Source organism: Stylophora pistillata, chromosome 3 (genome assembly GCF_964205215.1).
Source record: "Stylophora pistillata chromosome 3, jaStyPist1.2, whole genome shotgun sequence".
NCBI lineage: Eukaryota > Metazoa > Cnidaria > Anthozoa > Scleractinia > Pocilloporidae > Stylophora > Stylophora pistillata.
In genome coordinates, this window is record NC_142521.1 from 30,426,006 (window position 1) to 30,498,094 (window position 72,089).

At 39.3% G+C, this 72,089-nt stretch overlaps 3 protein-coding genes, 4 long non-coding RNA genes and 3 pseudogenes across 11 annotated transcripts in view; 4 read left to right on the forward strand and 6 right to left on the reverse strand.

Moving 5' to 3' along the window:
* Positions 1 to 5,325, forward strand: part of LOC148735563 (uncharacterized) — a 6,292-nt pseudogene extending 967 nt beyond the window's left edge.
* LOC111344194 (uncharacterized) overlaps positions 1 to 8,039 on the forward strand; it is a 41,465-nt gene extending 33,426 nt beyond the window's left edge. The window contains 1 exon segment of the mRNA XM_088755282.1: positions 7,405 to 8,039. Within this exon segment, the coding sequence (XP_088611408.1) occupies positions 7,405 to 8,039 (635 nt within the window).
* A 3,671-nt stretch (positions 8,040 to 11,710) lies between these two features.
* On the forward strand, positions 11,711 to 12,695 carry LOC148735564 (uncharacterized; annotated as a pseudogene).
* Positions 12,696 to 27,415: 14,720 nt separating this feature from the next.
* LOC148735565 (uncharacterized) lies at positions 27,416 to 28,657 on the reverse strand. Its single transcript, XM_088752970.1, has one exon. It carries the CDS (start codon positions 28,655 to 28,657, stop codon positions 28,052 to 28,054), a length of 606 nt encoding a protein of 201 aa, XP_088609096.1. The 3' UTR covers positions 27,416 to 28,051.
* LOC148735566 (uncharacterized) lies at positions 27,416 to 40,739 on the reverse strand. Of its 4 annotated transcripts, XM_088754081.1 has the most exons (10): positions 40,549 to 40,739; positions 38,152 to 38,307; positions 35,409 to 35,515; positions 34,896 to 35,198; positions 33,652 to 33,772; positions 32,632 to 32,796; positions 31,779 to 31,840; positions 30,183 to 30,234; positions 29,884 to 29,961; positions 29,387 to 29,447 (listed from the first exon to the last, which is right to left on the reverse strand). In XM_088754081.1, the coding sequence occupies exons 2-8, from the start codon at positions 38,177 to 38,179 to the stop codon at positions 30,217 to 30,219; spliced, it is 804 nt and encodes a 267-aa protein (XP_088610207.1). In that variant the 5' UTR covers positions 38,180 to 38,307; positions 40,549 to 40,739; the 3' UTR covers positions 29,387 to 29,447; positions 29,884 to 29,961; positions 30,183 to 30,216. The 4 variants fall into 4 exon arrangements, with proteins under 4 accessions (XP_088610209.1, XP_088610210.1, XP_088610207.1 ...); XM_088754082.1 differs by lacking the exon at positions 38,152 to 38,307; XM_088754083.1 differs by lacking the exons at positions 33,652 to 33,772; positions 34,896 to 35,198; positions 35,409 to 35,515; positions 38,152 to 38,307; positions 40,549 to 40,739 and adding an exon at positions 27,416 to 28,607 and having other exon boundaries at positions 29,009 to 29,447; positions 32,632 to 32,770.
* A 3,015-nt stretch (positions 40,740 to 43,754) lies between these two features.
* On the forward strand, positions 43,755 to 46,174 carry LOC148735567 (uncharacterized; annotated as a pseudogene).
* On the reverse strand, positions 44,270 to 48,387 carry LOC148735568 (uncharacterized). The gene is made up of 3 exons (XR_015998947.1): positions 47,266 to 48,387; positions 46,172 to 46,283; positions 44,270 to 45,076 (listed from the first exon to the last, which is right to left on the reverse strand). It is a non-coding gene; the product is annotated as an uncharacterized LOC148735568 (long non-coding RNA).
* A 563-nt stretch (positions 48,388 to 48,950) lies between these two features.
* On the reverse strand, positions 48,951 to 50,585 carry LOC148735569 (uncharacterized). Its single transcript, XR_015998948.1, has 3 exons — positions 50,070 to 50,585; positions 49,660 to 49,706; positions 48,951 to 49,238 (listed from the first exon to the last, which is right to left on the reverse strand). It is a non-coding gene; the product is annotated as an uncharacterized LOC148735569 (long non-coding RNA).
* A 10,714-nt stretch (positions 50,586 to 61,299) lies between these two features.
* On the reverse strand, positions 61,300 to 63,630 carry LOC148735570 (uncharacterized). Its single transcript, XR_015998815.1, has 2 exons — positions 63,075 to 63,630; positions 61,300 to 62,691 (listed from the first exon to the last, which is right to left on the reverse strand). It is a non-coding gene; the product is annotated as an uncharacterized LOC148735570 (long non-coding RNA).
* Positions 63,631 to 69,733: 6,103 nt separating this feature from the next.
* Positions 69,734 to 72,089, reverse strand: part of LOC148735571 (uncharacterized) — a 10,051-nt gene continuing 7,695 nt past the window's right edge. For both annotated transcript variants that reach the window (XR_015998814.1, XR_015998813.1), the window contains 2 exons: positions 71,817 to 71,878; positions 69,734 to 71,340 (listed from right to left, as the gene is read on the reverse strand). This is a non-coding gene — a long non-coding RNA (uncharacterized LOC148735571). The remainder of the gene's footprint in view (positions 71,341 to 71,816; positions 71,879 to 72,089) is intronic.

The following is a 72,089-nucleotide window of genomic DNA, read 5'->3' on the forward strand; positions in this document are numbered from 1 at the left end:
GAGGTTCTCAAGCAATGCCATGTGCTCGTAAGTTGTAAATATATTGAAACCTTTTCCCTCGTTGAATACGCCTCAATATGGCATTCAGCGTAATGCCTGAGAGCTTCTGGGATATAGCAAACTTAGTTTTTCATTCACTGTTAATAGAGGGAAATTGTCTTTCCTTTCTGGTTCACCCAGGCTGAAGTCCTTCATTCAGAGTAATGCATGAGCACTTCTGGGATATATAACATACCTAGCTTTTCATTCATGGTCAATATAGGGAAGTGTTGTCTATCCCTTCTGGTTCACACAGGCTGAAGTGCAGGCATTCAGAGTAATACCAGAGCACTTCTGGGATTTATAACATACTTAGCTTTTCATTCATGGTCAACATAGCGAAGTGTTGTCTATCCTTTCTGGTTCACCCAGGCTGAAGTCCTGGCATTCAGTGTAATGCCTGAGCGCTTCTGGGATATATAACATACATAGCTTTTCATTCATGGTCAATATAGGGAAGTGTTGTCTATCTTTTCTGGTTCACCCAGGCTGAAGTCCTGGCATTCAGAGTAATGCCTGAGCGCTTCTGGGCCATATCACATACATAGCTTTTCATTCATGGTCAATATAGGGAAGTGTTGTCTATCCTTTCTAGTCCACCCAGGCTGAAGTCCTGGCATTCAGTGTAATGCCTGAGCACTTCTGGGATATATAACATACATAGCTTTTCATTCATGGTCAATATAGGGAAGTGCTGTCTATCCTTTCTGGTTCACCTAGGCTGAGGTCCTGGTATTTAGTGTAATGCCTGAGCGCTTCTGGGATATACAACATACTTAGATTTTCATTCATGGTCAATATAGGGAAGTGTTGTGTATCCTTTCTGGTTCACCAGGCTGAAGTCCTGGCATTAAGTGTAATGCCTGAGTCCTTCTGGGATATACAACATACTTAGCTTTTCATTTATGGTCAATATAGGGAAGTGTTGTGTATCCTTTCTGGTTCACCCAGGCTGAAGTCCTGGCATTCAGTGTAATGCCAGAGCGCTTCTGGGATATACAACATACTGAGCTTTTCATTTATTGTCAATATAGGGAAGTGTTGTGTATCCTTTCTGGTTCATCCAGGCTGAAGTCCTGGCATTCAGAGTAATGCCTGAGCACTTCTGGGATATATAACATACTTAGCTTTTCATTCATTGTCAATATAGGGAAGTGTTGTCTATCCTTTCTGGTTTACCCAGGCTGAAGTCCTGGCATTCAGAAAGATGCCTGGGTGCTTCTGGGATATACAACATACTTAGCTTTTCATTCATGGTCAATATAGGGAAGTGTTATCTATCCTTTCTGGTCCACCCAGGCTGAAGTCCTGGCATTCAGTGTAATGCCTGAGCGCTTCTGGGATATATAACATACATAGCTTTTCATTCAAGGTCAATATAGGGAAGTGTTGTGTATCCTTTCTGGTTCACCCAGGCTGAAGTCCTGGCATTGACTGTAATGCGTGAGCGCTTCTGGGATATATAACAAAGTTTTACATAGCTTTTCATTCATGGTCAATATAGGGAAGTGTTGTCTATCGTTTCTGGTTTACCCAGGCTGAAGTCCCGGCATTCAGTGTAATGCCTGAGCGCTTCTGGGATATATAACATACTTAGCTTTTCATTCATGGTCAATATAGGGAAGTGTTGTCTATCCTTTCTGGTTCACCCAGGCTGAAGTCCTGGCATTCAGTGTAATGCCTGAGCACCTCTGGGATATACAACACACTGAGCTTTTTATTCATGGTCAATATAGGGAAGTGTTGTCTATCCTTTCTGGTTCACCCAGGCTGAAGTCCTGGCATTCAGAGTAATGCCTGAGCGCTTCTGGGATATATAACATACTTAGCTTTTCATTCATGGTCAATATAGGGAAGTGTTTTCTATCCTTTCTGGTTCACCCAGGCTGAAGTCCTGGCATTCAGAGTAATGCCTGAGCGCTTCTGGGATATACAACATACTTAGCTTTTCATTCATGGTCGATATAGGGAAGTGTTGTCTATCCTTTCTGGTTCACCCAGGCTGAAGTCCTGGCATTCAGTGTAATGCGTGAGCGCTTCTGGGATATACAACATACTTTAAGTTTTTTCATTCATGGTCAATACGGGGAAGTGTTGTTTATCTTTTCTGGTTCACCCAGGCTGAACGGAAGTTCTGCTATTCACAGTAATGCCTTAGTGCTTCTGGGATACCTAACATTCTTATTTTCTTTGACATCCACAGGTTAATCTAGGGAAGTGTTGTCTATCGGCCTTAATGGTTCACCCAGGCTGAAGTTCTGGCATTCAGTTTAATGCCTGAGCGCTTCTGAGATATTTGACTTACTTAGCTTTTCATTCATGGTTAATATAGGGAAGTATCATGATTGTCTATCCTTTCTGGTTCACCCAGGCTGAAGTTCTGGCATTCAGAGTAATTCCTGAGGTTTTCTGGGATATATAATGTGAAGAAATTCTTGTGACGCAAACTTTTGTGTTTTTTGAGCTCTTCACCTATATCTACAGCAGAGCGACAGGAATAAATAGCCGTTTGAGACAAAAATTTGAAAAACAGCTTCATTTTAATGCTAAAAGTCGCCCTGCAAACCGCGACGGGAAGAGAATATCAAAACAAAAAATGCTGCCAAAATAACTCAATAAATAACACAAGGCAAAACACTGCTGGTACATTTCTTTGCGAAGCTAGATCGTGAAATCTCTGATGCGACGTTTTTGTAGGACGTAAACACACGACGACGATTGATTTCCTGACAAACTGGGTAATATGAGATAATATAAAGTATGAAACAACACGAAGTAACGCGCACAGCCTCAAGTGCTCGATATGCCGCATTTCCTTGAATAAGCGCCCACCCCTCGGCCATTCAAACTTGTAACTCTGAATAAGCGCGACACCGGAACCCTTTCTTTTTCAGCTTTCATAACATTTTAAACTTTTACTACCCTAGATGAATATGTTGGGAGAGATTCTTGCTTTAAGAGTTATATTACGCCGATGTATTACCTTTCCTTTTTATATGGTTGGCTTCGCAAGCGGTGCAAGATGCAGCGAATTCTGTGAGCTGATTGGCTATTAACCCTTGCTTATTTCTCGTTTTCTGCGGTGGCCAGCGTTGCAGCCATTTTGTCTTTGTGTAACCTGCAGGAAAGCTCTCGCTTGGCTCTTAACGCTTGGCTCAGGTTTTAGTCCTCCTGCTTGGTCAATAACGCATTACTGGATCTACCGCGCTCTAGGTTAATTTCCAAACCACCCTAGCGCACAGCGCTTGACTCAGTATTTAGAGTTGGTTTTTCGGAAAAAGTGAACGTCCCACCCCTCTCAAGAAGCTTTTAGAATATGAAAATTCAAGGACTTTCCAAGGATTGGTTGAATTCATTGGGGGACTTGCCCTGAAATTCACGGACTTGCAAGACAGTACGAACCCTGTTAAAGTTCAAGGGAGTTTAAACTTGTTCGTAACGTGTCATTAAACGAAAGTTGGTCTTTGTCTGTTTAAAAGCTTTGTCAGCTTGTTCAACATCTATCTTGAGTTGAAAACAATTATTACTACCCCCGGTCTCTGTTTATTCACGATTTTAATCATCGTTGCGGAGGAGGTAGCGCAAAAAGATTTTCAACACCAGTACCTTAATCACATCGTACCTATAATGTCTGTAATCTCTCGCAACTATCTAGAGGATTCCGGCACCAATATAGGTCATCTGAAGGCCAGTGACAAAGAATCTTAAGAGTACTGCATAAATATAGTTTAAAAAAACTGGAACAGTGTGTAAACTATAAATGCGACATAAAATATCAGTGAGAAAAAGCCGCCATGTATTGTGGACTCTGCGTTAAACAGCAAAAGAAATTATAGGTTGTAATACGCTGAGTTTATTCCCAATAACTGGTACCCGGATGCTCAAAAATTACAGCACCAAGCGTCAGCTGTCAAAGATTCCGAACACAGCGAAAAAAAAGTCGTCGGTTCTGGAATTTACTTTGTCTCCGATCCGAAAACAAAAATCTGGTAAAATTGATTAGAAAACAAAACACTGAGGCCGCCAGTTAAATGTTGTGGTAAATAAGCGTCGCAGCCGACGTTAGTATTAATGAAGTTAACTAAATCCGCAAGCATTGACTAAGAAATGTTTCTTCGACGTGACTGTAACTGCCGTAACACACTCCGGGCGAGCGCTTTGTCTTGTCACTATTTTTAAGCGCCGGCCATGTACACTTTTTTCGGATACGGCTTCTTTAATTACCTTTTCACGCCATAGGATGATGACATGATTGTGTAGAAGTTGACGCCTCTATTAGATTAGGAGCGAAATACGATAAAAAATTTAACCCAAGCAAGCCACTGGTATCCAGTAGAGAATGCGGACTAAAAGTACGGATACTCTGCTGGATACCTAGACTTTTTTAGGTTGCTAACGGCGTGAGGCTCGTTATGTTTGAAGCCGATTGGAGGTCTCGCTTGGCAGGATCACGTCATTAAAGAAATTAACTTAACCACGGAAATGGAGCTAAACGGTGATTGTAGACACCAGTGCCTTCAGGACAGCTCTTGTGTGTTGGTGAACATCGGTCTATCGAAAAACGACAGCACGAGGATCTGCCAGCTTAGTGACTCTGACCACACCCAACATCCTGATGACCTCAAACCGAAAAAGGACTTTCTCTACTAGGCCACTACCGTATAAAATTACAGCTTTAATACATAAAGAATGATATATTAATCCTTAATTGAGAATAGTGAACGCATTTCCAGTCATTCATCAGCTTGACAGAGCGACGAAAAAGGCGAGTGACGTGCTATCAGCTAATTGGTGATATCAAACATACGTAAAATTGTCGCAATTTTACATATGTGTAGTTACAACTTTTCTCAGGGCTGGAAATCCTTGTTGAAAACCGCAGTTTATACGATAAAATACTCTTCTATCCATTTTGATTTTACTAGACTATGCATCGCTCAAAATGTTTTTATATCTCTTTAGAATCCATGTTCTAGTAACCCCTGTCTCCATGGTGCAACCTGTTTTAGTGGATTTACAGATAAGAGATACATTTGCCTGTGTCAAGCTGGTTACACGGAGAAAATTGCGAAAAAGGTAAATATCTTTTACGTGATGTTACATTGAAGACTAGCTTTCAGTATTTTACAGGACTCAAATAAGATGGGACTGAACGAGGTTGTCTGTTATGGGCCTCTTAGGCAGAATCCAGTCAGTCGACGAAACTACACAATTTCCTGAGATGACACATACTTATTTTCAATTTGGTAAGCTCTCAATTCTTTTTTATTGTTCAGATATAGATGAGTGTGCTAACTACGCCAACGACTGCCACCTGCACGCCCTGTGTACTAACACTGACGGAAGTTATACCTGCACCTGCAAATGTGCATACCGTGGTGATGGAAAAAATTGTACCGGTTAGTGCTGAATTTGGTAAAATTTAATTGTGATGGCTGTGACAACAATGATATGTACTTTTTACTCGTGGATATGCCAAGCGAAGGAACCAGTATTATGGGGATATGTAAATTTCAAGGCGTACCCACGGCCTTAGGAGTCTGGGTAGAGCATGCATCTTAAAAAACATAGGCATGCTACGCATGCAAAAGTCAACAGTTTGGATGGGTGGGTTGAGATGGGACACTGAGTTACTGGTCTTTCGGTCTGGGGAAAGCATGCATCTTAAAAAACATAGACATGCTACGCATGCAAGAGTTAATATTTTGAATGGGTGGATATGCCAAGTTTTCAATTTTGTTAAAGAAAAAGAGCATCAAATTTCAAACTTTCAAAAGACCGTCCCAATTAAATGAAATAAACTGAGACGCAAGTAATTTGTGGTCTGTCGTCACTGTTGTCTAAACGATTTAAGCAAAAGTTAATTGCAGTGGCGCCACTCCTTCTGTAGTCTTCCTCAAACTTTCCCTGTTGTTATGGTTTGATTCGTTTTAAGACAAAGGGGCTACTGTTCGTTATCCTCCGGGACCTTTTCATCGGATGGTTTAAATCGTACTCGGCAACTGTCGAGTGCAAGCAAGAATTTTTTCGGAGGAGAATCTTTTGCCTAAGGGTGATGGCTCGAACACTTCAGGAAAAAAAAAAAAGAAGAAAACATACAAACGCATTTCACAGACAGAAAATATGCTTTTTTCCTTTACTCAACTCTCGAAGCATCACTTGAGCAAATTTCTTTGTGCTTGCTCATTTATTTTCATTTTTTCAAGAAGCATTGAATGTGGTAGCTGATATACAAGACGACAACTTTCCTTATTTCAGTTTTTAAGAGCGCGTCCACGAGAAAACCGGGCAGAACCGATAAAGCTCAAATTACCGATTTGGCTCAAACTTGGCACAGATGCTAAGTATCATGAGTTAACAAATGTGTTAGAATAACAGGTCAAAATATATAATTTCCTAGGAGATTCAGGGTCCCCCTAAGAAAACCTTTTCCTGCATTTTTTGCATAATTAATGAGCTAACTCCGTTTGCTGCTGTGACAAGTCGAAAAGCCATCAACAAATTCAATCAACTGGGTTATGTTCTTTATTTATCAGGCTTTAAGAAAATTGAGCTTTTTAATTTTTTCATTTCATTTCTTCCCTTACATCTCCTTTAAGTAAAGACGATTTTTTCTGGTTTTGACAAAGTCCAAAAATAAGGTATTTTTAGGCTCAATATATCCGATGACCAACCACTTCTGATCATTATTCCTACATGGGCAGTGAAAGTCATCACTTAACTTCCAAAATCAGTAATAAAATTTTGGGGCAACTGATTTCATTACCCGTGATTACGTGAAATTTACATCTAACTCCCACTTTTTAGTCTGTATCATCAAAATTCCGTAAACCACATTCTTGTTTTATTAACTTGAAATAGCTTGAAATTTACCAGAAACTTCTCATAGAGTAACGTTTTAACATGAACAAGGGGAGACTCTTTGCAATGTATATTTGGAGTTCATATATTTTGAACTGCGGTATTAAATACGTATGATGCACGATCCTGGCAGTAGAGAGCGCTATTTATGATAGCGAAAATCAACCTCTGCGATACTAGTGCAGCGCTCTACCAATTGAGCTAACAAGCCAACTGGGAACAGGCCGTTAAGTTGATTCGTAATAAACCCGTGCGCTAATATAGAGTTATCTTTATTCTGTTAAAGAAAAAACTCTAAAATAAACCTGTTTATATTTGGCATGCCATGTCCTTATAAGAATAAATTTGATCAACGCTGGGGACATGGAGGGTTGACGAAAACAAAATTGTCGTGCAGATCTCCCTTGCTGCGCCTCTTTTTGTCTGAAAACAACAACAACCTCAAAAAATTTTGTGGGAGTTATCAGTCCCTTCATTGCAATTTTCATTTCTTAGTCTCTTCAGCGCTTCCAAAATCGTGCAGCGACTTAAAAAAGCTCGATCCTACTGCAAAACTTGGATCATGCCTGATTGATCCTGACGGCGAAGGAGGATTGCCGCCATTTAATGTCACCTGTGACATGAGTGACAAGAACGGTGTTGGTGTGACCGTTATAAGTCACGACAGCGAGAGTCGGACACTGGCAGACGAATATGATGGAATGGGATCATATTCACGTGACATACACTACAAAGGAGCAAACATTTCTCAGCTGGTGAGCCTCGAGGACATTTCCAAGCACTGCGAGCAGTTCATAAAGTACGAGTGCTTTGGTTCTTCAATGAAAGATGCCTTTTGGGTCTCGCGCGATTTTGAGAAAATGACCTACTGGAGCGGTGCAACACCCGGAAGTCATAAGTGCGCATGCGGAATGGACAACACATGCGCACAACCAAGTGGCTCAGCACACCGCCCAGTGTACTATAACTGTGATGTGAATGACAACAAATGGCGTGAAGATAGTGGTTTCCTTACCAACAAGATTCATCTTCCAGTTATGCAGCTGAGGTTTGGAGATACAGGTTATTTTGTCCCAGGAAACTATGACGAGCAGGGCTACCAAACCCTAGGAAAGTTTAAGTGTTACGGAATCGCCTGATTAGTCAATCAGCGATGTTCTTTCCGAAAACATCACTGCCCACTTTAACACATGTCTTATTAATTTTTGATTGATTTATTCTGAATTTATTTGTTCATTCATTTTGTGTGAAAAGATCTGATAAGAGGGGTTATGGCAATAGTGCAACGGTGTTATGATAAAGACAAGGCAAATCTCCGAAAAAAAAGGCAAGTGACAAATTTGGTAATCATGAATCATTCTGTTGGCAATGATTCAAAGTATTACAACTCCGAGCCTCCAATCGAACGAACGAATGAATATATATTTGATAAACTTATAAGTGATTCTTCTGTATTGCACGGCACATCCTGTGCTGCACATTAAAATCACTTAATCAGGCAAATAAGCACGCGCACAAGTCGAGAACATGGTATTGTTTAATTTCAAGCGATGGAGGAAGTAAACAGGTGCAATAGTCTTTTGTTCCTCTTCAATTTGAAAATTTAAAAAAAACTATTGGAGAGGAAAAAAGGGTTAAGAGCGTGCACGAAGCTCGATGATGTACATTATAACCACGAAAGCAACGACTCGAGTTGTTTTCAGTCGATTTCATTTGAAATTACGTAATTTTTACGCACTGATTTATGTATTTCATTATTCCATCGCTCAAGACTTTCTACCCATCAAGTATTTATTTCAAGTTTTGCTTTAAAAATCCTTGCTTCCAACAACCACAAAATGTACCGTGAATCGGTGAAATGTTGCTCGTGATATGTACCTGCACGGGCTTAAAAGAGGTGAGATTGGCCCATATCATATCTCTAAAGCAACAAAGTGACCTATCTAGTTCAATGTAGTTTTAAGAACAGACATTGGTAGAAAACATTCAAGGAAAGTTTAAAAAAATTCGTTCGATAACTTTTTCTTTTCTGATGAATCACCTTAAACAGTCCACCACTGATCTCCAGCTTAATTTTTACATATTCAGAACGATATGATGTAAATACGCTCCCAGAGTTCCGCGCAGCGCGCTAACATCAATTTTTCTTAAATTATTCCTTTTGACGCGCGCGACGGACTTCGACTTAAAGGAGGGACTGCTCGTAGTCTATATGGATGGTGTTGTGCCTACTTGTTTTACGGCTATGATTTTGGAGATTAACTGATATACATTGCTGAGATAGAAAGAGCAATAACAAACTAGATAAGTTTTAACACAGTCAAACATTCGCTTAACAAATACATTGGACGAAAAAATGGATTTATTCATGTTTGCAAACCAAGCAAATGTATTGCAAATTTAGAGCACCATACTTGAACTGAATTTGCACTGGCGAGTAAAGTGGGTGCAAACTCGCACATTTGCTTGATTAGAATTTGTGAGCAAATGTTGCGTAAATGTACTGGTTTGCTAACTTTTGTTTACATTTGCGACTTATTTAAATCTATTACTCTCATATAGATTTGCTCAACTTTGCTTTCTTCGCAATGAAAGCAGTTTGGCTTTAACTGCAAATGCAAATAAACATGTGGCAAAAAGAGTTATTTGCAGTGATGTTGGATCTTATTTTCAAGACATGCAAATATGAAAATTTGCGCTAATTTTCCTCTTTTTTGCCATCAGAGCATAAGTAAAGTTACTCATATTTTGCTGCGGATCAAATGTTATCATCTCCATCATGTTTGCTGCCACAACAAATTGGTAACATTCACACAACCATTCTAAGATACTTCATTAAAATAATGGCGTGAAAATCTATCTGGTCCTCGACTCTGAAAGTACAGGCTACGTTAGGGGTAGGCAACGAACAAATTCTACTGACGATGTCAGAGAAACATAATTATCGTAATTCCAATTAGAATGTATATGAAGACAGTTTTAAAAGTTTCGTCTCTTTTAGACTTTGCAGACGAAATTTTAGGCCATGAATTCCTGGCCAAAAAGTACCTTGTATTGCTTCCCAATAATGCTAGCTGGCTGCAAATCCTTTAGAAGATCAATTGTAAGTTTAAAGTGCTTTGAAAACCTACAATCCAAAATTGTTTGATGGCTTTACTCCCTCGAAATGGGTATATTTTCAACTGAACTGGATTTCCTTGATACAGTGACGTTAACTCGTATAGTGATTTTTCTCACTGCTTTACCGCATGGTTGGCTCTTGAAACAATGATTTCTTTTGTTCAAGAGTTGAAAAAATTTGATAGAACATCAAAAGAAATTTGACATCAATGTGTGTGGACCAGATACATCACTATAAGTGATAAACCAGCTCTAGGAAATCACTCAGGTTTAATACACTCATGGGTGGACCCTTAATATATCAGGTTAAAAAGGAAACATTGGGTTACACAACAAGCCAAAATAATGACCCAACAAGAAGTTCAGGGAAAAATCCTCGCCAAAATGAATCACCAACCCCTTCCTCAAAGAGCAAAATAGTTGGATCCTTACTGTAATTACCCAGAAAAATGGGGCTACATTGCACTCAAGTGTGTCACATTAAGAGCAGCCCCTTTGCAACAGCTCAAGGAGCACTGCCAGTAGGTTTTTTTTTTTTTGCAGTCTGTGTGTTGCCTCTAAGAAGACACTGGGTTACACCACCATTTGCTGGTGCCCAAATTACACAGTTCCTAAAAAATAGAAGTCACACTCATCAATACTGCTCCCAATAACAATAATAATTCATCAGTAAACTCCCAATAACTAAGTTTTTCAGTAAAATACACAATCATTGCATTGATATTTATGGGAAATGCATGGAAACACAACCCCAAATAGAAAACAAAACAAAAAAAAACAGGAGGTATTCTGGTACGACAAATTCTGCCCCTGAATGAAATAAACCACACACAAGACTGGCAGGGCTCACTCCCTACCAAAGCTATATAAATTTTTAATTCCACTATGCACTGACTTGTCTATAAGTCCCCACGACACTGCAATGCAATGTGCTTCCATAGGTATATGCTCCAATGAACTAGTAGTTTCAAGGTTTATCTACCTCAATTAACCTTGCAAACTATTCTGGTATCTATGGTGCCCAGTAAGGGACATCAGATGAAAAACACTTTTTGTAACAGCAGTGCTACTTATTTATCTAGCACTGCCACTTATTTATCTGGCACTGCCACTTAATAAGTGGCAGTGTTACTTATTTATCTGGCACTGCCACTTATTTATCTGGCACTGCTACTTAATAAGTGGCAGTGCTACTTATTTATCTGGCACTGCCACTTATTTATCTGGCACCGCTACTTAATAAGTGGCAGTGCTACTTATTTTATCTGGGACTGCCACTTATTTATCTGTCACTGCCACTTAATAAGTGGCAGTGCTACTTATTTATCTGGCACTAGTTGTCACTTATTTATCTGGCACTGCTATTTAAATCATCCTTTGTAACCACATGGTAAAAAAACATGGCAGACAAGATGTATCTCCAGAAGAGAGCCACTGTTTTACTTCTATTGACCGTTTTTGTAAATTCTACGTACTGTATTAATTCTCGATACCTTCCGGTAGAATGTACTGCTGGGATGCAAGACAGAGAAGAACTTATCGAGAGATATTTTTATCTAAATTTCAATTACATCGAGATCATAGCTTTTCTGGCTCTTAGTCATGGTATACTTCTGAGTTTAAGGCACTTAAAGAGAATCGAACGTCAACGATCATTAGGGAGGGGAGGTCGGCCTAGTGATGACTGGGATGTCTTTGCAGCCATAGAACAAGAACTTAGCGGCTCTGGCAGCTCAATTGGTTATAGACAGATGCACCAGAGACTACAAATTGATTATCATCTACAGGTTGACAGAGAAACCGTTCGACATATTTCGAAAGCCCTGGATCCAGATGGAGTGGAGACACCGTCAAGACGAAGATTACAGCGGCGAAAATATCGTTCCAAAGGTCCTGATTTTATATGGCATATAGATGGCTATGATAAACTCAAACCATTTGGGTTGTGCATACATGACGCAATTGATGGATACAACTGTCGCATTTTGTGGCTCCAGGTTTGCCCATGGATCATTGCAGATTTCTACCTATAATGCATCCGATTGCATGAAAGAACCGCGACTATTGTTCGAGGAGATTGTGGTACCGTAAATGCATTTGTTGCCCGCATTCAGCAACATCTGAGGGAAAGTCACAATGACTCTTTCGCAGATGAGAGAAGCTTCCTTTACGGGCGTTCCGTCTCTAACCAAAGAATAGAGGCCTGGTGGAGCTTTCTGTGGAAGACTGAAACTAATTGGTGGATAAATTTTTTCAAAGATTTAAGAGAGCAAGAAATATACTTAGATGATGATCCAGTGCAAGTTGAGTACTTAAAATTCGCTTTTATTCCGTTAATTCAAGACGAATTAGATCAGGTGACTATGCATTGGAACTTGCACAAGATTCGACCTAGTTCAAACGATGAGTCATCCTCAGGCCGACCGGACATTTTGTATTTTTTGCCTGAACTTTATCAAAATAGCAAACGAGGACAGCATGTAGTTTTGGATGAAATAGAAGAAATTCAAGAGATGGTAAATCAGCATCCCAATAGATCTGATGAACGACGCATGGACTTTGCCAAACTGGCGAGGCTCATAATGGAAGATGAGAGGCTTAGTACACCAAGAACTGCTAATGAGGCCTTAGATCTTTACATATCATTAGCTTCGTCCATAAATGACCGTGGGTAAATCAAGTATTACTGATGTTAAATGAACATCTATGGTCATGAAAGTAATTCTCAGGTGATAGCACTGTTCGGTTGAATCATTAGAGTTATTGTGTTGCCTTGGTAATAAAGCAGATGCAACTAGACTGTGATTGCGTTGCTTTTGACCAATCAAAATCTGGATTTTGCAATCTGTAATTCGATTTTTCATTCCATTACAAACCAATCCAGTAAGTTTGCAATAATCCGTACAGATCAATGTTATTTCAGACTGTTGTTCCAGCTAGCTCCAAAACCCAAACAATCTGGACTGTTTAAATCCGAAAAACTTTTGGGTTAAAGGAATGCAAGCTGTAGCTTTGTAAGGTTTAAATAGGCTCAGACACGGACGACTTAAGCCTCTTTTTTAAACAAATGAAGTCTTAAGTTGTGTGATTGCAAGCCTTAAAAATGATACCCTAAGTTTTATCAACACGGTATATTTATGAGCTAAAACTATTAAAAACGGATCTTGGCAGAGGATGGCTTGGATGGAGTAGGAATTGGACTTCCAACAATACACACACAAGCAACCTCATTAATTTTTTACCTGTCATCATCTGTCATAATCTTTGATGGCATTGCTTTTGCTGTATCTGGTAAAAAATTTGTGTCTCCACAGCAAAACATATTTGGAGTGGATTTTTCATCGATTACTGTTTCATCACAGTCTTTGGTCACTGGGCCAAATCCAAGGAATGACACTTCATTCTCATCCTCAAACAGTCTCACAGGCTCATCTTCTTGGTGGACAAAGAGTTTGATACCTTCAGCATTGGTGACAAAATGACTGGGATATAACACTTCTCCCTGGGAAGAAGTAGATAGAGTGAAGTAGTTTGGAACATCAGAAAGGGAACCAACTCAGTCATAAACTTCAATCATCCTACTGGATTGGTGAAACTTCCTCTCAACATCTCCTAAGCTTGGGTGTTGAACATGTACTACAACCCTGGATTCTGTCTCATCAGGTTCAGGAGGTACCCTTGAGGCCCTGGCAGTAGTAAGAGTGTGGCTGGATATCACTGCGTGTTTAGACTGTGACTTGTTGTCAACTGTTGGTATGCATTGCCTGAGGGGAAAAAAAGAACAACAATACTTATATTAATTACTGCATTAAATTCTGACATGTAACGCATGCTGTAGTACTGTCAAATATAATGCATACTAGCAGCTTCAAAGTAATAATGAATAATCATAAATTGCAAATAAAATTGTTGCTTGTAAATGACCTTTTAATTCCTGGTTTGATTATGGAGAATAAAAACCAAATGGTATTCTGGAAGAGAATTTCCGAATGCAAACAACAACTGCATGTCAGCCTGTAAACTGATAACTCAGTTGCCACTTATGTAAGATCGCAAGCAAGAGAACACCTGTAATCTTTTTGTAGTCAAAGCCCTGATGAAAATGACTGGTAAAGAGTACTCCAAGAGTTTCTGTGCAATGCAACAGCTTATTGTTCTTCTTTGATGAGCAGACAGTGTATTGTTTAAAGTCAGAAGAACTGACAACCTTTTTGTGGACAATACTCTCCAGGACTCTGCACAGGACAGGTGACAGGGAGAGGGGCTGATTGGTACAAGCGATCTCGTGGTAACCATCACTGAGATAATCAAACACTTAGGTTTCCTTCAAGTCCTTTGGAAAGTACCTTGAATTCTGGGAATATAGTGGAACCCCATTAATATGCTCACTAGTGGACCAAAACATTATAGCCTTATTAATGGGTGACCTCATTAACAAGGGTTATTTACAAGAAACTGTATGGCTGTTTTTCTGAGCCGCAAACAAAAAGTGACCATAATACTGAGGTGACTGTATTACTGAGGTGGCCGTGGGGCAGGGTTCCATTGCATTGTTACAAATGCCAGTGACGACTTGCCAAAATTAATATGCACAAGACAGGTCTAAAACTACCAACAGACCTTATCATTGTTCCAGGGACTTGGTGGAGGGCATGCTATAGTGATGATTTGTTTCATTTTCTCAACAGAGACATGCATAAAAGCAAAGTATCCATTCACAATAAAACATACTGACAGACACCAAAATTCAACAGTGAAAATAAACATCATCAATTGTCGGCTTACTTGGACTTCTCCTTGGTAAGAAGGTATATCTTAACCCTGGGCATGTTGTATACTTCTTTATAAGTTTCTACAGAGAAGGTGGAGATCTCTTCCTCGTATATTTCATGTCCTTTAAAGTTTCCCAGATTCATTATCATGTATTCTGCTGTGCCAAGGTGGCTGATGCCATTTGGAAAGAAGGTTGCTGTAGCATGTTGTAAAATTGTAATGTAAGTCGCAGATAGTGGTGGAAAAACTTCTCTAATTCCTCCTCCTTTAGACAAGCGCACCTGTTTGAAACGTCCCTCATCACTGAAGTAGTGTTGCCAACTGAGGTATATCTTGATGGTCTTTGCTGCATTGCTTGCACTATTATTAGGGGTTCTCTTTTTCTTGAGAGGTAATTTTTCTGTTTCACTTTTAGACCTCTTTCCAAAAAGTTTCTCATAGAGCTGATGCTTAAGGATTTCTTGCTCACTTCCACCCGAGCAGAGCTTGCTATGACAATATGCCGTCAGGGTAAGAATGTCCCTGAGAGCAAGACCAACATCTTTAAAGTGCCTATGAGATGAAAAAAATTTTTGGGCGTTTTTGATAGTGCAATATTACCTTAAGCAGCATGCAAAGTTGTATTGTCTTCAATTTAGTCTTTACCTACAAAATTTGACGATTTTTGAATGCAGTTTCCCTAAAAATGTTGCACGGCACTGGTACCGAATTAGACTTTGCGTGACGTCATGTTGGTTGCAAGCCTTATCATAGCAACACTGTTAATCTGACGCTGACTGGATGGCCCTGCCATCCATCTAAGGGAAAAGGGAAAGATTTAAAAAATTAAATAATGTTCATTAGAATTATTCTTCTTTCTCTAATTTTTGAAAGCTTCCTAACCATGTGGCATCTTTCATATATTTCAATTCTGTTTTCTAATGCAAATTTACTGATCAGGGGAACTTTTCGCTATCTCCCTTAATAAGGGTCAAATCATTGGTCAATTGAAGGTCAATAATTTAAAACTTTAAAGAGATGAGCTTCAACATACCCTTTCTTCTTTTATCTTCTGCAAACATGGTCCAAACATCCCACGGTCTCTCAAAAACTGGCATACCTAAAATGAGTACAGACGAACAAAAACTAAACCACTGAAAAACACTGCAAAATCTTAGCTTATGCTTTTAAATAAACAGAGTGACATTATTGATTGCTGTTCATTTGAATCCATTGTATTACATACTACAGTCCTGAAATATTTGTCACAAATGTGTGTATACAGTGTACACGCTACACTCATATACTATTGAAGTTAAATAAAAATTTGAACTGCGGGTAAAGAAATACTTCTAACGAAGATCATCGTACTTAATTATGCAATAGAGCAGTGCTGTAAAAAGAAAGCCTAAAAAAGAAACACCGTTAAGTTTTGAGATACTTTCCTGGTTCTTGTTGGGCACAGTTTGAGATACAAACGGTCCTATGCTTTACCTTTGACGTTTAAGCCATTTAAGTCTTAGTTTACAGATTTGCACGAGTGAAATTCGATGAACTGGGCATGCATGTTTTTAACTTAACATATAATATGTTGTTATGTGAAATGAGATGAGATTACTGCATGCATAATAAATCAAATGCTTGGGGTTTTTAATCTGTCTTTTAAACTCAACAGCAAGCTGATTAGATTTATCTATTACTGATTACCAGAAAGATGAGGAAAGAAACACTGCAAAGAGGAGAAGCAAAACAGTGCGTGAAGAACATTCAACTGGCTCTCCTCTTGTTCACTACACTTTTGTCACGAAACACTTTACGTTGCAAGTGTGGTCGGCCAGTCATACTAACGCAAAATACCACACAATGATAAATTGTTATGCTAATGAATGATATAATAAATACATTTACCTCGTCCACTCCGAAATCCTGATCATCTGACTTGCCCGCCATTCTAATTTGACAAAGTACATGCCATCGAATCGGGCGGTTACAAAGCCACTTAGTAAGTAGCAGTGCCAGTTCTAAGTGGCAGTGCCAGATAAATAAGTGGCAGTGCCAGATAAATAAGTGGCAGTGCCAGATAAATAAGTGTCAGTGCTAGATAAATAAGTAGCATTGCCACTTATTAAGTAGCAGTGCCAGATAAATAAGTGGCAGTGCCAGATAAATAAGTGGCATTGCCAGATAAATAAGTGCAGTGCCAGATACATAAGTAGCACTGCTTGTTACAAAAAGAGTTTTTCATCTGATGTCCCTTACTGGGTACCCGTATTACTGGGCACCGTAGGTCTCCCATACTAGAAATTTCAATTTCAGCAAAGCCACAAATGAAACATTATATTCACTTCCGAACACCAGAGAAGCACTGACTAGCAAGATGTGCCATTTTGCCAGCTGCCAATTAACCTTTGATGTGCCATTGAGAAAGCTTTCAGTGTTTTAATGGGTATACTCTGATGAACTGGTAGTTTCAATGTTTACATCTATCTCAAACAACATTAAAGTCAAACTTACTCCAGAGAAACAGTTTGCATGCAAACTGTTCTGCTTTACCATACTAGAAACTACAATTTCAGGAAAGCCACAAATGAAACATTACTCACTTTGAACCACAGATAAACATTGATCTGTTCCAAACTTGGACTCATTTCATAGAAAAACAAATCCAAGAACCGAAAGCAGTGGTGGCTGAAGAAGGAACAAGAAAAATCACGCGCGAACTGTCTTAACATATCGAAAGCTGAAATAACAATTACTAGCGTTCAGGGTACGTCTACAATCGTACTTTCAAAGGATTTTCCGCTCTTAATAAAGGGTCTTCGTTTTCGTACTGCGAAAAAGAGGACTCTGCATTAGCCAAAAGAATTGCTTACTTTTTAACGAGAATTTTCCTGCAGAGAAGGCTTAACAACCGTCAGAATCTATTTTAGATACGAATACAGTAGACATATTATTTATTGACAGAACCCAAGAGTCATTTCCTGTACAGAACGCCTTCTTTGTTATTCTGTCACGCAATGCGAACTATAAATCAAAGGCAGCTAGCGTTCGAATTCTGCCTGCTGTTCCAGGATAATATGCGTGGTAAGTTTAACCGAGGAAACCCTCGAGAATATCAACACCAAATTGGCTCGCATAGCGAAACAGAATAGACAAGACGGGCCAGTAGTACTGGCAGTATAATAATGGGAAGAAACGCGTGAAGTGTAAAGTATTATATTACGGTAGTTACGAAAACGAAGACCCCGAAAACGAAGACCCAAGACCCTCTACGAAAACGAAGATTCATTACGAAAACGAAGACCCCCTACGAAAACGAAGACCCATTACGAAAACGAAGACCCATTACCGAAAAAATAAAAACAATAAAGCAATACAGAAACAAGACACCTGAATTCTTTGCCGGCGAAAACCACAGGGACTAATTGTGTTTTAGAAATGTGTCTACGTGTTCGTGATGGGTCTTCGTTTCGCAGGCAGCCCAAGCTCACTACTAGAAAAGCGGACGTGACCCTTACAGGGGTGTGGACAAAACCTGGCCTAGGCCATGGCCTACCCTGTGGCCTACCCTGCGGCCTACCCTATGACCTACCGGTGGTCAGATTTTAAAAAGGATAGCAATGTTGGAAATCTTTCAACGTTTTCCTGAGTACTGTCTTACCAACGACTTTCTTCTGCTGTTTTAGCGGCCACATTCCCATCAAAATTTCTTAACCTTCTGATTCTTTGTTTTCAACCACGTGACATAAAATTGCTACGTCATACGCGGCCGCCATGTTGGGGGATAACTAAGCTTTCAAAATGGCTTCTTCCGCAGGCGTGCCCGATGTGAACCTTCAGTATTCGGATTACTTTGCGGGTGTAGAGGGTCCTACGAAGTCAAGGTACCACAAAAAAATAACTGTTTAAGGCTTCGACCGATATGCGTTGAGAAAAAGTGATTTCTCCGAAAACATCGAGCTCCTTCTGGACGTTCAGTATCCAGATATGGTGAACTACTTACAAAAATCCAAATAAAGTTGTTGTGCTCGCCAGAGTTAGTCACGGTAGTGTCTTTTTTTTCTGATGATCTCGGAGAGAAGCAAACAGAGCAAAATAAAGGACTCATTTTTTATCGACCTCGGCTAACAACTCCTGTTTTACTAGGTAATTTGGTTACTTCAACTAAGTTGAAATTGTAAATTGGCCACCGTTAATTGTTAAAAAGCTGACGTTTCGAGTGTTAGCCCTTTGTCAGAGCGATCTAGTCAATCTTGACACGACAGCTGCAAATTCAGAACACATATCACTCATAGTACTCACATTAGCGAGTGATATGGCATATTTCAAGGATCTAAATTTTGGATTTAGAATTAAGACGTTTTGTGTACTCTCACTTGGTGAATCGCTCACAGAGCGCCCGGGACATCCCACTTTGAACATGGTTTCTGGCAGAAAAATATGGAATTGTAATTGCTTCCCATTGCTATTGCACAGCAGGGTTATGTGAAGGGTGGTCTCATGTTGGGGCAGAGCTTTTTGCTGTGGAGGCTGGTGTTAGAATTAGAGATTCTACCACATGCACACAGGAAAAGAACAAATGGCTTCTCTCTAGTCATATGAAAGAAATCCCCATTACCTATAAGTGAGATGGATTTTACCTCTGCCTGAAGGAAGCATGAATTGATGATGGAGAAACACTGGTTAGTCCTATGGCTACTAGATCTAACCCTGGGATATGAACAACCAGGACACCTAACTCAACCCCAGAAGAGCAGAAAACTATTTTTAGAAGTATTTCTGGCTGTACAGTAAATCCAGCAGTCTTGTGCCTTGTTGCACCTTTAAATGAGCAGTACACTTTTAAAGAAATTGGTAATGTACCCAAGCCCTTGCCCAATAGTTTTTAGAGAAGAGTGTTTGCAGTTAGATTACCGGTACATAGAGTTGTTGCAGCAGTGTCAACAAATATTGCTTGTGATTACACCTGATGAGTGTGGAGCAATAGAAGCTTCAACTAGAAAGCAGTCACAAAATAAAGTTTGGTACCAAATGGCAGGCAGGCAGGTCGTATTACTGCTTCCAATCTAAAAACTGCTTGAAAAACAAATACAGCTAAGCCTGCTAAGAGTCTTGTTAAGTCCATATGCTACCCTGAGGCCCACAAGTTTTCAACTGCGGCCACGAGGTGGGGTTGTGAAAACGAGGGTAGGGCTCACAAAGCTTAGCAGTCTGCCAATTTCTGACCATGAGTCTTTGACAATCACTGACAGTGGTCTCAATATTGATCCAAGGTGACCATACTTGGGAGCTTCTCCTGATGGGATTATTAACAGCAAATGCTGTGGGATGGGCGTGTGTGAATAACATGTCCATATGCACACAAGGATTCCACAATCGCTGAGGCTGCTGGCCAAACCAACTTTTGTTTAAAGAAAGATGAGTTTGGTAAAGTTCATCTTGACATAAGTCATGTCTACTACCAAGTTCAGGCCCAGATCTTTATCTGTGAGGTTGAATATTGTGATTTTGTGATGTGAACAACAATAGATCGCTTTGTGCAGAAATTCTTCCTGACCAAGAGTTTTTGGAAAATGCATGCTCTGTTTCCTCTGATTTCTTAAGAAAGTGCATTTTCCCTGAAATTGTAGGGAAGTAATATACATGCCCAGGGTGTGAAGCTCTAGCCATTCCATCTTCTTCAACATCATCTGGTGATGAAGAAGAGGAAAGGCTGCGGTGCTATTGTCAACAAGATTTGGAGGGCAGCACATTAATTGGCCGTCGCAATGATTTGTGCAAGATAAAATGGTATTATATGTCATGTTTGAAGTTGAAAGAAGAGCCTTTAGGAAACTAGATCTGTGCAACTTTTTATGGAAAAAATTAACTGAGCAATCATGATTGAAATGTCAAGGTTATTCAATTGTACCACACCCACCAAAATATTACTTTGAGGGTGCTCCTTTCTTTGTCAAAATACTAACTGAACTTTATGGTTGTTTGTCGTATAGGTATCTATTAACGACTAGCACCTTTGACAGAAACTAAACAAATGTTGCTTGTCAATGGTGTACCTTAAAGCTATGTTTTTGTCAACTTGAGAATTACTGAAGTTCTTTATATGAAAAATCGCACATGAAGTACTTGGAATCAAACTGGTTGTAAGTTCACCTCGATCAAATGGTACAATGCATGGACTCTGATAAATTGGTGAGTGCATAGCACACTATGGCAGCTTTGTCAATAGGAGCCAGAGACTCACCTGGTTTTGTCTTTACCAACGAAACAATACCGGCTTCCGCAAAGTATGTGTGTGGTTATCCCCCAGTTTGTGTTGTTATTATCACTATTTAGAAAACACAGCATCAATCCCACAAGTATCAGTAATTATCTGAATCTCAAACTAAACTATATACGTATGCGCTAAGTTTGGAAAATATTTATTACAAAAGAAACATACAGCCTTGAAAGCTTAAACAATAACCACTTGTCAATTGCTTGCTTGTTCATACCTGTAACACAACCAAATTCAAAACAACCAAAGACAACACAGAGTTGTGGTATGATAAGAGGGGAAACTTAAACTGTAAAACGATCATATTGGCTTCCGCTAAGCACGTGGGTGGTGTAGTATCCAACAAAAAAAATTTACTGTTCACACAAAATAAAGGTAATACAATCCAAACTACAGCACAAGTCTTAAAATAGTCTACATTGGCATACCTAACCGCCTCCCGGTTAGCTCAATGGATAGAGCGCTGGACTGTTGTGCGGGAGGTCGAGGGTTCGAGCCCCGGCCGGACCAACACTAAAGGTCTTGAAATAATTGAGAAGAATTTGCTACCTTTCTATAACATCAAGAAATGGTTAGATATTCTAGTCTTCTCGGATAGGGACGAATAAATGGAGGTCCCGTCTCCTATAGGGTTGGGGCAAGAGACGTTAATTTCCCACACACGAGATTACTGTGTGATGGATGTCCTCCCCTGGGGTGGGATGGGTGGGTTAGGACAGCAGGTCCACATCAGCTATTACAGCTGCCAAATTAATCAACCTGCTTAAACAAATAAATGAACTTCAAACTTCAACTTCAAGTATTGACAGCTATTTAGAATGCATGACATTGACAAGTATATGCGTAACACCTTCGACTTACAATTCAGACAGCTATGTTACAGGGATTGTCACGCGTGGTTATCCCCCCCTCCCACTATGGCTGATCCCGGTTTTTTAATTTATGCCGACGTCACGTGCAAACAAAGAATAGAATAAGGAAATCGAGGAACAGAAGCCGGTTAAACGCAACTTTTGGGCAAACATCATCATATCAGCTCTCCTTTTAAATTAGTGCAATACTGGCCGTTTCTTTGGAAAAGCAAGTAAACTTTGCGAAATGTTTACGACGGCGATGCGTGCGTTTCCCGGGGTGCTCGTTGCAAATTCAATACTCTACAGCACTTGAGGGCACTTGAAAAATTGGCCAGGCACTTAATGTTTGCGTTTTCTTACCTGGATATGTATGCTCTCCAATATAACGCCGTTCATTACATTTTTACACCAGCACTCCACTATATGTTACCCCCAACTGACAGCCTGCATCATAAAGCCGCCATTTTGTTTATCCTCTGCGACCATGCAATATTGGTCCCTCCTCTCCCCTCCCCCTTAACCTACCGTTATGGTTGAGTGCTGTGATATTTGCAGTGTTTCGTTCCCTCGGAGGTTGAAAATCGTGTTAGCGACCCTATTCAGAGACAGATAATTGTACACCAGCGTATTCGTTCGACTCTTACTGATTTTATTTTTATGTTCTTAAAAATCTGACCACCGGTAGGCCACAGGGTGGGCCATAGGGTAGGCCATAGGGTAGGCCACAGGGTAGGTCCTGGCCCAGGCCAGGTTTGGTCCACACCCCCCTTTCAGTGTTGCGCAACGTTTTATATTTATAAAGGTTTGTACGGGATGTTATCGGTTTGCCTTAAAAGAGAGAAAAAAATGTCTTGTTTTGAAATAAACTGGACTTACCTTGTTGCCTTGTTGTTTTCTTTGTTGATTACCAGCGTCTCAGGCCCTTTTGAAGCGTTTTCGGCGAGTTAGCGCTATTTTGGTGTTCAGCTGCTAAAAAAAAGACAAGGCCGGAAACCGATTTTAGAAGTGTCCGTCGCTCGAAGCGAATAATTCCGCCAAAAAATTACCACCAGTCTCGATTCCTCCAGAAAATCAAAGCAGAGATGTTGCAGTTCCATTTCCATTCACTCGATTCCCAATTCCTCCCACAGATCTTTCACTAGCGATGCTTTTATCTCCAGATAGATCGGCTTTCCAATTCGAATTTGGCTCGTTGAAACAGTTGTGGACCCGTTCGCCAATCGCACAGTATGTCGGGTAACAAAAATAAGCCCGGCGAGGATAGCCAGCGGCCTGCAGTCGACAAACAAACCAGTTAGCTCCCCTAGTCGGCAGGCCGCTGGCTACCCTCGCCGGGCTTATATTTGTTACCCGATATACTGTGCGATCGGCGAACGGGTCCACAACTGTTTCAACGAGCCAAATTCGAAATTGGAAAGCCGATCGACATATGGCAGACCTGTTCATAGGCCACTGAGGTTGACCTTCATTTTACCTCTGCGAAAGAGACGCGTTATTTCAACGGGTTATTATTCAGACTTAAACGCAACAAAATAACAAGAAATTAATATTTTCTCAGAGAAAAACGGACCATCTCCTAGCATACAAAATTTAAAAGACGAATTGCATCGCGCTGTAGCGTACGAAGTTGCCGAAGTTGCATAATTATTGCTGTACGGGGGGAACAACGGTCGTTTAGGAGTATTTCGAAATTTTCGATTTTTCGGAGAAAAAAAAACACGATAGAACTTTTTGATATAATTTTCGAAAAAGGTTCATTAAAAGGGTCCTTTAGAAAAAATAAAACGAATTACGAAATTTTGCAACTGTTGACGGATTCTCGATATTTATGGTAAGTGGCTCTTAATTTATCACTCGCGCCAGACCACAGCGGTCGAGCTCTTCGAAGACCCGGATTAAGACGAACATAATTCGAAACACGAATAATGGCATCGAGGTTTCGCATTGGTAGCCTGGAAAAGCCGGAATCCGGAATTCCGCCGAAATATTTCAACGTATGTTTTTCTAATTCAAAACGACTCCGATGATTTTCAGAAGAGTGTACGAGCTCCGAATATACTCCGATGATTAACCGAAAACTCTGCGAGGGCCTCCGAAGTTACCCGGAGATCCTCGAGGAACAATCGAACCCCCGGCTTCATTTGTTTTCTATCGACTTTTTTTTATATCATCTTTTGTTTATTTTTAATTATCAACTTATCTATTTTTTAACGGCCGTGAAACTAAATAACAAACAGCAAATCATTCGTCAAATTATAGGTTAACATGGTCAGCGTCCCTTTAATCGGATCTCGATTATTCATTAAAATGGTGCAAAGAAAATATAGCAATGCCTTAGTCAGTCTGGCATTTATTACTTGGGCTTCCGAAGGTATAAATTCGGCTGTGTTTTTTTTTTTTTTTTTTTGGCGGTCAATCACAAAACGCAGTTCCACTACAGTGCATGCGTAAATTGTGGGCGCATGCGTAAATTGTAGGCGCATGCGTAGAATGAGCCCTAGAGCGCATGGTTTGAAGCAAGAAAGCAATGGCTGCCTTCGTGGACAATTCCTTGCTTGATGTACCCGAAAGAAATTCGATGGCTATTACGCCCAATGTATATACAAAGCCACACCGTTTGCGGTAGAACCGCACTAAAACTTGTGTGGCGATTTGTACGGAGCCCTATAAGGGACACACATCTTTTTTACTTTAGTGCCACTTTTAGTGCCACTTTTAGTGCCACTTTTAGTGCCACTTTTAGTGCCACTTTTAGTGCCACTTTTAGTGCCACAGTTAGTGCCACTTTTAGTGCCACTTTTAGTGCCACTTCTAGTGCCACTTTTACAGCCACTTTTAGTGTTACCTTTTGTGCCACTTTTGATGCTACATTCAGTACGGTTTTGTTTTTAGTGCGATTTTCACTGTCAGCGTGGTACAAATTGCAGGCGCCCCACTCATGTCTTTTACGCCAATGTCTTCCTTGAGCAGTTCTTGTTTTATCCTCCCCTACATGTTCGACAGTCACTGTCGCTATGAAGGTTTGTTCAATATCCCTTATAGCAACTATTTGCACAACGTCAAGGGCTATGCAACCGAATTATTTCCCTGCAACCAGAGGTAAAGCTCTCGCTCGAGACGAATTAATTGAAACATACTTTAACCTTGGATTTGCTGCTCAAGAAATTGTTTTGTTCCTTGCAATTGTGCATGGTTTATGTATTAGTCAGAGACATTTGAAAAGGATTCTAAGGAGGCTGGGTTGTAGAAGACGTCGCTTTAAAAGCGACCTAGATGAAATAGTACAGGTAGTGCAAGGGGAATTAAGGGGAAGCGGTAGTCTTCTTGGGTACAGAGCAATGCACCAGAGACTCGTAAATCATCACGGACCGGTTACTACGAAAGAAGTTGTTCGGCATGTATTGAAGGTCTTTGACCCTGATGGAGTGGAACACTGATCAAGGTATAGACTTCGAAGAAGGGTCTACCGATCTAAAGGGCCAAACTATTTATGGCATATTGACGGTTATGACAAATTGAAACCTTTTGGTTTCTGTGTCCACGGTGCCATAGATGGTTTCAGTAGAAGAATCTTATGGCTTGAGGTAGCATCTTCAAATAACGACCCCAAAATAGTAGCTCAGTTTTATCTTGACTGTGTTAGGCAGTTAGAAGCTACTGCACGCATTCTTCGAGGAGACAGGGGAACTGAGAATGCGAACGTGGCAGCTATTCAACGATTCTTTCGCAGGTCCTCTGAGGATAATTTCACCGGAGAAAAGAGTTTTATTTACGGAAAATCGACCTCAAATCAAAGAATAGAAGCATGGTGAGGACGTTTGAGAAAGGGATGCGCAGACTTGTGGATAGAGTATTTTAAGAACTTAAGAGATTCTGGTTTTTACAATGATGAGAACGTTATACATCGAGAGTGCTTGAAATTCTGTTTTATGGATTTGATGCAAGAAGAGCTACCCAGGGTTGTCCTGGAGTGCAATATTCATAGAATTAGACCATCTACCAATCTGGAATCCCCTTCTGGAAAGTCAGATATTCTTTACTTTCTTCCGGAGCTGAGAGGTGCGCAAGGTTATTGCACCCCGATCGATGTAGACGAAATTTAAATTGCAGAGGATATGTGCGCAACGCGACCACAAGCAAAAGGATGTTGTCCTGCCTTCAAGGATCTGGCAGAGATGATAATGGAAGACGAGCGACTAGACACGCCCACTACCATCGACGAGGCTTCCCAATTATACTTTGCTCTCTTGGACCTTATTGATGACTTATAATGATAACACACTTTAGCGCAAAAACTTAATGAGCTGTCAAATAAAGGAAAGAAGTCAAACTATCCTTTTTTTTCAGTGTTGTTATTGACTCTGCGTCTGACAGAATAGCACAGAACGTTATCTACAGCGCTTAGGCATTGGCATATTGCGCAATGTTCTTAAGATAACTCGAAACATAGTGGAGTTACGTAATAAGTCACTTGAGTGTTCCACTTGCGGAACATTCTTCGACGCTGCACTTTGGTTGGTTAAAATTACTTTTACTTTCAATTACAGAAGTCGACTGAATCAAGCTGACAAGTTTCTCTTAATTTCTTATTTTTGGTCTAAATGTATGGATTCAAGCCGTTAGATGATATTCGTGGTCAACCACATACCTTACGTTGGGTTAACCATGTCAGACATAAAAAAACCTAAGAAAAAGAATTCAGTCTGTTTTTAACTACCTACAATGTGTTCAATAAAAGAAATGAATCCAAGACTACAAATAATTTTGGAAAGAAGAAATGGCTCCTAGATTAAAGGATACATTGTTATGAGATAAAATCGAATTTACCATCAAATTTTTGATGGGAAATTCGACTTTATCTCATAACAATTTAAGAAACTCCCTGACTTTAAACGCTATCGACCCAGTGACAATTAGGGCGATTACAAGTAATGCCGCTAACCACAAGCATAACATTAACCGAGTTTCTCAGTTCGCGCGTAATCTGTCTTCTCGCGAATTGCCGAAGGATTGACGACTATCCCACCTCCCCGCGGCGATACTCTCCGTGCCTGCTTATTTTTCGCTCTCCTCTCACCTCTCCTGTAAAGAATTTGGGCGTTGGGGGGAATGACTTATTATATTAGAACAAGTTGGCAAAGCATTGGGCGTTGTGGGTCTGCTCTCATAGCTCGTCTGAGCAATGTTTCCTTAGAATTCGAACCAATTGCCAAGATCATTGTCGTTTTTAGAGCGGTCAGGTCCTAGTTGTTCAAAGAGCGGGTAAGTCGCCGTCCAGCTGACATAAATGCATTACAACTTCTACACTTCATCCGCTGGTTGGCGAGTCATCCACTGGATAGAGTTATACGCTCTTTGAACAATCGGGGCCTTGACAATTAAAAATCAGGGCTATGTTACCTGTGAAGTCTCGCTGAGATCTCCAGATGACGCTTTCAAGAGCGGGTCGTGGCACATCCAACCCCATGCAGGTAAATGTTTGTCTATCTTTTCACAATGGCAGATAAATATATTCAATTTGAACACGATAAATTTTATTGGACTTTCGTCAGTTAACAATGCAACCTGACAGATGACTGTCTCGGTTTTCTAATGTCAGGGTTCGCTAAGGAAAATAACAAAACAATAAATATGTGCAAGTTAAGAAGACGCAGTACAAAGCAAGCTACGTGTAACACCAAAATCATTGCATAATATCATTTTGCCCCTTTTCTTTGGCCAAAACATTTGTAAACTCTGCGCGGAATTCTGAATAAGTATCATAAGTAGAAGGCAATTCAAGAACGCAAGCACATGTGTGAGCGATTGGGCGCCTTCCCAATCCCTCTAGTTTTGTAAAATCAACATTAGTACATGAAACACACATGGCATCTGCTCCAGTTGTAAGCATTAAGAAGGACTTAAGTTGTGAGATCTCTAATCCTCTTATGAAGCGTTTCAAGTAATCTAACGCCGAGCGCTCTGCATTAGTGCCCGGTAAAGCACAAAGCATGCCAAGCACTTTCTTTGTAGTTGGCTCTAACGACTGGTAAATACTACATACTCCCTCTAGAGTTGATAATGTACCCTCTGCCAGCGACCCTCTAAAAATGTAATGCCAGCAATCAGCCACATATTGTGCCTTTTGAATGATTTCCTTATGAGCTACTTATAGTATCAGACTCTTAATGTTCTCTTTGGTTGGAAGACTTCTGCATCCAAAGCGATCCAGCAGTTCAAGAAGGTCTTCATCATCTTTGTCGTCACTGTCCCATTCCTCCACGGGTCTACCCAATGCCTCGCACACAACTTGTTCTTCACTTTTGGAAAGGTATTGTTTGAATGAGTGAAGGAGAATGTCATCAGAAACTGCCTTTTCACCAAGCATAGTACTGATCACAAATGCTTTGCTTAGCATCAGTGGAAAATACCCCAGATCTTCGTAACCTTTGACGATAATGCGTGCAATGGCAGTGCAGGTGTCGCTGTAAAACTCGTGCCTTATGGAAAGAACCCTCCCCCTTTCTCCGAGCGTACAGGAAACATAGAATGCTTGCCAAAAACTTGACAGGGCGTCTCGGTAAATTCCTTTCAAGTCTTCCCCTCTTTCGTCTTTCCCGTGTCCGTCTACCATAATGACCTTCAGTTCGAAAGTCATAATATCGCCATCAAGGAATTCTGTTAGAAGGTCTTGAAGGACAAGCGATCGCTTCACCCTTGAAGTTCTGGTGATAAACTTAAAGAACTTAGGTATCACTAAATCTGAGAGGTTCATCGTTTATCTTCTATAACAAGGAACAGGAGATGGTACACGAAATAAGTTTACAAAGAAAAATTAAGAAATGAGAAAACCCATTGATAACTGGTTGTTCTAGAAAAAAATTCAATGAAAAATTGAATATTCTGCTTATTGGGAATTGGTCGTGTCAGATGCATTTAATTTAACAAGCACTACCCAAGGACTATCCCCCCTTCCCAAAACAGAATAGGGTAAACCTGTAAGAATATTCACTGGTAGTAAAGTATGATACACCTTTCTGCTGAATAACCTAATTTCCCTATGATTGTGGTAGTGCTTTATGGTATACTGAGTAAAAGCAAGAGATTTTAAAAATTGAATTTGTACCTCAGCCTTTTAGTGACATCAGCTGCTCTACTTCCACTGCTGCTATCACCACTGCTTCCGCCGTTGTTTTCGTTACTATCACTTCCGCCACTGCTTTCGCCGTTGCTTCCGCTGCCACTACTTCCACCACTGCTCCCGCCGTTGCTTCCACTGCCACTACTTCCACCACTGCTCCCGCCGTTGCTTCCGCCGCCACTACTTCTGCCGCTGTCTCCGCCACTGCTTTCGTTACCACCACTTCCGCCACTGCTTTCGCCGTTGCTTCCCCGCCACTACTTCCACCACTGCTCCCGCTGTTGCCACTGCTTCCACCACTGCTTCCGCCATGGCTTCCCCTGCCGCTTCCACTACTGTCTCTGTTGCCACTTCCCCTGCTTTCTCTGTCGTCGGTCATTTCTTGTTCATTTTCCCTGCCAATATTTCCAAAGAGCACTGGGTTCTGGACAGAAAGAAATAAACTGCTTTGTTTAAAAAGAAAATTGTTGTCCTGTGATGGGATAATGAACCACAAAAATTTTGCCCATTTTATGGCGACTGACGACCAGACACATTGGCATATGATTTGTTCTTAGTCCCTCTAATCTTAACTGTGATTGACATTCCTAATTTGAATGTCTAAACAGACTCCATACTTGTGAAACGTTTTGTTTAACTTGTAATTTTTGTAATTATTTTCATCACCTATTGAAAATTAGGTTTTTAAGTCGTTGAATGCTTTTAAGAAATGTTCTGTCACAAATTTTTCGTCAAATTTTTTCAATGGGAAATGAATTTCCAAGGAAACGCAAATTTATAACTAAGTATATAGATATCTAGATATATAGATTAGAATGCATACGCATTACTGACAGCTTAATTTTTTGGCTGTATTTAACCTGTTGCCTTGCCAATAATGGCAGGTAATGTTGGCGAAAAAGGCGTCCTCCATCAGCTGTCCTCTTTCTTCCACCAGTCTGCAAAAACAAATGTTCTTTAGTTACCTTCAAGGCAATTACCCTCAGCACTTGTCTAATGATTGCTGCAGTTCAGATCTGCATAAATGTGGCAAAACAACAGGCAGTCGTGTAAACAAAGAAAACTTGTGTGCTATGCATCTGTCAGTTTTTTGTTAAGGTTTATATCTGTCTTGTAACTAAGTCTAATATATTGTCAAAACACAGCAAAAGTAACAAACCTTGGTTAGCTGTTGCTGAACGTGGGATTCTTGTTCATGTCCACCAATGACACTGAAAGATAAACATGCATGTACTTAGCAAAACAAAATAAGTCTGAGAATGGATTCAGATCTGAGTCACAAGAAGGGTTATAAATAACATACTCAAGTGACCGCCCCCCTCCCCCCCGTTAGCTCAATTGGTTAGAGTGCTGGATTGTGTTGTGCGGGAGGTCGAGGGTTCAAGCCCCGGCCGAACCAATACTCATTGTAACCACGAGGGTTATGTTTTTTTTATCAGTTCTGTCGTTCGTCTTTGTTAATTGTAATTAGCGTAAATAGTTCTCGTCTCGATAGTTCAGTTCTGTATTTATTTGTATTTTTTCGCGCTGTCAAAATGTAAATTAAGTTTTTCAGCGTTGTTTCATGTAATCGCCTTTGAGTATTGCGTAGCCTTGTTTAGTCTATTGTTTTAGCCTTTATCCGCTATATAACATCGTAGTTGTAATTTTCATTCAGTCGTTGTTATTCCGGAGTGCCGTACAGATCTTGTAAGTATTTACGCTTTCGTTTGTATTTTCCTGTAGTTTCTCGTATTCCTTTCGTTGTATTTTAGTTTCCTTGGGTTTAAGTTCGCATTGTTAATTCTGTATTTGTTTTTTGTGTTATGTTCAAGTGAATCGTCGAGATTAAAAACAGGGTACGTATTTCAAACTGTAACGGAGTGTCAGTTACACTCATGGTCTAAAAATAACTGAGGAGAATTTGATACCTTTCTATAATATAAACAAAGGTATAGATTCTAGTCTTCTCGGATAAGGACGAATAAACCGTAGGTCCCGTCTCCTGCAGAGTTAAGGGGTAGGAGACGTTGACTTCCCACGCATGAGATTACTGTGTGGTGGATGTCCTCCCCTGGGGTGGGATGGGTGGGGTACAGTGTTGTAAAAATGGCATGAAAAGCCCCATGGGGAAGTGGTCAATTAATACATGTATGTATGTATGCAAGTGTAAACAACCCTTCACCCTAGTCACAAATTCTTATTACCAACTGCAATCCCAAGAAAACCAGACATCAATAATATTAAAATGGGTGGATTTCTGGAAGTCAAGATGTGGTGTTGACATAGCCTCACTCATGTACAGTGTAGTGTTTTTTGCTTGCTTCACTGGCTGTGAAGGTAACAACATTTCTCATCTTCTTAAATATTAAGCACAATTCATGTTCTTACTATCAACGGAATGATCTGGAACTAAGGAAAAGGAGAAGAGATTGAAGGAGGGCGTTTTAGCTGAGTTGATTCTACGATTTTTTTTTTTTTGCAATATTCCAACTGATGTTATTCTTCTTTCGAAAAATTGTGTTCAATTTATGGGTGAACGTATTGGTTTTGAATGAATTTTATCATCTTCCAACTTCGGTACAGTTTTTATGAGGTCATTTTGTGCAAAATGACGTGTTGCATTTGACATCAAATAAAAAAAAGAATTTTTTCAAATACGCATAACTAGCAAAATTACGAAGAAAAAAAAAAGCAATCGATAATTGGTAAATAGATAAGTCCATGAGTAAAAAGGAAGGATTAATCGTCAAATGAATGAGCGTCAGATATTTACCTGATAAAATACTGTATGCAGGAAAATGCCATCACTTTTTAACACATCAACTCTAAAGGTTCCTGGAAGGACATAGACATACATTTGACTGTATTGTAAAGAAGTGTTTCGTTGCCCATTATCAAGTTATGTAAGTCTATACCCATATATTTCTAAGAAATCATCTTGATACATATATATAAATATGACAGACAAAGTTATGTCTTACGGATTAGTTAAATCTTCAGATATACCACGTTTGGCAAACGTATCGGGCACTACCGCGAGGATAGACTAAAACCAAGATATCATATATATTTGGAGCGATCGTCCAAATGTTGTCACATCTTCACTTCACTAACCATTTAGATAATAATACCTAACCATTATTTTAGAAATAGATAACCTTTGAACGCTTTATTGTTAATCTATTATTTGTTTTACGCAACGAAATCCAAAAAAGTAAAAATAATATTTTAAAAATGTAGAATGTTTACAATCTCCAAATACGAAGAAACCTAGAGACACTGTTATTTACAGCCGGCATTCATGTATCAGATCGCGGACAATACCAATAGTTTGTGCCTGTTTCACCAATCACTCTGTTACTGACCGCGATCTAGGTTAAATGTGTTTCTCGTAATGCCGGCCGGGGTTATCATGAATGGCAGAAGACTGAGTTCTTACAACCTACGATCGGCGAATGCAACATTGAGGGGAGGATGGGGGTCTTGGCATGCATGTCTACAAATATACCGCATATAGCAAAAAAATATTCAAACACAGTATGTCAATTAGAATGTAATGGATCGACTCTATGTAATACTAGTATATAATTTTATCATTATTGCAATCTTGTCTTTTTCATATTTACCTTCTGTCGTTGCTAGCTCATGTATATCGTTGTCGCTCAGTTTTCGTCCTTGGCCCCGGTCAGTATAGGGAACACAGAGCGAGAGGTTGAGACAATTGTTTGCTGCGCTTTGAAGGTGCTCGTTATTCTTCGAGCTGATACTCACAGCTAAGGTCCATCCACCTCCTGGTGAATGACGAAATGAAGTAAAATGAGTTTTTATGTGGCCACGTGTCATTTATAGTGCAACCTATGTCATCAAATTAGTCTGTTTGTTTTCTATGTTTGATAAGTACAAACGTCAGACAGTAAAATTTCAGCAAGTATACAAACAGAATGCGCACTGGGTGATGAACTCTCCGAGAAAATTAACAGGAAAATTTTACGATCTTATTCTTATGAAATTTGAAGTAGGTATCCCTTGCTGATAACATTTCTTGTAGCAAGAAAAGAGAAAAAAAGGAAGAAAATCTCAAATAAAAGAAATATACATATGGGAAAAAACCAAACTTTAATATCCACTTTTGCTCTTCCAAATGAGTTCGGGGTTGAAAGCAAAACAATCCTTTATAAATTTAACTCATTTAACTAACGTAATGACAAGCTACACTAGTGAGACAAAACAACATGGCGGGTTTCTTCTCGAGGGCAGACTAGTTCTCAGTCCTTCTAAACAGATTTTAATTGCTTTTCTTTTATTTCCCGGGACGGTTTCCTATGGACCTTGACAAAATATACCAGACCAATTTATTCCAGGTAAAGCCTATACTTTTCTGGCAAGGACTATTCAAATTTGCTCTTCAACATCCAAGTCTATCGGATATATACGTGGTATTGAAAAGGTGCTGAGAAGCTATCTATCTACTGGAATACGCGATGATTCAACCTCACTGCATTTCCCGTAATTACAAGTACAGCAACGCTGCCACTAAGAAAAACATAGTAACAGAACGTATAGTCTTTCTTTCTCACTAGAGGCAGAATTTAAGTGTTTTCATTACAATTTACTCTTTCCTTTTGACTTCATCCTTTTATACATACCACGTTTTTTCATATCACAGTAGACTTGTGCGTTTCTGTTCCCAATATTTATCCAGTAGTAGCCGCTTTCTGCTCGGGGCCACTTATTTAGAATTTCTGAGCAAGATTTGAACTCCTCATCCTGTAGATTATAGATAATAGATATTTATTGGCCAAACAGCTTCAGCTACTCAATCATTTATGTATTCATGCATGTATTTATCTGTTTTTCTTTATTTCTTTACGGTTAATTTTGCTGCTCTCTGGATGACGCCGTTTTGGAGATGCAACCATCCAGGCAATGCGATTGGTCAATAACACAAATGCATCTTATAAATCAATTACGATATTGTCGGCTATTTGGGTCAGGATGTATTCACTCGTTGGTCGTCACGGTCGTGAAGCAATGAACCCTAAAACGAAAAGTGTATTTTTTTTTCTCAAAGTTTGAACGAAAGCATCACCAGAAATCGGGGACATTTCGAGCCCTAACGAAATGTCAGCGGTATATCGTATTACAAACAATTCATTATGGCGGCGGGGGATGGGAAGTGAACACGTAACTTTCTATTTTTGCAAAACCCCACGAGAGAAAGGCCTGGTACCTTTCTATCCCAGAAAGCCAAATGAGACGTCAAAACAAGGAAAAATGCCGCCAAATTGTGCAGTTACTGGGACTTGTATCTTTTGTGTTCTTCCTTCTTAAAATTGGGGTATCCAGAAATGGTGTATTTGGCTTTTGAGCTCTGTCAAAATACGAAGAACTTCCCGGCACGAGGAAAATCTGTGGACCAACATATTCGACCGTTTACGAGCGATTTAGTTGAGCAAACTTCTGCAGAATGCATATCGAACTACGCAGTTGCGAATCTTCAAAAGGTTGTTCCCACGACAAAAAAATTGTAACACCTAGTCGAACCAGATTTTAGGAATTTGTATGGGAAAATGGAGTGAGAATTATGAGTTTACTCGTATACCTTGGGGAAAGGTAGGCTTGAATTTGAGTATTTCTTTTTCGTAGCGATGGACGCTTTAACCGATGCAGGCTGCATTTCCAAATACGCAGCGAAAGAAGATCCCATTCTTAGACAGCTATTTTGAAAAAAACAATCTTTTCCCATACATTTTCTTATGCTGTTTCGGCGCCATTTTGCTTGTAACATGAGAACCGCCCTCACCATATTGTCCCAAATTTCTGGCAATGGCTGAGCCAGAGAAGAAATTTAACTTTTATATTGTTTCTGTAGAATTCGTCAGTGCCATACCTTGTTCATATAAACTGAACCTTCCTTTGGACCAAAATCTTTTGGGTGAGTATGTCTGTTTGCATCATTCAAATCACATGCCTGGTCTTTTAAATGGAAGTTCAAACTCTTGCACCGAGACTCGCTCGAACAGATCATCACACACTCAGTAATACTGGAAGTTTTTCGAGTTGAAACAACGTGACGAGAAAGGTGATGACCATACTCCGAATATGTGGAGCGACAGCACTGCTTAATGGCTTGGCTTAGCTGTGCATAGAATATGACGATGAACAGGACAACAGAACACAGTCGCATGATTTTCTGATGAAATGACGAAAACACATATATTTAATTGAAATAAACTAAATTGTAAAGGCTTGCATTATGATTTATCATTTTATTAGCAAAACGCGAGTGTGAATAACAGGAAGATTTTGAGGAATACTCTCTGGCTGGTGAAGCGAAACTTAGCGAACCATGACCATTGGAAACTTCTCAAATTGATATAGCTCCTCAAAGTGTACTACCTACCATATGTGAGACAATTTCAGATCCTCCATAGAAGCTTGAAAAATTCGAGTACAGACCGCGAGCAGGACTCAACAACGACTTGTGTAATCCAGCTATAGAGGTCCTTTCTGAAAGAGAAGGTAAAATTAACTAACCGCCTCAATTGGTTAGAGCGCTGGACTCTTGTGCGGGAGGTCGAGGTCGATGGTTCGAGCCCCGGCTGGACCAACACTCCCCAAGGTTTTAAAATAACTGAGAAGAATGCGCTACCTTTCTATAATATCAAGATATGGATAAACATCCTAGTCTTCTCGGCTAAGGACGATTAAACCGTAGGTCCCGTCTCCTGCATCTATTAATTAGTTAATTTGATTAGGCAGGGGACGTTAAAGAACCCACTCACGAGATTACTGTGATGTGGTCTGGCCTGTTTACTGGGAATTGGGGGGAGGGGGCATCTTCAAATAAGTTTTCTTCGATTGCTTGTAAACTGCTGATGCAGTCCGGCCAAAGTACCCTGAAAAGTGTTGTGATGCGCATTTGATCATATCCATGTGTTAATTTGCGCAATATGAATATCAAATTACTATTATTATCATTATTATTATTATTATTATCATTATTAACGATATTGCTTTAACGTCCCAATTATTAAATGCAACTACACAAAGAAAGTCTGTTTCTAAATGGTGGGAGGCCCAACATACAAAAGATATCATTAAAAATTAATAATGTCATTGACGACACGAAATTTCACAAGTCTCTGAATTTGTGTATTTTCAACCCTAGCATGAAAACTAAAATTACGGGCTCATGCAATTTTGTTAGTCTTTGAAAAAATTTACCCATGCTTATTTATTCCAAATTGCACTCGAAATCATGTAATTACCTATACAAATTTTAAATTCTTGTCGAATAGAATTTCCGTTAAGGCTAATAGAGTGAATTTAAGGAGGTAGCGTGACTGTGGTTTGCTATAAAAGCATGAAGAGTTTGAAAAGTTTAATTCTAAGAAAAAAAAGTCCGTAATTTAGCCATTTCCAATTCAGATGTCTAATTTTAATCATTAGAATAACTGTCAGAAATCCATTATCGTCAACGGAAACATCAAACTCACGGGGTACAAATAGTCTCTTACTGAATTTCGTGACCACGCCCACTTCATCGGCCCACTCAAATCGAGTGCGATTTTTGGATGTTATATCATCTTGCCGACTCTCTGTATAAAAAGTTAACAATGTACCACCGAAATATTGAACTATAATATCATGGCTTTCCATTTTGTGTATTTTCGTACTACAAAGTAAAGTTTTTCTCTCGTCATTTTCACCTTTTCCCGAGCGGGTCCGTCAAAATTAAGAAGGCGTTCGTGGTCAAAACAAGACCGAGCAAGGAGTCTTGGGCGATTTCTCTCTTACGCAAGCGCAAATTGAAAATATACCGCCAAAATCAAAGAGAGGAACAAATTTCCTTTGTTTTGATATGTAAATTGTCGAACAAGGAGCAGATTGAACCTCGTCAAATGGCTAGTCAAAACAGCCCCACCTTCCTTCATTTGCTTGTTTCCTGTTTTATAAGCGTGAAAGCAGTGGGAGAAGAATCGAGTAGCTCGGAAAGCGCTTCGGGTATTAATTTACCATCGTTTACTTACGAGATAAACAAGTAAGATTTGTAAAGTTATTTTCCGAAAGAGTCGGAATAAACACATTTTTTTCAGGTTAGATTGCTGTTTTTACCCTAAACGTCGTCCAATAAATTTTTGTTGCAGCCTACTAATCTATACAATTTCGAAGGAAAATATTCAGATGCTTCACCGTCCCCGAAGGGTCTCCACTCATCGAAGCGTGTACTGTAGCCAATGTAGTGAATTTTCAGTCTCTTGTTGGGTTTGTCAACCTCCGTGACTTCAACATCATACAATTTTGTATCTTTTTTCTGTGAAATGACCTTTTTAACAGGGGTGTATGCTGAGTGTTCGTTGCAGAATCACTTTGGTTCTCTTATCTCTTTCTTTGGCTTGTCCGCCATTTTGAAAATTTGCTTAGGAGGGCATCTGGGTTAGCGGCCGCGCCAGGCTGGAACCGACAAAAACAAATGTTCATCGCAGTGGGGAAACAGTTTGATATGCAACAGAAAAAACACAAACTTCTTCCCGCGACAACGCAATTTTCCAAAAGTGTGTTGGTTACTGGCTAGCAGTATATCGTGATGATATGGAGTGCCTCATTGAATTATCTACACTTGTCGTGTATTTTCTGCTCATCTTCAATTATTAATTTAGTTGATTAAATTCTATCTTATGTCATCTTGCCCGCCCAGCATAAGAAATTTCGTCTTGATTTTTGTCATTACTCAAAGAAAGTGTATAAAGGTTTTTAGATAAGGTATATTGTGTTAGTTTCTAAGCAAAATTTAATGATACAAGAAAGAAAAATATCTGCTTGCAAATAGGAATTCTATGTCCTTCCTCCTGTGGAGTTGTATTTGAATATGCGGGCGGTTCCTTATGATTGCGTGACAACGTATCTACCAAGGGGTCATGGGGATGAACTAAATGACCCCCGCCCCCCCATGGAGCTTAAAGTTTGCCAGAGCATTCACGCACTATTGCGCCATTCATTCATTGTCTCGCCGGGTGAAAGGTGTAGTTTTTTCCCTCCCCACTCTCCCATTTTGCTTCGGTAGAATTTCTTCGTCTGTTAACTTTGTTCTTGTTTTTTGAGTGCCCCCACCCTTACTGGGCTACGAAATTAATTAGTTGTACCTTTTATGAGCCTTTTGCTCATAGCCATTCAATTCCAGCTTTGTGTTTTCTCAAATTTCTGTCTCAGTCCAGTAAACGAGCTTCAGGACATGCAGCTCTGGCAAACACATTACTCGGGGGGGAGGACATAAAAAATAGAACTCGGGATGGGTGCAGCTGGAATGAGACACTTAAGCTAAAATATTTGTTTTGCAGCAATGCTAATATAAGATCTTAGAAGAGAAAAATGAAACATATTGAAAGGAACAGGTACAAGAAGTTCCAAAAATGTTTTCAACTAAACGCATTTAGCCAACGTGCTTTGGATTGTTCCAAATCATCCCGAGGCAATGAACTGCGTTTGTTATTGCTACCGAGGAAGTGAAGTTGATTAAATTTGTAGAACTTTGCAGGTATTTGTCACTAGGGTGATGGATTGGTAGACTGCAGATATATTGGGCTCCTGTACCACTTTTCGTTATGTTCAATTTATCGATAAAGACTTGAAGCAGGTACAAGCAAAGAGGTTTAAAAATTTTGCTCTTTGATGATGAGGTTTTTTCTTTTTCAAAGTAGCGTTTCACACCTTTTATTTTAACATCAAATCGGATTTTTTTGGGAACAGATCCAGTATTTATAAGCTAAGTTTGGTGTCTAACGCTGTATTTCACAACATCTTTCTCCAAAATTACCATACTTAAAACACTCCTCGTACAAAAGATCAGTGAGCCCAGACGAGGATTTATAATTTGTGAAATAAATAACGAAGTAGTTAATTTTTTCATTCCTGGTACCCTCAAGAGTAGCCATTATAAATTTTGTCTGAGTTCGTCAATGCAACCACACGATACTTGGGAATACTCTTTGAAGTAATAAAAATTTCAATAAGTAAGACGATGTCGTATTCAACAATAAAATCACTTTTTTATTTAGCAAACGAAGCCGAATTTGTCAATCATGATCACACAGTCAAGAGCTCTTAAATTTTATCATTAGCGAAAATTATTGTTGACCCTCAAATGAATTTTAAATTTTGTTTTGCCGTGAGTTGATTTTGTTTTGCTGCGAGTTATTTTATCTTGCCGTCAGTTATTTTATTTTGCCGTGAGTTGGATTTGTTTTGCCTTGAGTTCATCATAGTTTGCCGCTAGTTATTTTATTTTACCGCTAGTTATTTTATTTTGTCATGAGTTGGATTTGTTTTGCCTTGAGTTCATCATATTTTTCCGTGAGTTATTTTATTTTGTCGCTAGTTATTTTATTTTGCCGCTAGTTATTTTATTTTGCCGTGAGTTTATTTGTTTTGCCTTGAGTTATTTTGTAATGTTGCATTACGTTTTGGTTTACTTTGAGTAAATTGATTTTAATTTGACTTGCACTTATGGGCCACCGCATAGAATTCGCTCGTGAAGTAATGAATTTTCGCTCAGAACGTCAGTTTCAGTGCCATTGGCGGAAAACGAAAAACGACTTGACTTGAGATGCAATCCGCTTTCCAAATTCCATACGAAAACGAAAAACGAAAATGACATTTCATTTTCACTTTCCTACGCAATTGAAAATCAGTTGGAACTAAGGTCCACGCATTTATTAACTTTTCCCTCCACCATAGCAGATTAAATTAGTAATTTAAGCCATTATATTCGCTTTGGTGCTACTAACAAAAGAGCCCAATCTCCTTAAACAAAGAAAATTATGACCATAAATGGTGCGTTTTTGAGCCCTATTGCTAGACCGGAATCTAACCCAAAGTTTAATATGGAATAAAAATTGAATGAAATGAAAATTTCCAGGTCTGTTTCATTACAAGTTTCGTGAGAAGAATCCAAATACGTTTATAATGAATTTAGTGTAAGAACAGTGAAGCGTTTCTGGCAAGTCTTTAATCATTTTGAAGAAATCTGACTTGCGGCTTAAAAAATTGGAATCGGACCTTTGTTAGACTCGGTCACCTCGGCGACAATATGACGATATTAAAAATTTTCTCTACGTTAGAATAACAAGATTTTGGAAAAAATTGATCAACTTGTCCTTAAAATTCTAAACTGCTGATAGTTTTAAGTCAGTGGTACAAGTAAACATTATCATGGAGAGTTAAGTGCATTATTTAATTAAATTTGCCTATCGCGTCGATTTCAATCCGTTTATCTGAGGGTTTGTAGATCTTAGATGTCCTCTTTAAACTCGCTACCACCTTTACATATTAAAACGAAAAATTTATAACTATCAATTGACAAAAAAAATTCTAGAGAGCCCCTCTACAAGAAAATGACAATTATTTTATCGCCAACTATCTTATTGAGTGTGAATAAGTGGATAATTTTAAGTAATACTCGCAGGTTTGCGCAGCCAAAACTCAACGGCCCAGCGACATTTGGAAACTTTTTAAAACAATAAAGTTCCTCTCGATCTACCTACCGTAGGCGAGGCACTTTTCAGATCTTCTACAGTAGTATTATTAGAGCACACGCCTCAAGGAGGACTGAACAATGGTTAGTGTAGTCCAGCTGCAGAGGACATAGTATTAGAAAGAAGACAATTTGGAATTTACTGCTTCGAATTGAAGAGTGATTCAACTTTTCACTAACTGTCTCAATTAACCGAATCCAATAAGGCAAAAAACCTCAGTATCCTCTGTATGGTAGACTTCTTGACAGCTGTCAAACAAACTATGTAATTGAAAACTGGCAATTTCATTAACCACGTGATTTCGCGTGACTCTTTGAATTTGTATTTTCAACCTCCATCAGTGAACATAAAAAACTATAAAAATAAAGATTCTTAGAACAGAAATAAAAAAAGGGAAGAATGATATAAGAAACCTAATTTAGAAGCCTCCGTATTTATTGATAGAATAAAAGGCAAAAAAAAAAAAAAAGAGTTGCTGGCTAATATGGATGAAATTTAAGACCAACACAGGTCTTAAATTTCACAGGTGACTAGCAGGTAATTTGCACTTAGCGTTGGTGGGATGATGAACTGGTAAATTGCATGTTTATTTTCGAGATGTTCAATTTATCGATAAAAAGAAGCTAACTATCAGCAAGGAGATAAAATAGTTAGGCATCTTTAATCATGTTCGTAAAATCCCCTAATGAAAGTGCAGTGAACTAAGAAGAGGGTTTATAATACGACCACACAATGCTTGGGAGGACACTTTGCGAAGTAATCAATAATTCAAACGTTGGTTGAAATAATTAAAAAAAAACTATTCTTTTGGAAGCAGAATCTGCCATCACTAACAGACAAGAGCAGGGTTCTGTTTTCCTTTTTGGCATTACAGGTAAAAGAAGTATGAAACCCTTAGGGTTCCAAATGTTCACATAATAGTGGGTTAAATAATGGAAAGAAAGTGTGCGCGTGGTAATTGATGTAAATGTAAACATAAAACAAAATAAAAACTATATGTTCTCAAATCGAGGGCTAATGCTAAGAGACCAACAAACAGCAAGGCATGCAGCCACTAAGCAGTGCCAAATTAAAATACGGGTAAGATTGACTACGAGTCCAGCAATCTATCTTGCACTCTATTGGGCACGACAGAAAAGTTGTAGAGCGTTTTTGTCCCATTTTAAAACACTTAAAATTCACATTGGTCTCAGCTCTAAGTTCATGCAGATATGCTATTAATTTATGTATTTATATCAATGTTTCTTATATCTATTCAGTCTATATTTCTTATACGCGTAGAAGGCGATAATGTACTTAGCGATGGACCTTTCCGTGGAAACGGTCCGAATGACAAAATACCTACCACTAAAAAACTTAAATTTGACACATAGATTTCCCTTATATAAACCGTACTATGAAATAGCGCGTGTTACCTGAGCATGAATGGTTAAGCTTCATTATCTGTCTAACTATTTAACTTTTTTCCTGAAATCAAAAGAATTTTAAAGCTTTGCCTTAAATGATAAAACCCTATCTGAATCATACTTTGATAGAAGTCAACTCTTTAATCCATTAGGAATCATAATAAATATTGTTATCAATCATTATAAGTACATTTCTTCGGCTAACCCATAGATCAACTAAAGGTTTATGGGTATGAAGGCGAACTGAAGCACAAAACAGTAAAGAGAGTTGTTATTTAGAAAGCTATTGTATTCTACTCATCTTGCGTCACGATAGACTAATTTTCTTAACTACGTCGCTGTTATCAATGTCATTCTATGCTAAAAGATATCAACTGCTCCGTTTCTCCTGATACATTTATGATTTGAGTTGTGTAAATCATTATATAATAAGTAAACTTTACTTATTATATTAAGTTCATTTATCCCAACGACTGTTCCAATGTTTACTTCACGTACATCATTCCTGTATAGTTATTGTACAGTCCAAAGCTGCCATTGAACACTCCGAAAAAAGCAATGATCGACCTCCTCCTTGGAACTACCATTGATAAAAAAAAAAAAGGAAAAGGAGAAGAACTGGTTCATCTCTTTGTGGCTAATGCTACGGACTAATTATTTCACTGTTTACTCGTGCAAGGTGGGTAAGGATGTCAGAATTACATATTAAATACTGCCTACCAGGTTTGAACAATAATCATCCTTTCATCCCCAAAATCCACTCCCTCTCCACCCACCACCATCCATCCCTTTTCTTTTTTAATTTCGTGATAAAAAGCAAGAGAATAAAATCACAAAAAAAGAGTAAGGAAATCAATAAGAAAGTTGATATGGTGCTGTTGCCTAAATCCATTAAAGGAACTCAATCTGTGTGACTTTTTGGGAGTAACGCTTAGTTTTGTTTGGTCAAAAGAAAGAAGTGGACAAATGTCATAAAATTAGCTCAACAAAACATTTAGACGAATATTTGCTTCTCATAACTTGACTGATCTACCTAATACCTGCTGATTTCTACCGGAAGTTGCGGGGCATGCTGGGTTAAAAACTGGGGGGAACTAGCTCCAGTCTCCTTTGTAAAAAACACGCGCGGAAAAAATGGCATCGGTTTGTTTTCATTGTTTGCTTGGTCATCCCTCAGGGAAAAATAACCTTTTTTCTTGTAGTGAAGCTTGAACACTGGGTTTAAATAGGCTTTATTATAATTTTAAAAGCGTAAAGCAGGTATACTACTTCCCAGCTTGAAGATAAATCGTTTAAATCACCAGCTCTGACAGAAGTTCGTTTGCGACCCCCGACTAGCCTGTGTACATCCGGTTATATTACCTGTAATAACCGTCGGAGTTTAGAATAAACGGCGGTTGAACTCAGGCTATCCCCGGCTGAAGAACACAAAACCTTACATTACTAATAAAATTATAAAAAGGCGATGCTAACGGCGTGGTTTTTGCTTGAGATAGTTAACAGCAGTGTCGAGCAAGATGCGTGTGTTTACATTTCCCCGCTATGATTTTAACAACCCGCGCGACGACTTTCAAACAGTTTCATCACGAATTATAAATGACCTTTGAATTTGACGGAAAGGAGGTAGCAGAATTGCATCCCTGAGTAAAACATAAGGCTTAAGGGAGTTTGATATCACGTGTATTAACCCATAAAAATAGTTTGGGAAGTTAAAGTGCCACGTCGCGTGACCCCTACTGGCTTTAATACGATCACGTCATCACTAGATGCACAGAAAGTTTTAAAGGTTTGAGCATACTTCTCACCACCATGCCCAAGGTCTTCAATTGTTCCGACTGCAGAAACAATTACCAAACAGGTCGTGGATTAAGGAAACATTTTCCGACCCACCCAAGCCAAAGGCGCGAAGAAAACGTAAGAAACCCACCGCTGCAAGCTGTTGCTGCAGCAAACAATTTCCTGGACGTCCCGCACCACCACCGCTCTGCGAGGCTTAAAGAACTTTTGAAACTTTTAACACCAGATGGATTTTCAACTGTTGGTTTTGTGTAGCATTGAGAGGCACGTGTCAACTTTCTCATTTCTCTTAACAAGAAGTAAGCTTACACAGGGCTCAGTTTCGGAAAGCAAGTTAAGAGGAGAATTGGAATTCCTTGTTAAGATGGTGGCGGAGGGTTACTTGAAACAACAGTCAAGAGAGTTACCCAGACTCGCTTCTTTATTGCTTGAAACAACAGTCAGTTTCTACCCTTTATTCCAAACCACATGGTGAAAGTATATCCCCAAATTATCACTCCAAGGAAAAAACTTTGACTCCAGCAAAATGCAGAAAATGGGTTCATTTTACTGACGATTTAAACATGCCCCAAGATCCACAAGAAAAAGCTGAGCTGGTCGACTTCATTATTTCACATAAAGATGGAGAGTTTTTTAAGAGGGCACTCATGCCAGTCATTTTCAAGAAGAATTTCAATCATTTTGTCCAGTTTGCAGCTGAACTAGTAAGTAATTTTGACATTGGCTACACTAAATACCAAAACACAGTCCGAAATCAGCTTGGTAAAGAACTAGAACATGTTTTTGGAATCAATATCATGGTACCAAAAGATGACGTATGTAAAAAGCTCAAGGTAAAAAAGGAGGCTCTGCAAGAAAGTTTGTCACTGACTTTTACTGAACACAATGGTGTTGTTGCAGCATACACAAATGTCAAAAACACTATGGAATGGCTACTTAGCAAAAAAACTCTACAGGAAACAATAATGGTCCCTAAAGAAAAATTACTTGTTTATCACTACATCGATGCGTTCCCATGGATGTAGTGGAGTAAGTTCTTTACTGCAGAAACAGCAATAAGAGTCAAATTGGTGGAGCCCCACAACCTGTTAAGCTGCATTGTTACAGTGTGTTCTTGGTTAGGCCCAGATAACTACAACCATGTAAGTAATCTTGGACGAGAAACCCTTCAACAGCTGTCCAGTTTGAAGTCAGTTTATCACCCAATTCTGAAGAAGAACATAGAAGTCATTGTGCGTGGTGTTGCAGATGGCTGTCAACGAAGATCAATTACCGGAAGTTCTTCTGCCAGCTCCTGCTATCCGATTCCAGAGTCACCAGAACACCAAAAGCAACTTGGGGATATGAGAGTAATCTGTAATGAGCTTGTGTGGAAAGTAGTAATGACAGAGAAAGGAGAAGAACAGTACAAGACATGGTTGGGAAAGCTAGTGGATAATACTGAAAACAGGTTATTATTTGATCTAATGGCACTTTACTTTAATAAATTAATCATTGAATAAATTACGCATTATTTTTTTAAACTTGAACCTTCCAAATACAGCACAGGCATGAATGATAATAGATATGTTTATACACTGTTCAACAGATACATGAATTCAGTACCCACACATCAATCATAGATAAAAACTAATGTTATTCAATGTGGAAAACTTTATTAAGAGGTTTTGCACTACATGTACGTGTGTTCTATTTGGAAAACACCTTTCTGGTAATTAAAATTAACAAAAAATGTTAAATATCATTTATGGCAGACGAGAATATGCAAAGAAGCACCTTGGTCAAACTGGACATCCTAATGCTTCTCAACTTGGCCTGGTAAATTTCTACCCAGCAATGATGCACCAAGCTACAAGAGCTACAGAAACTATTGTACGAAGAATTGGCCAAGTAGCTGAGGCTCTCAAACAAAATAAAAAAGAATGGTTTATAGAAGTACAGAAATTTGCTCAAAAAGTTTGTCTAAGCAGTTATGAAGTCACATTTGATGAAAATGGTGTTTTGGCCTTCTATGAAAAAGCAGAGTAACTTTTGAACAATTCTGGTTTTAGCCCTTTGGTCAGCAAAATATTGGTACGTTTTTGCACTGGCCTCAAAAAAATTTTCCAATGGATTTTAAACACTCCAAAATAATTAACCAGACAGGAGTATGAATGCCACGCAAGAGTTTTGTTAGGATTTCAATTTATCCTAATTTTTGGCTCTCAAACTGTTACTGCCACGGTGAAAGAACTTGTAGCTTACACTGGGTTTTATGTCGAGAAGGCTCTTAAAGATGCTGCCTTGAGTGGACTCCCTTTGACCTTGCACAATTTCAATGACAGCATCATGGAAACCAAACACAAGGAAGCCAAGCAAGGCAACTACATTTACAGTGGTGGGCGAGCGGGTGAAACAGGAAAGATAGACTATCAAAAATGAGTATTCACACAACAATTCTGTCATGAATGGGCATCTGTGGAGAACCAAGAGAAGAAAGGGCACAACTACTCATCAGACTCTCAAGTCCACAAAAAGGAAAATGAGGCTTTACCAAAACATCTAAAGAAAAAGAAAATGGTATGGAATATATAAGTAAATCTGTATAAATGTGACTAATGAAATAACTTTTTACCTCCATTCATTTTAAATAACTCCTAGACTACTATATACACTGTATATAGATATGGAAAGATATTTCTCAAGGCTGTGGTTGAAGAAAAATTATGAGACACCCAAAAGTTCCTAACCATGGAATCCTGGGTGCCCAACACTCATGCCTATATGAAAAAAATTTTTTTTTCCCAGTCAACCAAATCTAAATCTAAATATCGTTATGTCGGCAAAATCGTTCAGGACATCACGCCAAAGACCAAAGTTAGTCGGATGTGGCACCCGGGCACATCTAGTGGACAGCCCTACTTGTTGTGCATGTTGCTGTTTAGTTGAATATCATTGACACACTCAAAATGTTCATAGTACCTGTGCTATTTTGTTTAAAACAGCACATTCCTTTTCAAGACACAAAAAGAAAGTCAAGTCAAGATGAACAATCTTATGCTACTTATAGAACACAAACTGCTCCTGAAGTCCAGGTACATGGAGGCATTATATAAAAGCACTAACATAACAAGTTCATCTAACAAATGTTGTTTTGACTTATTAATTCTGGTCAACATATCTAACAATATTTGTTCATTAAAGGCCAAAGATAATCTGTAAAGGAATCCTAAACCACATATAAATACAGATCACATATGAACTAACATATCTAACAATATTTGTTCATTAAAGGCCAAAGATAATCTGTAAAGGAATCCTAAACCACATATAAATACAGATCACATATGAACTAATGTAAATATACAAAAAATAATAAATTCGAAGAATAGATTAAGATGCGAAAGAATACTACATACTTAAAATCACTAAGTAAAATAATGTCTCATAGTACCTAGAAACAAATGATCGATTTCAGTGAACTGAGTTCTGTGATAGAGCTAGGAATTAGAACGGAGGTTAAAATCAGGTCATATTAACTTACCTCCGTTAATTGTTTCAGATGAAAGAATCAAATAAATATGATGACGGTGGTACTTGTGTAAGTCCTTGGCCAAATATCGACTCCACATTAGCCCAACAGATGACACAAAACTATCTTCAGGCAGCAAAAACATATTTCCAGTCGTCCAACGCCGTAGAAATTACAGTCGAAACAGCCAGACAGTTTGCTTCAACATCCAACAGTGGCACGGTGAATAGCTCAACAAACTTGAACAGTATCAAATCAACAGTTCAAAGTCTTAACATAACAAGAGCCGATCCAAGAGTAACACACGAGTTATTTACTATGAAGTTAAACTCAAGCAAACCACAACAGCCGGGCACATTTGTCATTGAACATCAAAAAGAAAAATCGGCCATCCTTCGAAGAAAATTCGTTATTCCATATGCAGACGTGCTAGGATTGTAAACAGATGACAGAAAAATTATTCTGGACACGTACCAAAGACCCCAGATATTTTACAAAAAGAAAGACGAGTCCGGACGACAGAGTTCAACAACATGGTCAGAATGCTCCGAAGGTTCCGATACGTCTGGGTCAGAGGAGAAGACTCGACTTGAAATTAACTTTCACCAGCCAAACAAAAGCGTGAGTACTTTAATTCAGTCCGACAGATATCTCCAGATGGCAGCCAACGGGGAAATACGAGAAAACTATCATCAGCAGAGGAAAGACATAATGGATCCTGAGGCGTTCTTCCCCGTAGTTAAAAACCCCCAGACATTACGCGCAGCACAGCTCGCCGTCTTAGAACTACTTAAACAGCCAGAAGGAAGTGATGTGACTTTGCTTATTAAAATGTTCGGTGGAATTCATCATCTTTTCAAGCAATCTTTAAGCCAGAGTAGTCCTGTTAGTTGCGTCGACAAGGAAGAATGACCATGACACACAGTAAGAGTTTTATCTTGTCCCGGAGCTTTGAACAGCTATCCGCCGCTACATCAGCATAAATAACACGTCTGACTTAAGACATTCGATGTCTTTAAACCTTACTGGAGTATCACAGAATTCTCAAGAAGCGAAACAAAATTAATGTCGAGCTAAACACGATAAAAGCCACAACAATTCACACGCCACATTTATTTGGTTTCGCGAAGCGCTCTCGAATGAATGGACCCCCCCCCCCCCCACAGGCTGTTTGCGAGTCGTGCGCTGATTGGTTGAGATTTGAAGACCTGTCAAACAGAGATCAGCAGGTAATACTGGATATTTTGTTACTCACCAGATTGAGGTGAAGTCCATCCCTGGCCGCACTCGCCGTTATCAAGGCCATCAAACACTAGAGTTATTCATGGATAAATTCGCACAGTAAGTGAAAGGATGTTCATATACTGGAAAGCAAAGCTAATTGCAACTTCGTCGGTCGCATTGTTGACGTTGTTCTAATTAGCTTCTTGTATAAAATTCTCTGCTTTGATATTCTGTTGTGATTACTCGGCTAAAAATAGTTAAGTTACAATATATGTCATTTGTCTCTGCAAGTAACCCTCTGTGCAAGTACCCATCTCTCTCTGCAAATCCCCCTCGCTTGGATACTCTCCGGTGCTACTCGGTCCAAGTCATCGTTTATTGTTTCACAACGGAAGATGTTTTACTTACACGCCGTGCTGTACCAGACGTTTAACGGCGCGCGATAGTAAACGGCGAATGGTATCTGTGGATAGAAAAAACGGGGATGATTTGGGTCCGTCGAGGCCCAAACCCAAACCTCCTTCGATTTTGGCCCCGCTGTTATTATCACGCCGTATTACGATCGCGTCCCGCATGTCTCACTAATCGCCTTGAACAAGCTATTACACGCCTTGTAAATAAGAAAGGCGCTAAAAAAATTTCTTACACGTTGACTTACCCCTGTGGCATTCGCCCAAATGCGATATCCCACGTCAATCGTGGTGCATGTGTTAGTCTCCCAATGATAGGGAAAATAATGGGACATGATAATGCGTGGACAACTGTAATGAAAAAATTATCTGTTTTTCAAAAGATGTAATCAAGCAACAGCCTCATATCACAAATATCAAACAAACGTGGACATCCAGCCTTTCATATTTTTGCACTAAGAAAGAAATTCATTCGTTTGTATCCATGTTATCGTGAGGAAGTATCGTAAATTCGTGACGGTTTTTGAGGACAAATGGACTTGCATAACGATTATCACTCATCCTTGTGCCGATTGGTGTTCCAACTCCCCGTCATATCGATTTCCATTCCATCTTTTCGAAGAAAAGACACTTTTTGTTATTTCATTAAACAATTGCGACCGCTGTTTACTTGATACATGCGCTATCTTGGATTGTTTTTTGGTGTTGTTGTTTAAAATGCAATAAATAAGCGGAGCAAAAACGATTACTGGAAAAAAAGTAGTTCACTTACTTTCCCTGATGGCAACCTGAGTTGAATTTGTTTGGCCAACTGGGTATCTTAAAAGAAATAAAAAGCGGAACTATCTTACGGCATGGTCATGCTTAGCTTAATTAACTATTTCAACTTCATGAATTAACCACTAGCTGATTCTTATAATCAACAAGCTACTCTAGAACCAAGGAAAAGGAGAAGAGATTTAAGGAAGGCCCTTCCAGCTTCCGTACTTTTATTCATGAGGTCATTTTGTATAAAATGAGATGCTGAAGTTGACATCAAATAAAAAATAAATCTTTTTTCAGATATGCACAACGAACAGAATTATCAATAAAAAAAGAAGCCGTCAATAATTAGGAAATAGATAAGTTCAAGAGTAAAATAACAAGGATTAATGTTCAAATGAATGAGTACTAGACATTTACCTGATAAAATACAGTACGCAAGAAAATGCCATCCCTTCGTAACACATCGACCCTAAAAGTTCCTGAAAGGACGCAGACATACATTTGACTGCGATACAAAGTGGTGTTTCTTTGCCTGTTATCAAGTGATATAAGTCTAAACCGGTACGATTCTACTCTTCGTTCATTAATTGACCTTTTGGCATCTATTGTTACTCTTCCGTCGCCCGCCTGTTACTCTTCACCTGTGTGCGCCCTGGTTTACTGAGGAGATGAGATCGACGAAAAAGTTGAGATGAAAACTGGAAGCTGAAAATGGAGTACCACCAGGAGTGACTTCAGCAATCGTTTCTATATGGATCAGTGTTGATTAGTTAATGATTTGGTTCGTAATGCCAAAGGAATTTATTTTTGCTCTCTTACTGAGAATAACTGTGGAAACCAACGGGTTCTTTATCAAGCCATCAGCAATCTTCTGAACCTTAATATCCTACATCCAATATCTGATGCTGGTTTAGCTGATCAGTTCAATTCATTTTTCAAGAATAAGATTCGTCTTATTCGAGAAAGATTACCTCAGTTTATTGTTGATGGAATCTGTTTAGTTATCTCATCTACTGTTGCCGAGACTTCAACTCAACATCATTTGTATTTTTTTTTACCATAATTTATTCCAAAGTTCTGCCAGATTTACATAGCCAAAAACATCCTATCGACTCCAAAACCATGTGCTTTCGGATTGCAACTTTTCTTACTTGGTACTTCATACAATATCAACGTAAATGTCCAGTTCGTTAAATACTAGAAATCTACAGTTCTGCGGCGGTAACATCTACACTGCGTCAATGTGAACTAACATCCTTTGAAAGAGTGTGGACGTAGAGCATAGCCACGGTGCTTAATGCAAGTCCTGCAAGGTTATGTCTTGTATGTTGGATACTGTTCCGGCCTCTGTTTTTATTCTTAAAATTAAACATACTCAAAGGAAAAGGTAGGAATTATTGGAAAACAAGAAGCCCAAAAAATGTTTTCCACTAAACACATCAATATGCTTTGAATTTTTTCCAAAACAGTGAATTTCTTTTGTTATTGAAACTAGCGAGGAACTGGCATTGATTAAATTTGCAGAAAATTACAGGTCATTTTAATGATGCTGATATCTGTTGGTGGGGTGACGGATTAGTAGATTGTAAGTATATTTGGCTCACGGACAACTTTTTGACATGTTTAGTTTATCGATAAAGGCTTGAAGCAGGTTTCAGCAAGGAAGTAGAACAAGTCTGCACTTTGACGATGGTTTTTTTTTCCTTTTCAAACTAGCATTTTCCAACTTTTATTTTAATATTACAAGGGAATTTCTTTGGGAATGGAACCAGTATTTATCAGCCAGTTGTCAACATTTTTATTTAAAATTGCCATGCTTAGAACATTCCTTGAAACATTGTACAAAATACCGGTGAGTTTAGACGAGGATTTATAATTTGTCAAATAAAGTAGCGAAGCAGTTAGTTTTTTATTCCCAGAGAGTAGCTATTCCTCAAGAGTAGCCATTGTAACTTTTTTTTGAGTTCGCTAATGCAACTAATGCACAATGCCTGGGAATACTCTTTAAAGTAATAATTAATTAAAAACATAAGTCAAATTCGTATTCAACAATAAAACCACCCTCTTATTTGGCTAACGAAGCCGAATCTGTACATCATAATCACACTGTCAAGAGCTCTTACAATTTCCTTCTTTTATGTGGAAGTTGAATATTACCTCAAATAGCTCAAGCTCCCAGAATTTGCGTCCGTAAATATGCAAATATCTTTATGTTCCAAATGGGCAAATTCAATCTTGGCAATAAAAAGAATTTGTTTAGGAATCAATGGTTCTGCCCTTAACTTTAAATCTGAACAAGTTTTGAATAAAAACCGACCAACCTCGCTCTCACAGTTATTCCTTTGTATCGGAGGCGTTTTCTAGGCTGGTTTACTAGATCGTTTAGCTCGGTTTTTGAGGAAGAAGATGAGGGGAAAAGCAAAAAAAATAAAAAATTAGACAATCAGAGACTGCATGTGGCTACTGACATAGCACATTTGTAGCATTGAAAAGAACTAAAGGTGGTATAATGACGCTCTAAGGTAGTGTTCAGAATATTTGTCTTATTTGCAAAATAGAAACCCTGCTGCATACCACGAATTTATGAGTACCCTGTTCCACGGGGGAAAGATGCCTTGTTGACATTCAACCAATAATTGAAATGGTAACAGATAATAAAGTTTACAATGGTTATAATAATAACAGTAGTAATACAATGATAATTGAAAGGGATTAGATCGAAAGCCTTATGGTTCTCCAATCCCCTGGGCCCCATTAATGCTTACCTATGCTTCTATTAACTTCGCCTGTTATTGGAAATAATTTTTCCATCTCATTGCAATTTCGTTTTTGAGACTTTTGTATTAGGATATTTCGTCATTCTGCGTCTTAAGTATTCCACCATTCCGCCGATCCACGTTCTTCAGTGCTAACATTCCATTGAATAACCCTATTCGGCAAAAGTCGCTGATTCAAGTGGTAGTATGCTCTCTTTCGACGAAAAAAAAATTCCTTAAAGTTTACATAATGGGCATATCACGTCTACACTTTCCAACTTTGGCGGCGGTTGCCTGTAACTAAAATCATTTGACCAAAACTTCACTGACTGACTTAATCCCAATCCCATCTCATGGTAAAAAGCAGTAGAAAATATTTTCTAGCTGATCATTTGCGTTCTGGTTGACGCTTGAGCTACTTGTGTTAACTTCCATACTTGCAAGGAATGGAGAATTTCTCGCTCAAGCCATGTGTTCTTCAAATTGCTGCCAGTATAACTGGGCCCAGACTACGAGTCATGGACATTTGAATAATAGCAGCGCTTAAATTCGTAGGTGAGGAAAATCCTGCTATCGCACGCCATACTAGATGAGCGCACAAAAAATTTATTTTCCCGATGAAATTTTATCCAGACATATCTTGTTTATGATGACAACTAAATGGTTAAATAAAAACCATGAGACTATTTTTTCTGCCAAAACTTGGAGGCCTCCGAGGCAAAACATCGGATTCTTTAAAGATTGGCGATTTGAAAAAATTTGGCAGGTTTTTAAATTGGGGGTGGCACTTATTTACGCTACTTGGTGACGGTGTTTTAAACTGATACAAACAAAAAAGCTCTAGTGCGACAATTACGTGTCGGTGGATGGTACCGTGAAATTATTTTGAGATGACTGTCGTCTTTGGTAGTATCGCGCACGGCAAGAACAGAGAATATTCTATATACATTATTTGCTGATTTAAAAGGTAAAACGCTCTTTCCTCAAGGAAAAAAATGTTCCCCCTTGTGTTATGATGCACCGATCACATCTATTGAAATATTTCTGCAAGGAAAACGTCTGTTTTCTATCACCCGCAATCCTGAAATGATTGTGAGATGCTAATCGTCTTCTGCTGCCTTCCCTAGTTATATGGAAAGAACTGAAAGCATAATGTGTCAGTGGCTGTAAGCCAGAAATCACAAAAGAAAATAACTCAACCGTACTTATTCATAGGACGATGACGCAATGGCTTATTGTTTACAACTTGCACACGCGCTTACAAGGGCTATGACATAATGGCCACGCGTTCCCAGGATGCTGTAGTCACAAAAACCGATCTAAACTCACAAGATGTAACAGAATTGGTCTTATCATTGAAATCTCCCTCGATATATTGTTTTCTTACACCCAAAATATTGAGTCATAAAATAGTACTTCGCCAGTATCAGTAGCCAAGCATGCTAAACGTTCGAATCTGTCGCACATGAGTTCACGAGTTTAATTGAGCAAGCAGTTTCCATGTTTACTTCGGACCGGCGAAGTTGTTGAACTTCGAACATATCTACACATATTTGTCAGTGGAAACCACTTATAGTTGTGAGCATGATGCTGCCTTTAAATTGATGAAATAAATATATGTTATTCATCAAAAACTACAGCAATTAAAAGATAAAATTGCACAGTAAGTGAAAGGCTGGTCATCTACTGAAAAATAAAATGGCTTATCATCGAATTTTGATAAAACATAATTCATTTTTAATAGTCAATAAACCACGGGAGAGCAATTTGCAAGTGAGTGCTCTACTTCGTCCTATTCTGGTTGACCCAACGTGATATTTTCCTTCGCTCTAATACCGTTTTTGCTTTCTTGGTTTTTAATTTGGGAAGTAGTTTTAGGGCAGCTTGAGTTTAATTTGTTTGGTCCACTGGGTACCTTTGAATGTGAAAATTTGTCAATGGCATACCTTGTCCATATGAACTGAACCTTCCTTCGGATCAAAATCCTTAAAGAGTTCAAAATCTCGCAGCGAAACTTGCTTGAATAATAATAATTTAATAATAATTTATTTACTTATATAGTGCCCTTTAACATTATAGGATGATCAAAGGCGCTTTACAATCCAGGAGAATTAACATGTACAGATCATCACACACTCGGCAAGACTGAATGTTTCTCTTGTTGAAACAACGCGACCAGAAAGATGCCGACTATACTCTGAATAATATTTAAAGAGGATACTCCCATCATATTGACTGGTTTTCAGGGGCGTCCTCTGACTAAAAATACATTGAGACTAGATACATAAAATAATAATAATTTGTATAGGAACATGTAAATTAAAGAAGCATATAAAAGCACTAAGATTAAAATGCTAAAATTAAGAATATGCTTAGGTTTATAAGGTAATTTAAAAAAAATAATTATTTAAGTGTCTTTTAAAAATTAATGGTGCCATAGGCTTTTTCAACTCAGGCGGAAGTGCCAACCATTGGTCTGTTGCTTGATAAGATGTTATGCGTCGTCCCCATTCTATTCTAATTCTACCATAGCGTGGAAGGTGTCCATTTCTGGTGTTGTAACCATGTGAATTTAGTGTTGCTTTAAAATTATCAAAGTGTTCAAAGTACACAACGATGCGCACGCCGGCGAAATTCCAAAGGCAACCACATTAATTCTTTCATTGCCTCTTTAGTGAGGCCTTTTTGCCATAGACCTTTTTAGCAAACTTATTTTGGAAGGCTTATAGTTGTTCCTTTTCTGATTTAAACCCTCGTTGATCGCCCCATATCCGCATAGTCTAAATGAGGTAGCACCAAACCATTGTAGTACGCAAGGCGAGTCTTTTCGTCAAGCATATGGAAAATGCGATTAAAAACACAGATACGATGACCTAACTTCTTGATCAAATTTCGAATATGAGGCCTCCAGTTCCAATTCTAAGAGAGACCTCCAATTCCAATTCCACAATATTATTATATGATCTCACACGAGACGAGCTAGACACATTAAAGAGAAAACATTAGAATAATAAGGAAGCAAAAAAGCCCGAAAAAATGTTTTCAACCCAACAGATCCAGCCAACGTTACATGCATCTGCGAAAATGACAGCGAGCGCATAATGATATCAGGACAATACATCGCTCTTGTAATTGAAAGAGGAGGTCACGTGAATTAAATGTTCGGAGACTTGCAGGTGATTTTCACTTAGCATTAGCGGGATGATGGACTGGTAAATTGCACTTGTATCTTCAAAATGTTCAATCCATCGATAAAGGAGTAAAATATCATATTTACAAAATTCCCCTTACGAAAGTAAAGTGAGCTAAGAAGAGGGTTTGTGATACAAGCACACCATGCTTGGGAGAACACTTTTCAAAGTAAACAATAATTCAAACACTGGTCAATATGATAGAAAAGGCTTTTCGAAGCAGAATCTACCATCACTAACAGACAAGAGTAGGATTTTGTTTTCTTTTTAGCATTACCGGTAAAGAAGTGTAGAACCCTTATGATAGGGCTCCTAAATTTTCACATGATAGTGGGTTAAATAGTGGAAAGGTGTGTGCGTGGGAATTGATGTAAATGTAAACATGAAATAAAATAAAAACTATATGTCGTTAACTCGAGGACTAAAGCTAAGGGATTGACTACGACCCTAGTAATCTATCTTGCACTCTATTCAGCACAGATAGAAAACTTGTGGATTTTTTCTACTATTTTAAAACATTTTCTTAGAGAATGAATACCAGTCTCGCCCTGGACTCGACACGAGGATATAGCTCTTTTCCATAGAAAATTTGTCCTGTTCCAATAGGAGAGTTTTACGTCTGCTGCGAATTGTACTGAAAGTTTGTCTAGTTTGACATGACATGTGATTCGCTCCTGTGGATGAAGGGGCTACTTTAACGTAAAGATCAGCCAGGGACTAAGCATCTGGAGTTTTATTTGCACTAGACTGTACGATTCGTGACGTCCATGGTTAGTCGTAGTCCACTGAAATTACAATGTAACTACGAGATATAGTTAATTTCTACAACATTCTTCTCAGTTAAAATAACGAACGATTAGAACTTACAACTTTTGTTTCACAAACGCTTTGGATCCCTTTGCTTCACTATGCTTTCTTGATGACCCGCAATACTCCAATAAAAATGTCGTTACGAGAGAGAATCTTTCTTTTAAACCCTTGTCACTTATTTCCTCATTTCACGAAGTCAAGGCGATTACATAAATACCAACGATAATATGAGTATTTTTTACGAAAAAATACCTACACTTGCTAAAAAAGACGCAACTCGCGTCTTTTTTAGCAAGGCGGATTTCCACTCATTATATCACATGCAATCACTGGTTGCTTTTATCTTCCTGCCACAAGCTATTCTTCGGTCAAAAGTAACACTTGATAATGGGTGAACATTGAAACTAAAGGCGAACTCAGATCGACGAAGGCGTGTCTTGCGTGAAAATTTTTGAGTAACCACATGGCTGCCATTGCATAATTAGTCAGTTTATATTGCGCGCTGTTTTCGGCACGGGACCCCATTCGGCATTTTAATTGAGTTCGAAGCGTAAACAGCCAAGCCGCTTTTTTACAAAAGGAGTAGTAACTCATCAAGCCGAAAAAATTTGGTCTTTCGACTATACGACCAACCGTACAAGGCTCTACTTTTAGGATGTGAGGCCAACTGCGTTGCGGGAAAAAAATATAGTCGATAAGTAAGTAGAAGGGAAAAGGAGAAGGTAATGTACTTGCGCAACGGGTAACTTGGAAGGCCCCTTTGTATGCGATGGGGTACGCATACTCGGATACGATCCTTCGTGTAGCTTACCGCGGGTACTCGGTTATATAATTAGGCATTATACGCGGGCTTCGCATGAGCTAGTGGTCGTGCAAGTAAAGGATGTGTAAACTCACGTTTTGAGCAGTAAATTATACTGATTAGGTTGTGGTTGAAGACATTATTCATTCTCGGTATTTTGCAATTTTTGATTAACTTGTATAACTAAAATAGTCAAAGCTTCAGCTTTGTCAACCGGAAGAAATCCCTTTAATCAATTTAATTTTCTATTGATAGGAAAAAACAGTCAAACCAACCTCATTCGGCGAAGTTTGACAAGGTAGGAATCTTGACGTCTTCCCTCAATGTGACCACTCGTGTTACATGCGAAGATACCTGGATGTGGTGGTCGTATCAATTCTACAAGTGTTTTAGTTTCCAGTAAAACACTCCAGTCCATACAGTAATTTCGAACATGCAAAACTACAGGCTGCTACTTCTAAAGTGAACTTTCCAAACACATGTGACTTGATCACTGCTCTTTGGACTGGGGTCTAATGGCGGACGAACGCGTATCCATTAGGCTCTCGATATTTTTTTGTTTACTGGCCGATACACCCTGCTTTAAGTCATCTGCTACACTCGAAGAGCATACTAAAAACCTAGCCAAAGCAACTACGCTCGCTAGCGAACACCGGACACTTAAAGTGTAGCGTACACACAGGATTAAAACACCTTTGGTTAAATTCACCAAACATGGCCTAGTGGTGTTACAACTACCTGAACCTTCAAGTACCATTCGCTTTCCTAGCGCAGAAGTCATCTTAAAAAGCGGAGATGTTCATCCACAGCTCGGACCAACGTTAAACCACCATCATAACGACGTATCGGAAAATACACGCCGTGTGATATATTCATCTTCTCAATTGATTCATTACGGTAAAAACATCAGCAATCCACCGATCGACCAAGATTTGAAATTCCATCTACAAAATCACGGGATTTGGAACTCCTGCAATTATATTAGCAACTCTAGAACTCTTAACATCAAGACACTTACTCATTCTAGACGCAATTCAAGAATAACAACCTCCCAAAGGTTAACTTCGGCAGGATCGAATATTAATAACTGTGTTGTTATTTCTCCTGGCAAACATGCTAATATACAGAGAGTAATTCCCGTGAGGATTACCGAACGTGTTCAAGCTTTTAAAAGACGTTAAGCCCCATCAGTACGTGTTATCAAGCTAACACCTTTGGCGGCCCCTGCCCTAAACAACACGCACAGCAACATCAGCAGTGGCGACAACAACAACAACTCGATAGCTGGTAAGAAAGCGATGCTACCAAGCCTTTGCTTATTGAACGCTCGTTCCCTCTTTCCCAAGCTGGAAGAATTAACAGCATTACTGGCAACGAAACTAGTCAACTTAGTCGCTATCACAGAGTCGTGGCTGCGTAGTGATATCGATGACAGCCTCTTGTCAATGAGTGCTTTCAATCTTTTCCGTAAAGATCGTGTAGCTGGCCGAGGTGGCGGAATCTGTGTTTATTTGAACAATGTGATACCGAATTTTGAATGCCTATGGCTTACTTTGCGTCCCAGACGCCTGCCAAGACCTCTATCTGGCATAGCTATTTGTGTTGTTTATCATCCTCCAGGTCGACCTGCCGATAGTCACAAAGAACTGAATGACTATTTAATTAATACTACTGACCGTCTACGTAACGAACACCCTGTTTATGATTTGGTCCTTCTTGGCGATTTCAACGATTTTGATTGCAGTAACTTGGTTACTCACCACAGTTTAAAGCAAGTCGTCCAACAACCTACCAGAGACTCTGCTATACTAGATCTTATACTAACGAACATGCATAATTTGTATAGCAGTCCAACTACTCATGCCCCGCTAGGCTCAAGTGATCATAACATCGTACTCTGGCATCCTAGCCAAGTGCACAGGCGATCCCCTGGGGTTAAATCCACTAAGCGCCGGGTGCGCCACTACCCTCGATCTTGAATCGACGCCTTTGGAAGATGGGCTACTACACATGAATGGTTCATCGACCTTGGACCCAGCCCGTCTATTGACGATCTAGCATCCTCGTTTATTATCCAACTAACAGACGCCATTGATCGGATCCTCCCCGCAAAGACCATCAAGCTGCATCGAACAGATAAGCCATGGATAACTCCTGAACTCAAGCTCATGATTAAAGACCGACAGAAAGCATTTCACAGCGGCAACATCCCAGCTTGGCGCTCTTTGAAATACAAAGTCCAGCAAGAAATAGCGAAGAGGAAAAAGTCCTTTTATAAGAACAAAGTACAACACCTAAAGAAAGATGACTGCCGCAAGTGGTGGAACTTTATCAACCAAATGTCTGGCAGATCTGAAAAGCCATCCCTTATTTCACTGGAGCGTGACGGGAAAATCATGAGCCAACAAGAACTTGTCACCAGTTTAAATCGATTTTACGTGTCAGTTAATGCGGACATACCGCCACTTGACAGTAATCTAGTACCAGCTTTCCTCCTTGCTGAGGCAGAAGGCCCATTTGTGCAACCCCACGAAGTCTGCAAGAAGTTACTCGCCATAAAAGCCTCCAAGGCCCATGGTCCAGACAACGTACCCTGTCGCATTGTTAAAGGGTTTGCTTACGAACTAGCTGAACCTATCACCACCATCTTTAACACATCACTCCGATCTGGCATTGTACCAGCAGCCTGGAAAGAATCTAATATAATACCCATCCCAAAAGTACAACCACCTATGGATGAGGGCGACACCAGACCTATTTCTTTGACTCCCTGTCTGTCCAAAGTCCTTGAGGACTTCGTAGTTACATGGTTAATTGACGATGTCAAGGATAAAATCGACCCAAATCAGTTTGGGTGCCTGAAGGGAACCTCAACAACGTATTGTTTACTGGACATGATTCACACCTGGCTTACGTACCTCGACTCACCCGGGCGACACCTCCGCCTTTGCTTTCTAGACTTCTCTGAGGCTTTCGATCGTATCGGGTACAACGTACTGATAGAGAAGCTTCTGGGCTTAGGAGTTCGCATATTTTTAATACCGTGGATAATAAGCTTCCTGACTAACCGTCGACAATGCGTTAAGTTACCTGGCTCCATCTCTGACTGGCTTCCAACAACAGCCGGCGTCCCCCAGGGAACAAAACTCGGTCCAAAATTGTTCCTGGTGATGATAAATAACTTGAACATCTCTGATCCTGAATCCTGCACTTGGAAGTTTGTAGATGATGTATCGTTGTCTGAGGGGCTCGTAAGGAACAGCACCTCAACCATCCAAACAAGTCTCGATACTGTCGCCTCTTGGAGCTCCAGTAACTGGATGAAACTCAACGCTAAAAAGTGTAAAGAAATGCGGATATGCTTTCTCAAGAAACCCACAGAACTCCCTCATTTGAAGATCGGCGATCAACAATTAGAGCTTGTAACTTCACATAAAGTACTTGGCCTGGTGATTCAGAATAACTTAAAATGGAACAATCACATTGAAGCTACTGTCACCAAGGCTTCTAAACGCCTACAAATACTCAGAGTACTCCGTGGAGGGGGTGTGGAGATGAATGATTTAACCACTATCTATATCTCCCTGATGCGATCTGTTCTTGAATATTGCTGTGTAGTATGGCACCACGCCCTCCCCTCCTACCTTTCACAAGAACTAGAACGAATACAGATGCGTGCTCTTAAAATCATAGTACCTACTTTATCTCACCCAGAAGCTCTGCAATTCCTTAATTTAAGAACATTAGTTGAAAGAAGTAGTGAACTTTGTGTTAAAACTCTTGAAAATATCTCAAGAGGAGGGCCACTTTTTAAACATCTCCCGAAAGAAAGAAAGCAAGTGCATCAGTATCAATTGAGGAACGCTAGCAATTTTTCAGTGACTAAATGCAGGACCGAAAGACTGCGCCGCAGCTTTTTCCCAAGGACTATTTTAGCCTTCAACAAATAATAGTTTCTTTTTATATATATTTGCATACCCACATTGTTAAATGTTAATTCTTAATTATTTAATTAATTATCTTGTATTTCTAAACCCATTGTAGCCCAGTCCCTATCCGCGCATGTAATTTTATATATTTGTTAAATAATTGTAACAACATTGTAATTCAGATTTTCTGTGAAAATGTGAGAAATAGACTTATCTACCCAAATTAACAAATATTTTACATATTTCTTATGCGAATAGGTGATAATCTACTTAGCGTATGGACGTTTCCGTGGAAACGGCCCATTTGGCCTGATCTATCGGCGAATACCTCTGTGTAGATCCATTTAGACCTAGTGTTGTAATTGCCTTTCTCCTCTTTTTTCAATTTGATTTATTTCGATTATTCAACATTTACTGTACTTGATTAATGTCTTTTTTACATCACTGGTTTCGCAGAATTTAATGGCAACGCAGTCGAGATGTTGTTAATGGCTTAGCTTAGTTTCCCACTATTTTACGAGGTGCACCGCCAATGCATTGATGAAAAGGCAATGTTTGTTCGTGGGGTTTGTTTCCAGATTTTGGCATTTGTCGAATAAGATGGGAAGGTGGTCGCATTTTGCGTTGAACTACACTGGATTTGTTCAAGTTTTCTATCCATGAATGATTACAATTTGCTGTCAGTCAGGTTGCACTTAACGACTGGGTAATTGATCTCTAACAAGTTACTTTGTCCAGTTGATATGAATTAATCCATAGTTAATAAAATTTTTACAGTTTTCTCGAATCTTCGGCCGGATCGATATTCCACGGTATGTGTAATAAAGATCACTCCCAAGATAAGTGAGAAAGCAAGAAATCCTATATTTAATCGTTTCTTTATCTATTTTTTAAAACTTTTACATTTGCGTATTGATTTACTTATTTATCTATTTACGTACCTATTAAGCTAGCTCATGAATTTAGTTATTTTCATTTACTGCGACTTTTTCCTCCGCTGGAATCATAAGCTCTCAACTGTTTGCACGCTCAAGATATCTGTTCGACAGGAATAATATTCTGTAAGTTGTAACTTTGTTTCAAATGGTCAACCAATTATAAACGTTGATAGAATCAGAAGTTAACTCCTAAATCCAATATGAATCACAAAAAATATTAGTATCGATTTTTATTAGAACTTTTTTTGGATTAATCCATAGATCCACAAAAGGTTTGTGTGTGTGAAGGCAAACTGAAGGACAAAACAAAAAGGGAGTTCTTGTCTTGTCAAGGTATCGATTTCTATTCATCTGCCGTCCAGATGGACTACATTTTTAACTACTTTGCTGTTATCCATGTCGTTCCGTGCTAAAAATATCAACAGCTCCGTTTCCTCAGATACATTTACGATTTAAGGTTGTGTAAATCACGGTAACTTTACATATTACGTTCGGCTCATCATCTATGCTAACGACGGTTCCAATATTTACTTCACGTACATCATTCCTGCATAGTTATTGTATATTCCAAGGCTGCCACATGTGTAACCATAAAGGGGACGTTTTCTGTAACCTGTTTGAGATAAAATTATTAACGGAAAAGTGATATTGATTCACTGTGTACCTGCCTACCAGGTTTTCACAATTTTTATCGTTTCTCCCTCCCCCCCCCCCCTCCTCCACCATTTTGCTTTTCTGATTTTGTGATTAAAACAAAAGAAAAAAATCACAGAAAATAGTAAGGAAATTAACATGAAAGTTGATATGGAGCAGATATCCGAAGCCCTCTAGAAAAACTCGATTCATAAAATTTTTTGGGAATTACTCTTAGTTTTGTTTCGTCGAAAGAAAGATGTCAAAGATGTCAAGAAATCCGCCTTAAATGCATTTACACGGATATTTGCTTCCCATAACTTGACTGATCTCTTTAATAATTTTGGAGATTTTAATACTCACCATACTGAGATGAAGTCCATGTCTGGCCGCACTCTCCGTTATCATGTCCATCAAACACAAGAGTTATTCGTGGATAAATTTGCACAGTAAGTGAAAGGGTGTTAATATACAAAAACAATTCCAACTTGGTCGGTCGCATTTTTTGGCGTTGCTCTGATTGGCCTCTTGTATACAGTTCTCTGCTCTGATATCCTGTTTTGATTGCTTGTCTTGAAATATTTACCGGTGAGTTGATATATATGTCAATTTGTCTCTAGAAGTACCTCTCTCTGCAAGCAACTCTCTCTGTAAGTACCTCTCCCTTTAATACTCCGGTTACTCCGGTTCGGGTCATCGTTTAGTCTTTCATAATGGAAGATTACGTTTTACTTACACGCCATGCTGTACCAGACTTTCAACGGAACGGGATAGTGAACGGCGCAATAGTAGCCGTATTACGATCGCGCTCCGCTTGTCTCATTGCATACCTGGAGTAGGCTATTACATTCTCTGAAATTAAGAAAGGTGCAATACACACACACACACACACACACACACACACACACATATATATATATATATATAAAGTGTGACTTGATTTTCGTAGAACAGTGCTCAATACATAGAAGTAGAGCGAAGTATATATTGTGGGAGGAAAAAGACTAGTAAACTACAAGTTCATCCCTACAAGCCTGTTTCGTGGTCGCCCACTCATCAGGGGATTTAATGAGAATAAACTTTACCATTGCTTATATACAATATAATTTGCATGATCTAACTAGTCTAATTTATGCAGCGCGAAATTGACAGTTTAGTTGTTGCGTAGGAGGGCTTTGCTTCTGTGGCGGCATGAAGACACGAGTTCATTACGTTTGTTTAGTGTTGATAGTTCGGGCCGGCAGATGATTAGGAATTTTTCTTTGAGGCAGAGGTTGCATCTTTTAGTTGAGCTTTTTAGTTGATCTTTTAGTTGAGCTAGAGTACACTAGCGCATGCTCGCTAGTGTACTCTAGTTTGAGCACTCTGGCATGACTTAGACGATACCACAAAGGTTGGATCGTTTGGGGTGACCATATTTGTTCTCCTCCATCCTAGCATTAGCACTGCACTGATGAGGCCCAGAAGGCCGAAACAGTAAAAAGCTTCTCGGCCTCTTGAGTTAAAAGGCTTATGAAAAGTTTATTTTTCTTGCTTTTGCAGCAATTGGTCAACATGGACAGCCAGGAAAGTGAAAATATCAGCCAGTTTACTACCGATAACTCGACAGCGAATCCAGGAGACGTCGTAGACGCAAGCGTGGTAGAAGGTTCACAGTCCTGGGACGCAGACGTGGAAATCGAAATCCCTGAGGTACTGAAAAATCTGGAAAATAAGGGTGTGAAATTTAAGGCCGTGCCTTTTTTGAATGCTCCTAGTCAAAGTAAAATCACGAAGGATCGCTCTATCTATTTTAGCGTTGATACAATCGTCACATCGCAAATAATTCTCGAAGCTTTTGACGCGGCAGAAATCGATATTGACGCTATCACCGGAATCCAGAGAAAGGCGTCCAATAGATCTTGGATCGTAACTTTTAAGAGCCGTGCAGCTAAAGAAGCCGCTCTTGAAACACCTTTTGTCGTGATTGCCGGTCTCAAAGTGTTCTTGGGCGACTGCGAAAATCGTTTGGTCCTCGTCAAGATCCATGAAGCCCCCGCTGAACTACCCGACACTGCCGTGATTGGCCGACTCAGCCACTACGGTCGTGTCCTTTCATTTCGGCGCGACAAAATTGCACAACATATCGAGAATGGAGTAAGAACGGCTCGAATGGCGCTACATCGAACCATCCCTGCCAACATCAACATAGCTGGTGAACCTATTAAAATATGGTACCCAAATCAGCCAAAAGCTTGCCGGAATTGTGGAGCTACTGACCACATGGCCAAAGACTGCTCTGCAGTCCGTTGTTTTAATTGTGAATGCCCTGGGCATCGAGCTCAAGAATGTAAAGACTCGCCAAGATGTTCCGTTTGTTTAGCGGACAACCATTCCATGCCTCAATGCCCCTTCCTGCTCTTCAGCGCGAACGTCGACAGTGAGCCAACGCCACCTAAAACTGAAGAGGAAAAGAAACAAGAGCGAGCCCAGCGCGCCAAGGAAAGAGAAGAAAGGCAGAAAAAACTACAACAACAGAGAGAACAACAGCGACAACAAGAAGAACAACAGAAATTACTAGAAAAGCAGAAACAGCAAGAACAACAGAAACAACAAGATCAAGAGAAACAACGAGAACAACAACGCGACGAAGGTAGAAGAGAACGACCAAGAGAACGAAGAGACGAGCGAGGGAGGGACGATCGAGAAGAACGAAGAGATGACCGGAGAGACGACAGAAGAGAGAGAGATAGAAACGATCGAGATTATTATCGCGGCCGCGATGACCGCGATAGATCTTCCCGCCGTGACTACTCTGGCTCCGAAACTGATGATGATGGATGGGAGAGAGTTAAACCTAGGAGAAGGCGGTACAGACATTAATTTTTTATTTATATTCAATGAGTAAGCTTAAAATAATTTCTCTAAATGTGCGAGGACTCGGGTCCTCCAGTAAAAGTCGAAAAATTATTCAAGAATTAAATTATTCAAACTGTGACATAATCCTTTTACAAGAAACACATGTCTCATGCAAAAAACAAGCGGAGGAATTCGAAATACTCTGGCGCGGCAAATGTCTGTGGTCCTTCGGGACTGGCAGGTCTGCCGGTGTTGCCATCCTCTTTTCTCTAAACTTCCCAGGCAAAATTATTCGTTTTTTGACCGATTCCGAAGGAAGAATATTGAGCTTACTCATTGACTACTATAATTCTAAACTAAATTTAGTAAACATTTACTCTCCCAATACTATTTCGGATCGTAAAAGTTTTTTCTCTTGTCTGCACAATTACTTTCTCCCCCAAGGGGATCTAGTGATTGGGGGAGACTTTAATTGTGTAGACAATGTCCTAGATAAATTAAATTGTTCCGCCATCCTATTGTCTGATCAAAAACTTCTCCGATCCCTTTGTGCTGACTTCTCACTTACAGACATTTGGCGCAAAAACAACCCGCGCAAAGTAACTTTCACCTGGTCTAACAAAGACCATACCCAGGCATCTAGAATTGACCGCTTTCTCGTCGCTAAAGGCTTAACCCTAGTAACGAAATGTAATATTCTTCCATGCGTATACGACCTATCCGATCATGACTTTGTAAAAATTGAACTAACGACTAACCCTTCTAATCACGGTCCTGGAATTTGGAAGTTCAACAGCTCTTTACTCTCAGATGTAGAATTTAAAAACATTATGTCAAAATCGATTAATAACTTTAAGCTTAAAATTCCCGAATTCGCCTCCCTTCGCGAATGGTGGGATGCTCTAAAAATTGAAATCCGCAAAACAAGTATTTCACACTGTATCCGTAAACAGAGAATAGCAAATGCCAAAAGAATCCTAATTACTAAGCAATTAACCCATGCTAAAAACGCTTTACATTCTAATCGCTTAAATAACCCAGATGTAATTAGCGATTTGGAAAGCCAATTGTCCTCTCTAATCTCGAAAGAAGCCGAAGGAGCTAAAGTCCGCTCCCGAGCACAATGGTTCGAAGAAGGCGAGAAACCAACACGCTATTTCTTCCGTCTGGAGAAAAAACGAGCTGACATGAATAGTTTTGAATCTTTTTTTGACGAGAACGGTGTTCTCAGAAATTCTCAAAATGATCTTGAAAGAATTTTAACCAATTTCTACAAGAATTTATTCACCAAAGATCCTCTTGATATGCGAATTCAAACTGAAATAATTGACGACCTCGAATTTTCACTGACTGATTATGAGCGCAATCTATGTGAAGGCCCTTTTTCTAATAAAGAATTACTTACTGCATTGGAAGGCCTTCAGACCGGCAAGTCACCCGGTTCTGATGGTCTCCCAACAGAATTTTACTCGTGTTTTTGGAACGATTTGAGCGAATCTCTCCTTTCTGTTTTGAACGAGGCCTTTCTTGCTGGCTCCCTCGCGGATAGCCAGTACGAGGGCCTCCTACGACTCATCCACAAAAAAGATGATCGACGCCTCGCAAAAAATTGGCGCCCAATTTCCTTGTTAAACACTGACTACAAGTTAGCATCTAAAATCATCACTGAACGATTGAAAAAAGTCATGAACTCCATCGTGCATTCAGACCAAACGTGCGGCGTGGTCGGCCGCACTATCTTCTCAAATTTGGCCTTACTTCGTGATGCCCTTGACATGATTGACAAAACTAATGAACCAGGTATTCTCATTTCCTTAGATCAAGAAAAAGCTTTTGACCGAGTTGACCACGAATTCATGATGAGAGTATTGCGTAAATTTGGTTTCGGCCCCTCCTTTTGTGGGTGGGTCGAACTATTTTATTCTAAAGCCTTCTCTAGAATCATTGTTAATGGCTCCCTGTCCCCCCCTGTCCACTTAAGAAGAGGGGTGAGACAAGGATGCCCATTATCTCCTCTCCTTTATGTGCTAGTTTCAGAAGTATTATCAACGCAAATCCGTAATTGTAAAGATATTGAAGGTTTCCTGCTCCCCGGAGCAGGGGGCCTTCAATACAAAATATCCCAGTACGCTGACGATGCTACTTGCATCTTAAAATCCGAAAGATCTCTTTCTTCACTTCTCCGAGTCGTATCAAAATTTGAACAAGGATCTGGCGCTAAACTGAACACGTCCAAATCTGAAGCAATGTGGTTAGGAAAATGGCGAACTAGAATTGAATCTCCCTATGGCCTTAAATGGGTCACTAAAATGAGAGTGCTTGGTGTTTACTTCTCAAACGGCCTCGTCAATGTCGACGACGACAATTGGCGGGCCAAATTAGACAAACTAAGTTCGGTTCTAAATCTTTGGAAACAAAGAGACCTGTCTTTTATCGGTAGAACCTTAATTGTAAACACTTTAGGCGCAAGCCGTTTATGGCACGTTGCTAAAGTCATCCCCCCACCCCGTTGGGTGCACGATAGCTTTAAGTCGATCATTTGGCCTTTTATCTGGAAAGGAAAAATGGAAAATGTAAGTCGCGATCGCTGTTGTGCGCCCCCATTCTCTGGGGGCCTCAACGTCGTTAATTTTAAAGCTAAGTGCGCTAGCCTGCGCCTTTCTGTTTTTTCCAGTTTAAGAGATGACTTTGGCACATCCAAATGGCATTACCTAGCTCGATATTTTTTAGGACATAAGCTAACTATTCTAGATCCCCGTTTTTCTTTTCCCACAAATTCTGGCCCCTCTTCCTTCCTTCCTTCCAATTACTACCGGCTTTGTTTAGATAATTTCCGTACCTTGCATCAGAAAACTGGTGCCTTACCTGATTTACTCACCAGTAAGAATTTATATCTTTTGTTGCTTGACCCCGTCTGCGTTGCACCCCGGTGCTCCGGTTTTTGGGCGTCTGCTATGGACCGCCCCATCAATCGTTGGGCCTGGGTGTGGCGCAAGTCTCGCCTAAAGCTAATTGAGAACAAGAAGAACGATCTAATTTGGCTATTGATCCATAGAATGATCCGCGTAAGATATCTCCTAAAGTCTTGGGGATACATCAATAATGACAAATGCGCGATCTGCGGTAAAACAGAAACTATTGAACACTGTTTCTTGGGATGTCCCAGAGTTGTGAAAGTCTGGGACTATTTCTCTCCCCTTTTTCGTGTTCTACTCGACTCCCCCTTCTCTATCTCCCCTACCTCTATCTATTACCCCTTTTCCCTAGACCAATCTACCACCAGTATATCCTTATCTAACTTTCTCAAGGCAACCATCATATATTGGTGTTGGCTTGCCAGAAATAAAGCTACCTTCGAAGGTTCTCTTTTGAGCTCCAACGCGATTATCGACTTAATTAAAAAAGATGTCCAGCTCAGAATTCTTAGCAGCGACACTGATACCTTAAGGAATTTTTGGTCTTTTAAAAACGCATTTTGTTCGGCCGATGCTGGTAAACCTGTCTTCTTTCCCTCTCTTGCTCCCCCCTGAACCTTTGTATATAATAAAACTTGTTAAACCTCGCCCATGAGGGGTCCTTACTCCGGGCTACAGGCCCGCGCGCTGTTTGCGCCCCACATGGTCGCGACAAAACTCTTTGTAAATAGTAAATAGAACTTTATAAATAGAAAACTTGTAAATAGAACTTTGTTAGCTCTTACAGGTGGGCGCTTACTCCGGGCTGTTATAGCCCGTGCGCTGTTCGTGCCGCCTGTAAGAGAAAATGTCATTAGTTAATGGAGACCTGTAAACACTTAAGTAACTCATAATTTAATTCGAATACTTTAATCAATTAGAATTGTAAATAGATATCATTGACGAAATAAAACCGCCTGGTCTACAGGCTTTTATATTTTTAAAAAAAAAAAGTACTGTGTGCAGTTAGATATAGCTCTTTGGCATACAAAGCTTTGCTTTCATGTCCAAATTGAGCACTCTAACTAGGATGAGTCATTGCTCTGCAATTGCGCATGCTCGCTAGTGTACTCTAGTTTGAGCACTCTGGCATGACTTAGACGATACCACAAAGGTTGGATCGTTTGGGGTGACCATATTGGTTCTCCTCCATCCTAGCATTAGCACTGCACTGATGAGGCCCAGGAGGCCGAAACAGTACTGTCTGCAGTTAGTTATCTATATATATATATATATATATAGATAGATATATAAAAGCAGAAATGTAATGGTCAAGAGGCCAACTCCAATGTAGCTTTGTTGGCTTATTAGCTCGACGTTTCGACCGTCTCGGTCCTCCTCAGGAGCATACTAATTACACGAGCAATATTCAAATTTAAAATTCGTGTCAACAGTATACAGGTCATGACGTAATAATATAAAAATAGAATAGATAACAGCGAAACGTGTTATGATGACTAAAATAGCTAAGTTAAAGTAGTTATAACTCATGTAGTAAGCTTATTTATGGTAGGATTGAGTCTTAAAATCCAATAATTTTCTCTCGCTTTTCTGATTTCTTGATTTTGACTTCTAACTTTTTCAATAACCGTAAGTTTAAGATGATCGACTCCACACTTCTTAAAATGTCTGACAGAGGGTGTGTTTTTATGTCCACCCTTGATGTCGCTACGGTGTTGATTGCCACGATGGTGAATTGGGTGACCTGTCTCACCTACGTACTGATCGTTACATTTGCTGCATTCTATCAGGTACATCACATTGCTAGTCTTGCATGACGTGTGTTGTCGCAATGTTATATATGTGTGTGTGTGTGTGTGTTTCTGACACGTTGACTTACCACAGTAGCATCCGCCCGAAATGCGATATCCCACGTCAATCCTGTTGCATGTGTTAGTCTCCCAATGATAGGGAAAAGAATGGGATATGATAATGCGTAGAAAACTACAATGGAGGGATTATTTATTTTACAAAAGATGTTATCAAGCAACAGCTTCATATCAGAAATAACAAACAAACGTGATCATCCAGCCTCTCTTACTTTTGCATTTAGGCAGAAAGAGATTTACTTGTTTGTATCTATGTTATCGTTAGGAAGTATCGTAAATCTGTCACGGTTTTTGGGTCAAATTGACTTGCAGAACGACTGTCCGCATCGTTGTGCCAATTGGTGTTCCAACTCTACGTTGTATTGATTTCCACTGCATCTTTTCGAAGAAAAGACACTTTTTGTTGTTTCATTAAACAACTGCCACCGCTGTTTACTTGATAAATGCGCTATCTTGGAGTGTGTTTTTGGTATTGCTTTTTAAAATGCAACAACTTAGCATAGCAAAAACGATTTGTTACTGCCACGGGCGACTAATTCTAACAAGCACAATTTCAACACGGCGAAACGACACGACACAAAACAACACGGTTAAAACTGCAAATAAAACAGCAAACGAAAAGCTATTATAATATAAACTACACTAAATACCCGAGGAAAACTACAAAGAAAACGACGACGAAAACTACATTAATACAAACTTACAATTGTTGCGATGTTGTGAATCCTGCCTTGTGGGGAACAAGCAATGTGAAGCGAAAAGAACGAATATACAAACTACACTTGACAAACCCGCACTGAAAAAACTGGACCAACGATGAACAATACGGTTTAATTACATGCTACGTAACGTAATAACACAAAGAAAGCACACGCAATTAATATTACTGCACAAGAAACAATAGACAAAAATGATGCGTAGCAATCTACACGATTAATGGGAAAAAAAGTAGTGCACTTACTTTCCCCGATAGCATCCTGAGTTGAATCTGTTTGACCCACTGGGTATCTTAAAAGAAAGAAAAAGCGAGACTATCTTACAGTATGGTCATGTTTACCTTATTTAACTTTTTCATCTTCATAAATTAACCACTCGCCGATTCATGTTCTTACTCTCAACATGTTGCTCTTTCACTAAGGGAAAGGAGGAGAGATTTGAGGAAGGCGTTTTGGTTGATATTGTTTGCAATATTCCAACTGATTTTATTCTTCTTATAAGCAATTTTTCGTTCGATTTAGAGGTTAATGTATTGGTTTTGAATGAATTTTAACCCCTTCCAGCTTCGGCACTTTTATTCATGAGGTCATTTTGAATGAAATGACATGCTGAGGTTGACATCAAATAAAAAAAAATCTCTTTTCAGGTATGCATAATGGACAGAATTATCAATGAAAAAACGAAGCAGTCTATAATTTGGAAAAAGATAAGTCCAAGAGTAAAATATCAAAGATTAATCTTCAGATGGATGAGTATCAGACATTTACCTGATAAAATACTGTATGCAGGAAAATGCCATCACTTCGTAACACATTGACCCTAAAGGTTCCTGAAACGACACAGACATAGATTTGATTGTGATGCTAAGAGGTGTTTCGTTGCATACTATTAAGTGATGAGAGTCTAAACCCTAACAATTCTGAAACAACCACTTGATAAATACGGGTAAAAGTAACTTTGAGTTGTTTTCGGTCACCACTGATAGTTTGTGTCTGTCCACCGTTACGATTCTACTCTTAGTTCATTAAGTGACCCTTAGG

Bases quoted from the DNA above. Each gene is read 5' to 3' on its own strand.
- LOC148735566 (XM_088754081.1), bottom strand. From the start codon at position 38,179: ATGGCTATGAGCAAAAGGCTCATAAAAG. The intron at 35,516-38,151 runs GTACAACTAATT...CTTCTCTTTCAG, and splicing joins GAGCAAAAGGCTCATAAAAG to AAAGGACCTCTATAGCTGGA. The intron at 35,199-35,408 runs GTAGGTAGTACA...TCATTTCATCAG, and splicing joins CTGAAATTGTCTCACATATG to AAAATCATGCGACTGTGTTC.
- LOC148735565 (XM_088752970.1), bottom strand. From the start codon at position 28,657: ATGAACCTCTCAGATTTAGTGATACCTAAGTTCTTTAAGTTTATCACC.